Genomic DNA, 59,000 nt, shown 5'->3' on the forward strand with positions numbered 1-59,000 from the left:
AAATGGTGCAGTGGAACTGATTTTCGGAGATGAGAGATTATGTTGCAGCACTGTGCTCAGTTCTGGTCACCGCAGGGAGGGTGTCGAAGCCACAGAAAGGGTGCAGAGGAGATTTACAAGGATTTAGCCTGAATTGGGCTGCTTGCCTTATGAGTGCAGGGTGATTGAAATCGTCCTTTCCTCCTTGCAGTTGCGGAGGAGGAGTGACGGCCTGATAGAGGTGTACAAGATGATGAGAAACATTGATCGTGTGCATTGTCAGGGCTTGTTAACAGAAATCGTTGCTACAAGAGGAATCAGGTTTAAAGTGCAGAGGAGATGTCCGGGATAAGTTTGTTTCTCAGAGAGGGTTGATTGCTTCGAATGAGCTGCCGGGGAAGATGGTGGAGGCGGACCATCTAGAGTCTTTTCAGAGACGTTTGGATAGATACATGGAGCTTAGAAAGAGAGAGGGCTATAGGTAAGCCTAGTAACTAAAAGTACTAAATTTATAATTTACTCGACACAACCTTGCGGGCCGAAGGGCCTGTATTGTGCTATTGTTTTCTTTCTGTGTTTTCTGTGTTTTTCCATTCGATGAAACTATAACAAGGGGACAATGCCTAGAGTCTTACCATTATTACTATATTCTGCCATCATATTTGACCTAACTGAATGAACCACTTCACTGACAGCCCTCCATACTACCCACAACACCTCCAACCTTCATGTCATTAGCAAACATGCTCACCCGTCCCAGCACATCCTCATCCAGGTCATTTTTAATAGTGTAAACAACTTTCCTTCCTCTATCTTATCTATCACAATTTATTTTAACTGTTTCTGTCTATCTGGAACTAGAATGACAGAGGTGTATATGTAAGCTTAGTAGTTTCTGAGTTAGGAAAATGTTCGGCACAGCTTTTGAGCCGAAGGGCCTGTATTTTGCTGTAGGTTTTCTATGCTTCTATGTTTCTAAAGAATATTATAACCCAATTAGCATGACTTCCGTAGCTGGGAAGGTTTTGGAGTCTATTAATAAGGCTGAGGTTGTGAGGCCCTTGTTGACTCATGATAAAATTTGGCAAAGTCAGCTAAGTTTCTGTCATGGAATATAATGCTGACAAATCTGTTAGAGTTCTTGCGGAAGTAACCGGCAGGGCGGGCAAAGGGCAGGCAGTGGATGTCATTCACAGGATTTCAAGAAGGAATTTGGCAAAGTGCCGAAAAAGAGTCTACTTAACAAGATAAAATCCTGTGGCGTTACAGGAAAGACACTGGCATGGAGAGAGGAATGGCTGACAGGCAGGAGGCAGCACGTGGGAATAAAAGAGGCCTTCTCTGGTTGGCTGCCGGTGACTAGCGGTGTTACTCAGGGGACAGTGCTGGGACCGCTAACTCTCACATTATTTGTCAATGATTGAGTGGAATTGATGGCTTTGTGGTAACATTTGCAGAAGAAACGAAAATAGGAGTAGGTGTCAATTTCATTATCCAAATAATAGATCAAAGTTCCTACCTAAGGGTCTCTTAAAAGACCCCATTGAATCCACCACGAACACCACAACAGAAAGTATATTCTCGCTCTGTGGCAACCCACACTCTCTGTGTGAAAATCGTTTCTCCGACACCCTCGTCTACCATCATCAAGGCATCTTAAAACTTTGACACGACCCCTCAAGAAAAGTATGCATTTAAGTGACAAATAACGTGAAACAACAGGACGGTGTGGAGGGAGCTTTACTATGTGTCTAACGCCGGGAGTGTGTGATGGGACGGTGTGGTTGGAGATTCACTCTGTGTTTGACCCCGGGAGTGTGTGATGGGATGTTGCGGAGGGAGATTCACTCTGTGTCTGACCCCGGGAATGTGTAACGGGAAGTTGTGGAGGGAGATTCACACTGTGTCTGACCCCGGGAGAATGTGATGGGACGGTTAGAAGGGAGCCTCCTTCTGTGTCTTACTCAGGGAGTGCGTGATGGGACGGTGAGGAGGGAGCTTCACTGTGTGTCTGACCTCGAGAGTGTGTGATGGCATCTTGTGGAGGGAGACTCACTCTGTGTCTGACATCGGGAGTGTGTGATGGGCCGGTATTGAGGGAGATTCACTCTGTCTCTGACCCCGGGAGAGTGTGATGTGCCGGTCTGGAGGGAGATTCACACAGTGTCTGACCCCGCGAGTGTGTGATGGGACGGTGTGGAGGGTGCCTCGCTCTGTGTCAGACCCCGGGATTGTCTGATGGGAATGTGTACAATGAGATTCACTCTGTGCCTGACCCCGGGTGTGTGTGATGGGACGGTTAGGAGGGACATTCACTCTGTGTCTGACCCCGGGAGTGTGTGATGGGACGGTGTGGAGGGAGATTCACTCTGTGTCTGACCCCGGGAGTGTGTGATGGGACGGTGTGGAGGGAGATTCACTCTGTGTCTGACCCCGGGAGTGTGTGATGGGACGGTGTGGAGGGAGATTCACACTGTGTCTGACCCCGGGAGTGTGTGATGGGACGGTGTGGAGGGATATTCACTCTGTGGCTGACCCCGGGAGTGTGTGATGGGACCGTGTATAGGAATAATCACTCTGTCTCTGACCACGCGAGTGTGTGATGGGACGGTGTGGAGGGATATTCACTCTGTGTCTGACCCCGGGAATGTGTGATGGGACGGTCAGGAGGGAGATTCACTCTGTGTCTGACCCCGGGAGTGTGTGATGGGACGGTGTGGAGGGATATTCACTCTGTGTCTGACCCAGGGAGTGTGTGATGGGACGGTGTGGAGGGATATTCACTCTATGTCTGACCCCGGGAGTGTGTGATGGGACGGTGTGGAGGGATATTCACTCTGTGTCTGACCCAGGGAGTGTGTGATGGGACGGTGAGTTCGCCAAGTTACAGGAAGTGTGTAGGGATCTTTGGAGAGATACAGAAGGGTTTCACTGGGAAGCTGAATGGATAGAGCGAAAAAATCTATCAGTACAGGTTGGGACATTCTGCTTTCTTTTCTCTGGAGCGGAGCAGTCTGATGTTACCACAGACAGTTCATCACTCAACAGATTCACGCCCTGCACTGTAACTATGAAACTCTCCTCCCCGTATGCATAACACCCACCTTCTCCAGAATCCCTTCCAGAACCCGTCAGACACATCTTCTCCTACAATACTCCCCCTCGCCGTCACACACTGTCTCCAGTACACCACTCCCGTTTCCATCATCCATCTCTGCCTTACAAGCTGCATCGTCTCCCTGAGCCACTCCCTCTCCTGCACACTTTGTCGTCTGCATCATCCCTAATGCCCTGTTCTTCCCCGTGGAACAGTCCGTCTGTTAATCGTTCTCCATCTACGTCGCTCCCCGCTCCCCACTCTGTGTCTCAGGAAATGGTGGGTTCTATGAGGTAGAGATGACGTCTGCCGTTACACCTCCCCCTTCCACTGGATATCTATCATTAGGATCTGAGCCCCTCCACAATTCTGTATGCACAAGGCGGTAATGTGATTCCACACCACTTGCATCAGTGCCTGCAATCTCAGCACCCTTTCCCTGGCCTCCTCTGTCCTCCCCTTCCTTCCTCTTTTCGCAGCACACCATCTGGTCACACGCACACACCATCACCGAGAGACACACACGACTCTAGACTACCGGAAGGCCAAAATGCAGGGTATTGGTGAGTGGGGAGAACGGATGGGGGAGCGGGATGCCCACTTTTTATGACTCCAGTAGAATATGCTGCGATGTGCAGGGGTTATTCAGATGTCTGACCCCGGGATTGTGATCGGATAATGTTTAGGGGGCTTCGCTGGTTGCCTGACCCTGGAAGTGTGTAACGGGATGGTGTGGAGGAAGCTTCACTCTGTGTCTGACCGCGAGGGTATGTGATGGGATGGTATGGAGGGAGCTGCAGTCTGTGTCAGATCCCGGGAATGTTCCCGGGACACTCGCTCTGCCTCTGACTCAGTTTCGTAGGTCAAAGAAATTCGGCGTTCAAACAGACTCCAATCTGAGTTGGAGAGCAAGACAATGGTAACTCACACGTTCTGCTGCAAAGTCAGCAAACTGGAAACCCTTTTTGTGGCCTCCCCTCTCCTCCCCTTCCTTCCTCCGCCCTCAGCGCAGCCTTCCTTCTCTGTGATTCTTAAGTGGGTGAGTGAGCAGCACAATGTCCTGGTCCATATCGGTACCAATGAAATCAGGATGTATGGGAAGGTGGTTCAGCACAGTGACGTCAGGGATTTAGCTATTAAATTAAAGGACAGGACCACCACCGGCCCAGGGAGGCGAGACATAGGAACCATACACGTGTCCCAAGAGCTGGTATAGTAAGGATGGCTTCAAAATCTGGCATCGTTGTGTTTTTTTCCACGGAAGATGGGATTTGTACAGAAGAGATGGAGGACCGTTTACACCCAGTCTGAAGGGGAGCTGATATTTCAGCGGGAAGGTTTGCCAGAACAGTGCATGATGCTTTTGGGGAGAGTTGTTAAACTCAGGGGGATGGGATTCAGAGATCCAGCGCAGATAGCAGAGTCGTTATGGGGCCTGATGTTGTAAAGACCTCAGAAACCGGCTCCAATCAAAAGGCTGAGCATGTTGCGACTAGTGTCCTGAGCCGCGTATATGTGAATGCGAGAAGCTTTAAAGAAAGGCGGTTGTGAACAATGAATTATGATATTGTAGACATTTCAGAATCGCTTGTAGGAGGAGCAAGCATGACTGCACGATATTTCGGGTTTCCCAATGTTTAGACTTGAAACAGTGGAAGGACTCACTTTGAATTTTTTTCTTCTTCTTCTTGGAGTTAACAGAGGCAGGACTGCGCAGGCGTGAGACGACGGGCAGTGAAGCGGGTAGATTTAGAAAAGGACAAAGCCTTCGACAGTGGGCAGCGTCGTTTGCGGGCCGTGGAGTGAGTTGGGTGTAGAGTGAAGGCCTAAGGGTTTGGCTCAACGGGCTTGGGCGGAAACGGGCGAGACAAGGTAGGGTTAGGTTTCAGTTTTTCATGATATTTGAGGGACGTGGGAAGTATGAGTGTGAGGGCAGCTTGTTGTTCTCGGTGTCAGATGTGGGAGGTCCTGGAGTCTCCTAGCATCCCGGACGTCCACATCTGCGCCAGGTGCGCCGAGATGCAGCTCATGTGGTAGGAGTTGATAGAGAGGAGTTACAGGCAGATTCTCTCTCCGGTGCCACTGGAGGTAGACAGTTGGGTCATGGTTAGGAGGGGGAAGGGGAAGACTCAGGTATAAAGAGTCCACCAGAGGCTGTATGCAGTATAGTTTTTGTAGCAATATATGAAGGTACAACTAGAGAAGGGGCAATGTTGGATTTCCTGTTACGGAATAGGATAGTTCAGGTGAGGGAGGTATGTGTTGGCGAGCACTTCGACACGAAAGGTCACAATATCATTAGTTTGAATATAATTCTAGAGAATGATAGGACGACCCAGGGTTGAGATTTCTGATTGGAGAAAGTCTTTCAGGAGATGGGAAAGGATTTAGAAGGAGTGGATTTGGACAATTTGTTTATGGGGTAGTAGAGAAATGTTGGGCATTTAACGGTGAGATTTTGAGGGTATGTAATCTTTACGTTCCTGTTTGGTTGAAAGGAAAGGATAAACGTTTGAGAGATTCATGGTTTTCAAGAGATATTGGAAACATGGTTCAGAAACAGAGTGAGATCTACAATAATTATAGGCAACATGGAGTAAATGAGGTGCTCAGGGAATACAAAGAATGTAGACAGACTCTTAAGGAAGACATTCGAACAGCTAATAAGGAGATACGAGGCTGTTTTGGCAAGTAAGGTGAAAATAAATCCAAAGGGATTCAACAGTTATATTAATAGCAAAAGGATAGTGAGGGATCAAATTGGTCCCTTTGTGAATCATAGTGGACAGCTATGTGTAGAGCCAAAAGAGATGGGAGAGATTTTGTACAACTTCTTTTCATTGTTTAAAAAGAGTTCTAAGAGTAAACCTAGCAATTATCTGCCTGTATGTTTGACGTCCCATGTGGGTAAATTATTGAAAGTATTCTCAGAGATCGTATATATAATTTTCTGGATAGACTGGGTCTGATTCGGAGCAGTCAACATGGATTTGTGCGTGGAAGGTCATATTTAACAAATATTATAGATTTTTTAAAAAGAGGTAACTTGGAAAGTTGACGAGGGTAAAGCAGTGGATGTTGTTCATATGGTCTTCAATGAGGACTTTGACAAGGATCCACACGAACGGTTAATGTGGAAGGTTCAATCGTTAGTTATTAATATTGAAGTTGTAAAATGGATTCAACTGTGGCTGGATTGGATATGCCAGAGAGTAGGGGTGGATAACTGTTTGTCAGATTGGTGAACAATGACTAGTGGTGTGCCTCAGGGATCTGTATTGGGTCCAATGTTGTTTGGCATATACATTAATGATCTGGATGTTGGTTTGCTAAATTGGCTTAGAAAGTATGCAGATGATATTAAGATAGGTGGCGCTGTGGATAATGAAGTAGGTTTTCAAAGAGACTTAGGCCAGTTGGAAGAGGAGGCTGAAAGATGGCAGATAGAGTTTAAAGCTGATAGGTGTGAGGAGCAACATTTTGGTGGGACTAATCAAAATAGGACATACATGGTAAATGGTAGGGCATTGAGGAATGAAGTAGACCAGAGTGATCTAGGAATAATTGTGCATAGTTCCCTGAAGGTGGAATCTCACGTGGACAGTGTGATGAAGAAAACTTTTGGCATGCTGGCCTTTATAACTCAGAGCATTGAGTTGGGATGAAATGTTAAAATTGTTTAAAGCATTGGTGAGGCAAAATTTAGAGCATTGAGTACAGGTCTGGTCACGGAAATATAGAAATGATGCCAACAACTAACAGAGAGTACAGCGGAGATTTACTATAATGTTATCTGGGTCTTAGCACCTAAGTTACAGAGAAATGTTGAACATGTTAGGTCTTTATTCTCAAGAGATTGAGGGGGGACGAGAGATACTTAAAATTATGAGGGTGATAGATAGAGTTGATGTGGACAGGCTTTTTCCATTGAGAGTAGGGAAGATTCATACAAGAGGACATGAATTGAGAGTTACTGGGCAAAAATTCATGGGTAACACGAGGGGGATCTTCTTTACTCAGGGAGTGGTAGCTGTGTGGAACGAGCTTCAAGTAGAAGCAGTAGAGGCAGTTTCGATTTTGTCATTTAAAAAATGGATAGGAATATGGACAGGAAAGGAATGGGGGGTTGTGGGCTGAGTGCAGGTTGGTGGGACGAGGTGAGCGTAAGGGTTTGGTACGGACTATAAGGGCCGAGATGGCATATTTCCGTGCTGTCATTGTTATATGGTTATATATAGAGATGGTTCTCTGACATAAGGAATTAATAGAGGGATGTTGATTTTGCTTTACCGAGAAATTGTCACCGCAGTGTACATTCAGAACAGACAAGTCAACTCGTCTAAGTGAGGCTTTGTGGGTGGAAATGTGGAATAAATATGTCCGGCCATATTCATGTTATAGACCGGATAACAGTCCGCTGGATTCGGATAAACAAACCTGTAGAGAGATGACAGACGGTCGCAGGAAACATATGATCGTGATTATCAGTACGTTGAAGTCCCAACGAAAGAGAGAGAGCAATACTTGATCTCCTACTACGGAATGAGACAAGTCAGGTCTCAGAGGCTCGTGCAGGGACACTCTTTGTATCTCGTGATTTGTAATCCCATTAGTTTCAGGGTAGATATGAAAAGGATAGGACCGGTTCCCGGGTTTCAGTTCTAAACTGGCGACAGGCTAATATTGCTGGGAATAGAAAGGATCTGCTGCATGTGGGTTTGGACAAGCTGTGTTCTGGCAATGGTGTATTTGGTAATTTGGAGCCCAGGCCCTGTTTAAACTCAGTGTAGAAGGGAGCGGAGTATAATGAGAATAGTGGGAAGTGTTGAAGGAGAGAGGGATTTGGTGTACAATCGGTGTCGGGGGTGCACACACTGTGAACAGGACAGGGCGCAACCGCCTCAACGGCGCCTTACGGTGACACTAACGCACTTCTCGCTGTGCTCGACGCTTTCTTCATCGTGATAATGATACACGGACACGTCCTGCGACGTAATAATTACACACTCCTCCCCACCTCCATTATCAACTTCCCCTCAAAAACACCTCGGATCTCCGTGACACAGGTCCTCCTCTGTGCACCTCCATGTCTCCAACACGCCCTAAATCCACTGCGCTCTTCCGCATCTCCGTGACCAACTCCATCCCCTAGATACCTCCACATTTACAGCTCACACCTGTCCCTTCCCATTGGTTCCTACTCTCGGTTCTGAGTCGGCTCTGTGGCTCAATTGATTCCAGGGAGTGGAGCTTCACAAATCAACTGAATCTAAAAGCGTGAAATGAGAAGGTGTGGATTGAGCTTCTCTTTATGGCTGAACCCTGACAATGCGTGACGCGACTGTGTAGAGGGAGTTTCACTCGATGTCTAACTCCCGTTATGTGCGATGAGACAGTAGGCAGCTTCATTTCTTCTCTGACTCCGGGAGTGAGCTTTGGGACGGGGAAGAGCGGGCTTCTCTCTGTGTCTGACCCCGGGAGTGAGTGACAGGACAATTTAGAAGGAGCGGCACTCCATGCCTGATCAGGGAATTGTGAGGTGGATCGTTGTGTAGGGAGCCTCTCTCGGTGTCTGACTCCGGGAGGGTAGATAGGATTGTATGGAGTTACCCTCTGAGTACCCCTTTGAGTCAGAAAGACACATGGTTTTGGCGTCTCCAAGCAGGGATCAGGAGCCAGGTAAATGTCACACACACGGGTGGACGAGTGCACATTAAAAAACAGCGATTCGCGGTAAGACCAGTGAGGGAAGTCTCAACGGTCAGGTCTCTGGCGCTGAGCATGGTTCTCTGAGTCAGAATGGAAGCAGGGTGGGGAGGATGAGGCGATCCGTAATGAAGGGGGCTTCGGATATTTGTTTCTTTGGGATTCTTTCCAAAGAAGGTGAAACCTGTACAGAAGAGATGGGTTCAATCCAATAGAAGTTGCATCGCAATTGAAAAATGCAAGAACGCCCATGAATACAGCCAAACGAGTCTGCCTTACAGAAGGACAAAGGTGCCAAACACAAAAGCAAAGGTCACGCACGGCACAAAACACAGTTAACATGTAGAAGATCGAAAGACAGCAAGTGGATGTAGAATATCAGTAAAATACATTCATGCGATAGGTATGTATTTCATATATTATTTCATATGTATCTCAGGCTGAGGGGAGAGTTGATGCAGGTCTCTATCATGAGGAGAGACAGAGAAAGACCAGGCAACTGGGGCATTGCTCCCCCAGAGAGAAATCTCTAATATCACGGAGTGGAAGGGGAGAGGGTGTATCTATTCAGAAGAGATGCAGAGCAAGGTTTTGTTTACACAGGGAGCGTCAGTGACTGGAATGTGCCTCCAGGTGTGATGGTGGAGGCAAATAGATAAATTCGTTTAATTGGCTCATTGACAAACACGTGGATGTGCAGGTTTTGGAGGGAGAATAGCATTGTGTAGGCAAGAAGAATTTAGGCATGAAGTATAACTGGTACAGCACATATTCCGGGCCGAATGGTCTGTTCTGTTCTGTGATTTACGCTCACTGCTCTGCATGAGCAAAAGTGAGTGAATTGAACTCAAAGGGTGAGAGGAGCAGTGGGGGGGGGGGTAGATCAAGGAATATTACGATGGATTGACAAAGACAAGGAACGATTTTTCCACAGACGACATGGGCAGTGAGCGGCCCACAAGGAGAGACCGATCAGTCCCAAGCATATGGCTAATCTGCGTCTTAACAGCGACCCTCATTATCACGGGTATCTGCTGGAGGATTCATGGTGAGTTTCAATTCGGTCGCAACGACCAAACCGCAGAGAATAAAAATGGCCACTGTAACAGCGACACATTCCCAACATTTCCCGGAAGCACCCTTCACAGTGATGTCAACACACACCTCACTGTGGCACTGGCGGGTCTCTCTGAATGACTACGACTCAGGCCTCACCGTGTCACCGACACAACCCCCAACAACACATCCCTCAACATTTTACCGATATATCCCTCAACCTGATGCCAACAACACAACCTAACGGAAGTACGATTCAACGTAACGCTGATACGCCTCCCGACGTGGTGCTGAAGCGTCCCTCACTGTGACGCAGACACGTTCATCACTTTGAAACCGACTCATCTCTTCTCAGGACAGCAAAAGCCACTCTACCGAAACACCGATTTAACCCTCATCGTCACAAAGACACAACACTCACCGTGACATCGACATTTTTCCTAATGTCACACCGATTCACCAAACACTATGACACAGTCGCGTCTCTCACTGCAACACCGTGAAACCCGGCACTGTGACCCCGACATATGTCTCAGCGTGACTTAGAGATACACCGCGATGTGACCCGTTACACCTCTCACATGGACCCTGAAACACCAATCACAATGTAGTGTGACGCTGACTCACGTGTCACTGCAAACGCAATACATCCTTCACCATCTCTCTCAGTATCACAGATTCGTCAGTCAGAGATCACCTCCGACCGAAACTGCAAGGAGTTAAACTCAACCCTTCAATCCAAGATAACGGAGAATTCCCACCTGGATCTCTCCCAGAGAACCTGTCTCAAGAATCTCTCTGCGCTCAACTCAAATCTGTCCGAACTTAAACGAATGAACAGCGATCTCCGTCACCAGTTCACTGAGATGGAAACGAAGTACAGATCTGTCAACGAAACCAAGGCTCAAATCTGTGAATTGTTGACCAGCAGAAGAGGTGAGGCATCATCCCTCTCTTTCACCCGCTCCTCATCACAGGGCAGGCATGGAGAGAGGAAGCGGCACTCTGTGCTTGTCATCAGGAGTGTGTGAAGAGATGGTATGGAGGGAGATTCACTCTGTGTTTGACCCAGTGAGTGTGTGATGAGGCTGCGTGGTGGTAGTTTCACACTATCACCGGATCCAGTAGAGTGTGATGGGACGTGTGGAGGTGAAACATTTTTCCTAATGTCACACCAATTCACCAAACTCTATGACACCGACGAGTCTCTTCCTGCAACACCGTCAATCCTTGCACTGTGACCCCGATATATCTCTCAGCGGGGCATAGAGATACACCGCAATGTGACCCGGTACACCTCTCACATGGACCCAGAAACACATATCACAATGACATTTACACGTCTTTCACTGAAGCACCGATTCGCTGTGACGGGAAACAACTATCACTGCGATAGTGACGCAACCCCCATCGTGAGACCAACAAAAACCTCGCTCGTAACCTAATATATTCTCTCAGACACGTAGCTCACGGTGGTCCAACGGCCCTCGCAGTGCCACCGCACCCTTCATCGTGACCCTGACGCACCACTCTCCGTGACCCGCTCAGTAGCTTGACGCTGACGCTGACGCACTATAAACGCCAAACACCCTTCACCATCTCAGATCACCTCTGACCGAAGCTACAAACTCCTTTGGGAAGAAAATCAGGAGATGAACCGGACCCAACGCCATTGTCGACTATCAGTCCACGAGTTAAAATCAAATCTAAATTAACTTTGAGGCAATTGCAAACACCTCACCCTGACATAGGCAAGACCCTTACCGTGATACCGACTCATAAATTCCCAATGACACTGATTTAGTCCTCTCAATCACAATGACACACACCTCAACGTGACAATCGGACACACACCGTGGACATGACATGCCTCTCACGGTGACACAGACACTCTCATCACAATGAGACCAGCGCCCACACATTACACCGATACTCCACACACCGTGACACTGCCAGACACCTCACTCCAGCATTTCCCTCACTCTGACATCTTCCTCGCCTTGTCATCGACATACACTTCATTGTGACCCGGTACCCCTCTCGCATGGGCACAGAAACTCCTATCACAGTGACACAGACACGTTCCTCACAGCAACTCGGACAGGGAATCGATTATCACTACGATACTGACACAGACCCACTGTAACAACAAGACAACCTTCACCAGGACATTGATAACCCCTCGGGTGGCGCCGACGCCTCTCACTGTTCCACCAGCACATCCTTCACTGTGACACCGTTCACCGTGACACTGACACCACACTCTCTGTGACCCGCTCCTCAGTGTGACGCTGAGTCACGTGTGACTATAAACTCTAAACATCCTTCACCATCTCTCTCAGTACCACAGATTCGTCAGTCAGAGATCACCACCGACCAAAACTGCAATGAGTTAAACTCAACCCTTCAATCCAAGATATCGGAAATTTCCCACTTGCATTTCACCCAGAGAATGTGTCTCAACAATCTCTCTGCGCTCAACTTTAATCTCTCCGATCTTAAACGAAGGCACAGCGATCTCGGTCACCAGTTCACTGAGATGGAAACGAAGTACAGATCTGTCAACGAAACCAAGGCTCAAATCTGTGAATTGTTGACCAGCAGAAAAGGTGAGGCACGATCCCCCTCTTTCACCCGCTCCTCATCACAGGGCAGGCATGGAGAGAGGAAGCGTCACTCTGTACTTGGCATTGGCAGTGTGTGAAATGATGGTATGGAAGGTTATTCACTCTGTGTTTGACCCAGTGAGTACGTGATGGGGCTGTGTGTAGTAAGTTTCACTCTATCACTGAATCCACGAGAGTGTGATGGGACGTTGTGGAGGTGGATTCATTCTGTGTCTGACCACGGGATTGTGAGACGTAACATTACAGATTCACTCTATGACTTACTCCGGGAATGTCTGATGGGACAGTGTGGATCCATCTTCACTCTGTGTCTGACAGCGGGATTGTGTGATGGGACACTGCCCAGAGAGATTCACCCCATGTCTGACCCCTGAAGTGTGTTATGGCAACGTGGAGAGAGAGCTTCAAACTGAAGCTGGGAGAGCGTGACAAAACAGTGCAGAGGGGGCTTCACTCTGTGTCTGAATCCGGGAGTGAGTAATTGGACGGTGTAAAGGGAACTTCACTGTGTGTGTTACCCAGGGAGTGAGTGAGGGGCGATGTGGAGGGAGACTCACTCTGTACCTGATCCCAGGTGTGTGCGATGAGACTGCACTGTTTGAAAAGAGTGACAGGGAGAATCTGACCCCGGAAATGTGTGACGGGACGGTGTGCAGGAATTTTAACTACAGGTTTGAACGCTGGAGGGTGTGATGAAGCCACGGAGGGAGAGATCCACTCCGTGTCTGACCCAGGCAGTGCGTGACGAGGTTTATTAAAGGGAGAAAAACTGTGTGTCTCACTGCCGGAGTGTGTGATGGGTCAGTGGGGACGGGAGCTTCACCACACTTCTGACACCTGAAGCGTATAAAATGGGTGTGCAGGGAGCTTCTCCCCACGTCAGAAGCCTGAAGTGTGTGATGGGTCCGTGGAGAGAGAGATTCAGTCTGCGTCTGACGGTGTTAATGTGTGATCAGAAGGTGTCTTAAATCGGTGTCTCACCCCGTGTGTATATGATGGGACTCTGTGTTTGACACAGTTACCTGTGATGAGAAGCTATTGCGGGATGGGAGGGTGGGTGAGTGCCTTTGGTGGGGGCGGGGGGCGTTATGTGTTTGTCTGACACCGGGAACGGTGACGCGTGCCTGGTTGGTGTTCCGCTCTGTGTCAGATAACTCCGTGACAGGACGGTGCGGAGGGACTGCCTGTCGTTTTCTGACCCCTTGTGTTGTGTGATGTCACCGGCTAGAAGGAGTATCATACTGTGCCTGACAACGGGAGTGTGCTTGCGGGATGAAGCAGAGAGTGATTCATTTTCGATCTTATCACGGACGGGAGTATTGGGGTATTCTGGAGGGAGTTCCATTCTGTGTTTGTCCGCTCCCGCAGTGTGTGATGGGACGGTCTGGAGAGAGTTTCACTCTGTATCTGACCCCAGGTGTCTGTGATGGGAAGGACTGAAAGCAGCGACACCTGCTGTCTGAATCCTGGATGGGAAGTTGTGGAGGGAGGTTGAACTTTTGCAATGGCTGTTAGGGAGGAAGATACAGTTCTTTTATTTATTTTTTGTTACTGTTTTGCAGAGCAGACATGTCCTCCGAACTGGATCGAAAACGAGAATCGGTGTTATTTCATATCTTCCTTGGAGAAGCCTTATAATGGAGCGAGGGAACACTGTTCGAACCTTGATGCAAGGCTCCTCGAAATAAATTCACCCGAGGAAGAGGTAACTGTCTCCCGAATAGATCGAATTATTCCACACCGCCCCATAGCAGGCTCCAGGGGTTAGACACAGAGTGAATCTCCCTCCACACCGTCCCATCTCACACTCCCGCGGTCAGACACAGAGTGAATCTCACTCCACACCGTCCCATCTCACACTCCCGCGGTCAGACACAGAGTGAATCTCCCTCCACACCGTCCCATCTCACACTCCCGCGGTCAGACACAGAGTGAATCTCACTCCACACCGTCCCATCTCACACTCCCGCGGTCAGACACAGAGTGAATCTCACTCCACATCGTCCCATCACACACTCCCGGGTTCAGACTCAGAGTGAATCTCCCTCCACACCGTCCCATCACAGACTCCCGGGTTCAGACACAGAGTGAATCTCTCGACACAGCGTCCCATCACGCACTCCCAGGGTTAGAAACAGAGTGAATCTCCCCCACACCGTCACATCAAACACTCAGGGGGTCAGAGACAGAGTGAATCTCCCTCCACACCGTCCCATCTCACACTCCCGGGGTCAGACACAGAGTGAATCTCACTCCACACCGTCCCATCACAGACTCCCGGGTTCAGACTCAGAGTGCATCTCCCCACACAGCGTCCCATCACACACTCCCGGGGTTAGAAACAGAGTGAATCTCCCTCCACACCATTACATCAGACACTCAGGGGGTCATACACAGAGAACATCTCCCTCCACAGCGTCCCAGCATACACACCCGAGGTGATACACAGAGTGAAGCTCCCTACACACCGTCCAATCCCACGCTTCTGGGGTTAGACACAGAGTTAATCTCCCTCTACAGCGTCCCATCTCACACTGCCGGGGTCAGACAAAGAGTGAATTTCCCTCTACAGCGTCCCATCACACACTCCCGGGGTCAGACATAGAGTGAATTTCCCTCCACACCGTCACATCTCAGAATTCATCTGTGTCCCATCTCTTCAAGTTTCTCGTGGTCAGACTTGGAGACAGGTTCGACCAGTATGCCTTTGAGGGTCGTGGGATGATATTGCCTCCGGCCCGGTCAAACTGAGAAATCACGTTTGTGTGGATGTGTTGCCCGGTTACAAATCAATCCCATGAAATAACGAGCAGTTCACCATTTGCAATTAAACGACTGGGCTTTATGATTCTTCATTTGACTACAGGGTCAGTGCAGAAAACAAAGGGAAATTGGACTCATTTTAACGAAACAGTCCAATGCGCTCCTGGGAGCTCACTGTTTTCCCGTCCGTCCGTTCTCCATCGATTTCCCCCGGGCGTGATCCACTCCCGACCCCATTCCAAGTCCGCTCTGGCCTGCAGTCTACGATTACCCCGTTCTGGCATCTTCTCTCTCCATCTTCTGCCGTACAAATACACGCGAGTCCCTCGCTCTCGGGCTCACAGGAAAGAAAACATCTCCAGTCATGGGACACCGCACATTCCAAACCCCCGTTATCTCTCGTCATAACACAAAATCACTGCTGCTACAGAGAAACTATTACATTAGCAGTGAAACATTTCCCAGGACGTTGCATGCACATTAATCGAAGGGATTTAATTTCACAGGATTTTGTGTCCATCTCTATCGTCACTCGATTCAGAACTTACTGGATTGGAAAATGCAGAGACGGGTGAGGTTTGGACTGTTACAGGTCCGTGGTGTGGGAGCGGCACGAGGCCGTGGGGAGTGAATAGGGGTGGGATTTACCTTTGGAGACTGACAGAGGGCCGCGGACAAAGACTGGAACAGTGGGTCTAGCTTGTTGAAGGATGCAGGGTAGTCGGGATTGATTTGGGAACTGCCCCGCGGTATCATGGGATTAGTTCAGAGGCTGAGTAGGGGCTGTGGAGAGACCGCGGTATCATGAGATTAGTTCAGAGGCTGAATAGGGGCTGTGGGGAGAGCACGGTATCATGAGGTAAGTACAGAGGCGACATGCGGCTGTGGGGAGAGCGCGGTATCATGGGATTAGTTCAGAGGCTGATCTGGGACTGTGGGGAGAGTGCGGTATGAGATTAGTTTAGAGGCTGACTAGGGTCTGTGGGGAGAGCGCGGTATCATGAGATTAGGTTAGAGGCTGACTAGGGGCTGTGGGGAGAGTGTGGTATCATGGGATTAGTTCGGAAGCTGACTAGGGGCTGTGGGGAGTGCGCTGTATCATGAGATTAGATCAGAGGCTGACGAGGGTCTGTGCGGAGTGTGCGGTATCATGAGATTAATTTTGTGGCTGACAAAAGGCTGTGGGGAGAGCGCGGTATCATGGGAGTAGTTCAGAGGCTGACAAGTGGCTGTGGAGAGAGCGCGGTATCATGAGATTAGTTCAGAGACTGACTAGGGACTGTGGGGAGAGTACGGTACCATGGGATTATTTCAGAGGCTGACTAGGGGCTGTGGGCAGAGAACTGTATCATGAGGTTAGTTCAGAGGCTGACTCGGGGCTGTGGGGAGAGCGCGGTATCATGGGAGTAGTTCAGAGGCTGACTAGGGGCTGTGGGGAGAGCGCGATATCATGAGACTAGTTCAGAGGCTGACTAGGGGCTGTGGGGAGAGCGCGGTATCATGGGAGTAGTTCAGAGGCTGATCTGGGACTGTGGGGAGAGTGCGGTATGAGATTAGTTTAGAGGCTGACTAGGGACTGTGGGGAGAGTGTGGTATCATGGGATTAGTTCGGAAGCTGACTAGGGGCTGTGGGGAGTGCGCTGTATCATGAGATTAGATCAGAGGCTGACGAGGGTCCGTGCGGAGTGTGCGGTATCATGAGATTAATTTTGTGGCTGACAAAAGGCTGTGGGGAGAGCGCGGTATCATGGGAGTAGTTCAGAGGCTGACAAGTGGCTGTGGGGAGATCGCGGTATCATGAGATTAGTTCAGAGACTGACTAGGGACTGTGGGGAGAGTACGGTACCATGGGATTATTTCAGAGGCTGACTAGGGGCTGTGGGCAGAGAACTGTATCATGAGGTTAGTTCAGAGGCTGACTCGTGGCTGTGGGGAGAGCGCGGTATCATGGGAGTAGTTCAGAGGCTGACTAGGGGCTGTGGGGAGAGCGCGGTATCATGAGACTAGTTCAGAGGCTGACTAGGGGCTGTGGGGAGAGCGCGGTATCATGGGAGTAGTTCAGAGGCTGACTAGGGGCTGTGGGGAGAGCGCGGTATCATGAGATTAGTTCAGAGGCTGACAGAAGTCTGTGGGGAGAGCACGGTATCATGAGATTAGTTCAGAGGCTGACAGAAGTCTGTGGGGAGAGTGCGGTATCATGGGATTAGATCAGAGGCTGACAGAAGTCTGTGGGGAGAGCTCAGATTCGTGGGATTGGTTTGGCGACGGTCTCCGGTTACTTGCTGGAACTGTTTTTCTGTTTCTGAAATTGTCTACCTCTCTTTGATAGGACTGTGTCCCCTGATCTTCTGTACAAGATGTTCTTTAAATGGCACACCTGCAGAGAATGCAACTTGCATTCACAGAGCTACAGTTGTAACAGTACATACATTTTCATCTGTGAAAAGTCGGCACGTTTATACCAGGATATTCCTGAAGAGATCAAAGGTCTCTGTCAACAGACTGTCGGGCCGATTTGAATCAAGTGACTACATCCCACTTCTCCCCATTCAATCTACTGCACTGTTACTCACACATCCTTTCATCCCCTCACACCCTCTCCTCCGCTGCTCAGACTCCTCCAATACTCGCAACCCCGTTCTCTCACGCCACTCTTCCTCTCTCCTTTGGTCCACACCTCCCCTCTCTGCCCCACTCTTCCCATCCCCCCATTTACTCCCACTTTCCGCTCCTTTTCTCAATTCCCCCTTCTTCTCCCTAATTCATTCCCTTTGAACACGTCCCTTTCCCCTCAGACCCCATTATCTGCCTCTCCTCTCTCCGTTCTCTCCACACATTCTTTCTCAATTCTGAGGACTCTGCCTCTCAATTCCCCAACCTAGGGGAAAAGACACTGCGCATTCACCCTACCTGTGCTTCTCCAGGCTTCCTAGCCACGCTCCAAGGAACAAAGCCCATCCTTCTTGCCTTCTCTCCATAATCCAGATCCTGTAGTCCCGGCAGCATCCTCGTTCATCTCCCCCTGCACTCTTCCCACATCCGTGTCATCTTTCGTACAGGAGGCAGACCAGAACTGAACACCGCCCTCCAAGCGGGGTCTCACCGACGTCATGTACAACTTCAACGTGACGTCAGCACGCTGCAATGATGTAAAATTAACGCGAATTGGGAAAACTAATAAATACTGCAATGAAGGTGAATACCGAGGGAGTGTTTCAGGGAGCGTTTGCAATCTGATGGCGGAGGGGCAGCAACTGCTTGTAAATTGCTGAGTTTTCAGGCTCCTGTACCACCTCCCGATGGTACCGATGAGCATAGAGCATTTCTCGGCGGGAGGGGGTCCTCGCTGATGGATGCGGTCTTCTCGAGGCATTCCTGCTTGAACATGTCCTCGATGGAGGGGAGGGTTGTGCCCGTGATGGGGTTGGCTGAGCCTGGAACCTTCTGCAGCCTCTGGCGACCCTCTGCGTTGCAGCCTCCACACCAGGCGGCGATGCGACAAGTCAGAGCGCTCCCCACAGTAGATCCCGAGAAATTCGCGAGTCTTGAATGACAGACCACATCCCCTCAAACCCCTAACCTTGCAATCCCCTCTGTCCCGAGAGAGATATGGATGGTGGAGAAGGCAAGGGCCGAGTAGAGTCTAGAATACACTCCAGTTCGGACTCGAAATAAACAAGACCACAGTGATGAAATCCAAAGATAAAATCACAAACAGTAGTCATAGAAACGGATCTCCTACGGTTTTGCACTGTGTGATCGGCGCGAGCCCGTCACCGGCAGACATTCCATGAAGGAATGTTGACAGGCAATAACTGGCAGTCTGAATCATAAAGGGAAGGTAACAGCTGACCACACTCGGGGGAATGGAGGTTCCGAATCCAAGATGCCTGCCGATGAAGATACTTCCTTCGCGGTTACATGCCCAGTGCAGATCATCCGAGATGTTGAAACACAGTAACATAGGATCTTGAAATCCGATCATAGGATAGAGAGGCAGAATTAAACTATTTGGCCTATTGGGTCATAAAATCTTTATGTTACGTCTAAACGTGGAATGTGCAATTTATAGCAATTTCTAAGAAACATTAAGTACAACAGGACTGTCAATATAACTTAGAAATTCAGTTGTATCAGCGTGAATGAATCAGTCTGACGGCCTGACGGAAGGCGCTGAGACGGATCATGTTGGTCCTGTGTTTTTTTTGCTGTGCTACACGATCTCGGATGTTAGCAGCTGGAACGGTTGGTTGTTGGGGTGAATCGGGACCGCGAAAATCCTTCACGCCCCTTTTACACACCTCTCTCTGTAAATGTTCTGAATCCTGGGAAGTTCACATCTACAGATGCGCTGGGCTGTCCACACCGCTCTCTGAAGAGTCCTGCGATTGAGGGGATAAGATTCCCATACCAGGCAGTGATGTATCCACTCTGGATGCTCTCCATTGTGTCCCTGTGGAAAGTTCCAATGTTTCGGGGACCCATACCAAACTTCGTCTACTGTCCGAGGTGTAAGAGGCGCTGTTGTTCATTATTCACCGTACAGCTGGTATGTACAGTCCGCGTTAGATCCTCGGTGATGTAAATGCCGAGGAACGTAAAGCTGGTCACCTCTCAACCGCAATTCCATTGATGGCAACAGAGCTCAGTCTGTCTCCAGTCCGCTTATAGTCCACAAACAACCCCTTTGTTTTTGCGACATTGTGGGATCTACACCCCTCCCCTTCTCTGCCATGCCCTCCCTCCCCGATGCCCATTTCCCGTTGCCGACCTCATCTCCAATAGCCCCACCGTCTCCATTACTACCCTCTCGCATCCAAAACGCTTTCTGCTCTGTGATTACAGGGAATTGTGGGGAGAATAGGGTTGGAGCTGACGTCCCGTGTTACACTTCCTCCTCACCATCTGATATCGATCTCTCGGGCTGAGCCTCTCTGCGTTTCCATCTGGACAGACCGGTCGTGTGGTTCAACACGGTTTCCTGTCAGTAACTGCAACCTCAACACATCTTCAATGCCCTCCTTCTCCCCCTTTTCCTTCTGCGCTGCTTCCGGTCACACACATATACCATCTCTGAAACAGACACAGAATGCAAGACGACAGGAACGCGGAAATGCTTAGGATTGGTGAGAGGAGAGAATGGTCAGAGAGAAAGGGATTCGCAGAGTTTCTGACCCCGTTACCGTATTATGGCAGAGAGCGAAGGGAACTTCACTGAGGGTCTGGCCCACGGATTGTGTGATTGGACGGTGCGGACGAAGCGCCACCTGGTGTCTGGCCCTTGAAGTGTGGGATGGGACGGTGTGGCGGGAGCGTCACTCTGTGTCTGACCCCGGGAATGTGTGATGGGACGGTGTGGAGGGAGATTCACTCTGTGTCTGACCCCGGGAGTGTATGATGGGTCGGTGTGAACGGAGCTGCACACTGAATTTGACCCTGTTAAATGTGTGATATTTCAGGGTGCATGGACCTTAACACAGTGTCTGACACCGGGAGCGTGTGATGGGGCCGTCTTGAGAGGCGTCACTCTGTCTCTGACCCCGGGAGGTGTGATCGAGCCGTCAGATTTCCGTCAGGAGAAAATTCTGTGGGAATGGGAGAGAGAGGGAAGAGAAAGGTGTGTTGAATGGATAGGGGAGAAAGGAAGAGGGAAGAGTGAGGAATGCAGTGAGGTGGAAAGGCAGAGGGATAGAGAGAGTAGAGAGACGGAACGAGCTGGGGAGGGAGAGAACAGGACAGTCAACGTGATAGCAGGAGTTAGAGAGAGGTCACAGAGATATAGGGAGAGGTAGATGGTTGAAAAAGTTATATAGGGACGGTGAGAAAGAGAAGGGTGTGGGATGGAGGGAGAGGGAGTGGAGAAGGAGGGGTGGTTGTTGAAAACACTTCTGAATTTCTCTGAAGCTCCAGCTTCGTATGGCAAGACTCTATTTTTCCGTTTGCTTTGCTCCTTCCGGCTGTCTGCTGGGCTGACGTCACTACTGTTTATTTTTGTTGTTGCTGTCTTGACGAAGGGCCAGTCCGGGTAGCCGCTCGCCTTCAAGGCTTCTGTCAAATACCTGCGCTCCCTGACTTTAGCTGTAATATTGATGGGCTAACACTCGGCCCGGTGATGTCGTGTTCTGATAACCCACAATTATGTTCTCATGGGTGATCAGAGTCAAACCGTAGATGGTGATCTGTCTGTGTTGGTTTCCTGTGAACTTCAATATCCAGATGTCCATTTCCTTTGATAAGGACTCCACAGTCTGAAAAAGGCAGTCCATTGTTCTCGACGCGTCCGGTGTAAATTTAACGTTTTCATCCACCGAGCTGATGTGTTCTGTGAAGGCTTTTGCGTCATGGAGTTTGAGGTTAACCCTATAACAATTAGAGCACGGAAACAGGCCATCTCGTTCCTTCTAGTCCGTGCCGAACACTTAATCTCACCTAGTCCCAAAGCCCTGCACTCAGCCCATAACCCTCCATTCCTTTCCTGTCCATATACCTATTGATTTTTTATGACTAGCACTACCATCTTCATCTACCACTTCTACTGGAAGCTCGTTCCAAACAGCTACCACACTCTGAGTAAAGAAATTCCCCCTCGTGTTACCCCTAAATTTTGCCCCCTAACTCTTAGCTCATGTCCTCTTGTTTGAATCCCCGCTACTCTCAATGGAAAACGCCTAACCACGTCACCTCTATCCCCCTCAGAAATTTAAATACCTCTATCAAGTCCGCCCCCTCCTCAACCTTCTTCTCTCCAAAGAATAAACTCCTAACTTATTCAACCTTTCCCTGTAACTTAGGTGCTGAAACCCAGGTAACATTCCACTAAATATCTTTAGTATCTATATTTTGTTGACATCTTTCATATAATTCGGTGATCACAACTGTAACAATAGTCGAAATGGATTCTCTCTATTATTGACACAAATCCATCCGTGATTAGCTCCAATACCACCTCCTTGCGCCTGTCCTCTCTCTCTACTCCCCTCGCTTAAATTATTTCTTCTCTGTCCCGCTTATTCGAGAACTCTCCGCCTCCATCGTCATTCTCTCTCCTGCACTCCTCCCTTCCATGAGCCCCTTTTCACTCTTCCCGCTCTCCCTCTCGTCCCCCTTCTCCTCTCCGTTCCTCATTTTCCATTTCTTACTCTCTGCTTTCCCAGTTTGCTCGCCCTCTGAGTCCCTCTCCAAATCTCCTTATCCTTACGATTGCCGTTCCCATCTCTTACTTTCCCACGTCACGCCTCACACTCCCACGTCTCACTTTCTCTCTAACCAGACTGCACCTTGTTAGCCACTTCTCTGTCTCGGGCAACACCAAAATCTAACTCCTCCCTACCTCCCCACTCTCACTATTCATTGCCCCGCCACCATCGACTCACTCGATCACGCTCCCCAACATCCTCAATCTCTCTCCTCCCCCTAGTCTCTTTATCAGCTGCTCATCCGGTATTTGTTTGTGTCGTTCTGGTCCCTTTATCAACACGGGCTTCCTCTGACAACGGTTACTTCCCCTCGCTGAGCTCAGAGACGCAGAGGATCCTCGACAGGAGGACTGAGCGATACGTACATGATTGCAAAATTCGCCAAGATGGAATCACAGTCTCCTTCCAGAGGTGAGTGGGGCAGAAAGATGAAGGGAGAGAGCACCATTAAGTGTCTGATCACGGGTGCGTTTGTTCGCACTGGTGGAGGGAGTTTCCCTCTCTGTCTGAGTCCTGGAGTGTTTGCTGGAACTGTGTGGAGGGAGCTTAGAGTAAAGCTCTAAGCTTTAAGTCGGACCCCGAAAGTGTGTGATGAGACGGTGTGGAGGGAGATTCACTCTGTGTCTGAAACAGTGAGTGTATGATGGGACGGTATGGAGGGAGATTCACTCAGTGTCTGACGCTGGGAGTGTGTGATGGGACAGTGTGGAGGGAGATTCACTCTGTGTCTGACGCCGGGGGTATGTGGTGGGTCGGAGTGGAGCGTGATTCACTTTGTGTCTGACACCGTGAGTGTGTGATGGGACGGTGTAGAGGAAGATTCACTCTGTGTCTGACCCCGAAAGCGTGTGATGGACAGTGTGGGGTGAGATTCACTCTGTGTCTGACCCCGGGAGTGTGTGATGGGACGGTGTGGATGGGGATTCACTGTGTGTCTGACACCGGGAGTGTGTGATGGGACAGTGTGGGGTGAGATTCACTCTGTGTCTGACCCCGGGAGTGTGTGATGGGACGGTGTGGATGGGGATTCACTGTGTGTCTGGCACCGGGTGTATTTGCAGGAATGGTGTGGAGGGAAATTCGTTCTGTGTCTGACCCCGGGAGTGTGTGATGGGACGGCGTGGAAGGCGATACAATCTGTGTCTGACCCCGGGAGAGTTTGCTGGAACGGTGTGGAGGGAGTATTATTCTGTGCCGGGCCCCGGGAGGGTGTGATGGGACGGAGAGGAGGGAGATTCACTCTGTGCCTGACACCCAGCTAAATATGATTTAACAGTGTGGAGGGAGATTCACTGTGTGTCAGACCCCGGGTGTGTGCAAAGGGACGGTGTGGAGGGCGATTCACTGTGTGTCTGACACCGGGAGTGTGTGATGGGACGGTGTGGAGGGAGATTCATTCTGTGTCTGACCCCGGGAGTCTGTGATGGGACGGTGTGGACGGAGATTCACTCTGGATCAGACCACGGGAGTGTGTGATGGGACGGTGTGGAGGGATATTCACTCTGCCTGACCCCGGGAGTGTCTGATGGGACGGTGTGGAGGGAGATTCACTGTGTGTCTGACACCGGGAGTATTTTCAGGAACGGTGTGGAGGGAAATTCTTTCTGTGTCTGACCCCCGGAGTGTGTGATGGGATGACGTGGAGCGAGATTCACTCTGTGTCGGGACCCGGGCGTGTGTGATGGGACGGATTGGAGGGAGATTGACAATGTGTCTGACAAGGGGAGAGTGTGATATGACGGTGTGGAGGGAGATTCCTTTTGTTTCTGACCCCGTCTGTGTGTGTTGGGACGATGTAGAGGGAGATTCACTCTGTGTCTGACTCCGGGAGTGTGTGATGGGACGGTGTGGACCTGCACCTCTTTTCCTCCGTACGCGTGACTCTTTATTCTGCACTCTGTGATTGATTTGCCTTGTTGTCCAGTAAAGTGACCTCTATCTGTGGATGTAACTTGGACCTGTCCTGTCTGTGATGTAGATAAATAATTGGGAAACAACGTAGATCGGTGGGTTAGTAGATTTTCAGATGGGCCGAAGGTAGGTGGTGCTGTGGAAAATATTCCAAATCATATGTCTAAGGAGTCGGCCATTCGGCCCATCGATTCTTTCCGCCGTTTCCTCATGAGCTGATCTCATCTCCCCTTTAGTTCCATTCCCTCGCCTTCTCACCATATCCTTTGATGCCCTGACTGTTCAGATACCTATCAATCTCTGCCTTAAATACACCGAATGACGTAGCCTCCACTTCCACCCGTGGCAAAAAATTCAAAAGATACACCACCCTCTGGCCAAAAAAAATCTCAATACCTGTTCTGACTGGGCGCCCGAGAATCGTCAAGTCGTGTCCTCTCGTACTAGACTCCTCCGCCATGGGAAACAACTTTGCCACATCCATGCCTTTCAGCATTCGATATGAGGTCCCGTAGTACAGTCCAAGAGCCGTCAAAGGTTCCTCATATGTTAACCCTCTCATTCCCGGAATCATTCTAGTGAATCTTCTCTGAACCTTCTCTAATGTCAGCACATCCTTTCTTAAATAAGGAGCCAAAACTGGGATATTCACTGGGATATGGATCAGTTACAGATATGAGTTGGAGAAAGGGCAGATTCAGATTAACCCAGTAAAACCGTAACGTTTTGTTCTTTGGTGTGCTAAATGCGAAGAGAATTCACACTATTAAAGCCAACGCCCAGAGCAGTGGGATCTTGGGGCCCAGTGTCATTACTCGTGGCTACACAGTTTGATAGGATGATTGAGATGTCGAATGCCATGGTTGCCTTTATTAGTCGGGGCGTTATGTCAGCAAGTCAGGAGGTTATGCTGCAACATTATAATGCTCAGACTGGGCTGTATCAGGCAGATTGTGTCGAGTTCCGGTCATCACGTTATCGGAAGGATGCCGGGGCTTTGGAGAGCCTCCAGAGAGGGTCAACAGGACGCCGCCCGGTTTCGATGACGTGTGTTACACTTGAGCTGTTTTCCTTGGAGCGGCGGAAGAAGAGGGGAGATAGGACAGATTATCTGAGACACGGACAGAGTGGACTGACAGAACCTTTTTTCCACCTAAAGTAGAAATGTCTAGGACCAGAGGGAATGTACTCGGGAAAACACTGTGGGTCTGTTTTGTGTTGAACTGCTTGCTCTGTCTTCTCTCTGTGACAATAATAAACCAATTTCCAAAATTACCAGGCATAATGTACTGAACACACAAAGCCTAGATTATCATCTGGGTTTTCTTCCGGGTTTTTCCACTTATCACTGACGTCCAACCAGCGGCCTCCGCCCTCTGTATTCTGTGGATTAGGATTCGAAATAGATAACTCACAGTGGATCCCATGCATTGCAAACTTGTGAATGAATCTCCCATGAGAGGGATCTTGTCAAAGGCCCGACAGAAGTCAACTCTTTACCACTCACTAACATGCACTGTCGAACCAAGGTCACTTTGTAGGTCGACATTTAAGATTCCTGCCGTCACCTCTGTGCTGCCCCTTTACATTTGACTTGGCAAAGCTCGAAACCTCACACTTACCCGGGTTAACCTCTTTCTCCCTTTTCCCCAACCACATTTACAACTGATCGATATCCCAGTGAATCCGTGGGCGATCTTCCACACAGTCCACAATGTCACCAAACTTTGGGCGATTCGCAAGATTACAACCCACCCAGCTCCATTTTCATCCTTGTCAATCCGATACATCAAAAATACCAGAGGTCCCGGGCAGGTCACTGCGGAACACGATTAGTCTCAGACCACGAGCGAGAATAAGTCCCGTGCGCCACATCCTCTGGCTGGTGTGGGCAGGTCAACTCAAAGTCAAAAGCTTAGTATTCAAAATTCATTTATCATCAAATCCTTCCTCAAATATTTACCAATCTCTGAACAACTTACAACGAGGAAAAGTCAATCAGACATGAGACAGTCTTTGCCTAGTACAGGATATGGGACTGTCAAATACGACGGTTGGAAAGTGGATGAGATTGAGAGAGGCGGGAGGGGGTGATGGTGGTGGAAGGAGAGAGCGCGGGTGGCGGGTGGAAGGGAATCCCACCGGGGACACGGCTGAATTCACGCACACGCTGGATGGTCTCTCTGCAGCTGCGCATGAACAGGAGCCGAGACATAGACCGTGCTGTAAGATCTGCCTACTCTGCCTCGTTACGTCCGTTTTCGTCGCGATCGTTGCCGGGCTCTCGATCCATGGTGAGTCAAACAGGCTGCGCGTGGAGTCAGACAGGAACGAAACGGAGTGGATTCAGGTCACCACGTAAAATCTCACAGTGACGCCGAGACAACCCGCACTTTTGACACCAACACGCTCATCACCGTGACACGGATACACCCCTCACCAACGCCCCCTTCATGCTGAATCCAACTCGCCAATCAACGTGACAACAATAGCACCCTTACAGAGACACGGCAACGGACACTGAAGCCTCGTGTCACCGATGGGTTTCAGTGAGATTCCCACTTCACCTTTTTGACATTCAGTGAGTCCAGGCCCAGAGCTATGAAATGTTCTTCATTCGACAAGCTTGAATTCATTTTGGTGATTCGCCTTTGAATTATCTCCAATGTCAAAACATCCATTCTTAAATACGGGGGGCCCACAGCTGCTCATAATACTCCACCTGAGGCCTCGCCAGGGCTTTATAAATGCTCAATATGAGATCCTTGCTTTTGTGCTCTAGTCCGCTCGAAATCAATGCTAGCGTTTTATTTTCCTTCCTCATCACAGACTCAACCAGCATATTCACCTTCAGAGAACTCTGCCTCTCCCGTTGTTAAAGGGTAGAGGGGCACCTGCAGCTTCCGAGTCTCCGGAACCAGGGCAGAATCCAGTTCTTCTTGAAGAAACATGAGCAATGATCCACAATTTCTTCAGCTACCTCCTTCAGAACCCTGTGTGTAGATAATCTATTTAAAATGACTAATCTAACTTCAGACCTCTCAGTTTCTCAAGCACCTTCTCTAAACTTATGGCACCATTACTCACTTCTGCCCTCAGACAGTCTCGAAGCTCAAACCTACTGCTGTTGCCTTTCTCAGTAAATACTGAAGCAAAAATTTATTATGTTCCTTCACCATCTTCCTGTCGCCCATTACTATCATTTTCCAGTGGCCCAATATCTACTGTCGACTCTCTTTTATACGTTATGTATCCGAAGAATAATTTGATTTCCACTTTGATATATTTGGCTTTTTAACATTGCAGTCCCTTGACTCGATCCACAACGATTCTGCACCTAACGATCCTCTGTCAATTCCTTCCGATGGTTTGATTTTATTTTTCTTTTTACCAACAATGCCAAGCCGCTCTCTCAGCCTAAAAAAACTTGCTTTCTGCTACAAGGTAATATATAGCATAGAAGAAAATAATTAATAAATAAATAAATGAATACTTAAACAAACAAACAAACAAATAAATAAATATAAATTGACAGATAGATACATTTTTGTATACATATATAGAATAGATGATAAATCAAGCAAAACAGAAATTCGATATATTAACAAGTGAGGTAGTGTCCAAGTGTTCAGTATCCTTTTAGAAATCGGACGGCGGATGGGGAGGAGCTGTTCCTGAACCACTGAGTGTGTGCATTCAGGCTCCTGTTCCTCCTTCCTGATGGTGAGAAGTGGGCATACCTGGCTGCTGGAGGTCCTTAATAATGGGCGCTGCCTTTCTGGGAAAACGCTCACTAATACTGTCCTGGGTACTTTGTAAGCTGACAAGCCTCAGAAAATTCTGCTGCTACTTTCGGTCCTATACAGTAGCCCCTCCATACCAGAGAGTGATGCAGCCTGTCAGAAAGCTCTCCAGGGTACAACTATAGACGATTTTGATTGCAGCTGTTGACATACCCAATCCCTTCAAATTCCTAATAAATTATAGCCGCTGTCTTGCCTTCTTCATAACCACTATGATATTTTGGGACCAGATGGATGCTCAAAGATCTTGACGCATAGGAACTGCTCGCTCTCTGCAGTTCTGAGCCCCTATGAATATTGGGATGTGTTCATTCGTCTTACCCTTCCTGAAGTCCAGAATAAGCTCTTTCGTCTTACTGACGATTGTCGCCTTGCCAGAAATCTGTCTGATTAACCAGAATGATCTCAAACTGAAATCTGAGTTCTGTGATGATAGTGTCTTCTCAAAGGAGGTGAAAGCATATGGGTGAATCAAGGAGAGTCAGTAAATACTTTGCCGGCTGATCGGTCCTGAGCCTACAAGAGATTTAAGATGTGCATGGGGCCCGACGGGACTTGTCGGCGGGATTCAGTCATCGCGAGCAGTCGCTTGTTTTGAGGAGAGCCATCAAGAGGTTTAACAAGTGGGCGGACCCTTTGCGATTTCTTTGCAGTCTTCCGTCATTAGGCAATTTGCGATGGCTAACAAAGAGTAGATAGAGTTAACCGGGGCGGCCGTTATGTGAGAGATCCAGTGTGAGAGTGCAGGACAAACCCGGGGTGTTGCGGTTCATTAATAATCCAGCTGTTAAAGAGATCTAAACGTCGGCCCCTGCAACAACGCTTCAGGCACCGACAGATCTCTCAGCGTGACACTTACACCTACTTCACTGTGACACCAACACGTCCTTCACCATCACATCAGTGAAGACAGTCACCTCTCACCGTGACAATAACACACCCCTCACAGGAACACGGAAACAGCCTTTACTGTGACACTGACACGCTCCTCTCCATACCGAGGACACACCCCTCTGCAAGACACGGACACTGCCCTCAGCGTGACATCGACACGTCACTGACAACGACATGGACACAACCCACAACGCGATACCCACACTCCCCTCACTGTACGACCGACCCGCGAATTGCCGTGACACAGACACACACCTCACCATTTCTCTCAGTGTTACAGATCCGTCAGTCTCTGCTCGCCTCTGACCAAAAGTACCTGAGACTTTGGGAGCAACATCAGGAGATGAACAGGACCCAGTGCCAGTGTCCAGTACAAATCCACGAACCGAACTCAACCCTGGAATCCATGACATCAGAGAATTCCGGCTTGGATCTCTCCCAGAGCACCTGTCTAAAGAACGTTTCCGTCCCAAGTAACAACGTCTCCATCCTCGAACATACATTGTTTATCCTCGAAAGAAACATCTCCATCCTTGAAAACAAATTGTTCGTCCTGGAAAGCAACCTCTCGGTCATGAGCACCGATCTCTCTGATCAGCATCAAATGCAAACCGATCTCCGTCACAACTTCAGTCACCTCGAACTGAAGTGTAGAACTCTCAACGAAACCAAGGCTAAAATCTGCCAGCTGCTGAGCAGCAGAAAAGGTGAGAGAACATCCGCCATTCTCCCGCTCGTATACTCTGTGGCCGATCTCGGGAATGTGCAACGAGAAGGTGCGATTGGAGAGTCACTCCAGTGTGACTCCGGCTGTGTGTGATGAGACGGCGTGGGTGGAACGACACCCATTGTGCGACTCCAGGAGTGTATGGACAGTGTGGAGGGAGTGCCACCTAGTGGCTTTACCCGGGAGTGCATGATACAGCGCCACAACGGTAGCTTCTCTCAGCGTCTGGAATTGCGGCATAGGGAGTGTCACTCTGCGTTTGACACCGGGAGTTTCTGTTAGAACCTGCGCTCTCTGTCTGACCACGAGTATGTGTGTTGGACAGTGTCGATAGAAATTCGGTCTGTGGCCGACCCGATAGTCTATAATGGAACCGTGTGGAGGGAGCTTCAGTCTGTGTGACCACGGGACTCTCAGATGGGACGGTGTGCAGAGAGCTTTACTCTGTGTGTCCGCGGGAGGGCGTGATGAGACGGTGACGAGGCAGTTTCACTCTGTCTAACCACGGGAGTGTGAGATGGGACGGTGACAGGGGTGTTGCGCTCTGTGGCTGAAACCGGTGTGTGTGTGATAGGAAGGTATGCAGTAAATGCCTAACCACTTGAGTGTGTCAGGGATGGTATGGAGGGAGATTCACTCTGTTTCGGACCCCAGCGTTGTCTGATAGGACGGTGTGGAGTGATCCTCTTTCTGTATCTGACTCTCAGCGGACTGTATGGACTATACGGAGTGAGATTCACTGTTCCTTGTTCCTGATTTCCAGAGAAAACGTGTTCCAAGGACTGGATCGGAATTGAAAGTCTGTGTTATTTCATTTCCACGTTTGAAAGTTCTTACGAGGGGGCGAAGAAACTCTGTTCTATCGCTGAGTCAAAGCTTCTTGAAATAAATACAAACGAGGAAGAGGTATGTGTCAGCTGGAAGGAAGATTTATCCACATCAGAGTGAAGCTCATTCCACACCGTCCAATCATAAATTCCCGGGGTCAGACATAGAATGAAACTCTCTCCACAACGTCCCATCACACATTTCAACTGTAGACAATGCTAAGTTCCCTCCACATCGCTCAATTATATACTCCGTGGGTCAGGCACAGAGTGAATATCCATCCACACCGTCCCATCACACACTAGCGGGGTCAGACAATGAGGGAATCTCCCTCCACACCGTCCCATCACTCAGTCCCGGGGTCAGGCAGAGGCACTCTCCCTCCACACCGTCCCATCACACACTCCCGGGGTCAGACACAGAGTGAATCTCCTTCCACAATGTCGCAGCACACACTCTGGAGGTCAGACACAGAGTGAATATCCCTCCACACCGTCCCAACACTCTTTACCGTCGTCAGACAAAGAGTGACGGTTCTTAAATTGTGCTCGATTCCAGTCATTAATGATAGCAATTTGATTTCACAGAAGTTTGTTAGCAACGCTGTCCTCGGTGAAGACAGTTCATACTGGATTGGAACATGCAAAGCGGGGTGAGATTTGGGGTCATGTCGGTGTTCCTAGTGAGATTGTGCAGTGGAATTAATTTTGGGGACAGACCCATGTCTGTGGGAGAGGTAGATAACGGAGAGCTTTTGGCGGCGACCACAATTCAATGGTGAGTGTTGGGTCTTTGGGGATACTTCGGGGATAGAAACAGGCCTGACGGCAGAGAGGAAGGCAGTGGGAGTATTCTGTGGCCTGGCATCCCCGGAGGAAGAGACTGGGCAGTGCGATTGATTTGTTGACCGACGCTGTCGGTGGGAGGAAAGTTGGAAGGGGGAGTAATTCGGGGACTGATGTAGGTCTGCGGGGGTAACATGCGTCGTTGAGAGTATTTGGGGACGGACGATGTGGAGGGAGACTGGGATAGAGCGTTTAATCTGGGACTAACACGGGTCTGTGGGGTGCAATTAGACAATACGATTACTTTGGGAATCGACACTGGCTTCTTGTTAGACGGCGGACAGTTGGTTTATTCTGTGGGCTGACTTTGACTGTTGGAAGGGAGTGGGAAGTGAGAGTGTTTTGGTGATTGACACAGGTCTTGTCGGGAGAAGGTTTGACAGTGGGATCATATTAGGGACAGGTACGGGTCTGGTGGGTGAAAGTAGGAAGTGTAAGTATTTTCGGGGCAGACACAAGTCCTTTGGAAAGGGAGTGTGTCACTGGGAGTATTTTTGGAAATGAGACAGGGCTGTATGCAGAGTGGAGCAGTAGGATTAGTTTGGGGACTGACACGGTTCAGTGGGTAGAGAGTGGGGCTATGGGAATATCTTCGGGGTGAACCCGGTGTCGTGGGGAGAGGCTGAGTCTCTGGGAGTAATTTGAGGCCTGACAGGGTGCGCTGGGGTGAAGTTGTTTTTGTGGGTTTGTTTTGGGGGACTTGCACAGCTCTGTGTGTAGTGCGTTGTACAAGGGATTAATCGGGGACTGACACAGGGTTGCGGAGAATGAGTCAGTTGGAGTATTTTGGAAACTGAAACAGGTGTTTGGGGAGAGACTGGGCCAGTGGGGTTCTTTGGTGGACAGACAGCGGTCGGTGAGGCGAAATTGAGTCAGTAGGTGTATTTTCGGGACTATCACAGGACAGCCTGCTAGAGTTGTGTTCTCCCTTTTGAAACTCTTTACCCTTCCTTAATAGGAAAGTGGCCTCTAACGTCGTGTACAAGGTGACCTCTGGAAAGTTCGAATGCAGTGAATGTAAATCCAGTTGGCTTGGCAGTTGCACAAATGATCAGCACCGTTTCATCTGTGAGAAGCCTGCATCTTTGTTCCCGGATATTCCTGAAAAGATCCGGGTTCTCTGTCGAAATGCCATGGAGGGGACTTAAATCTAGTGACATCATTCTCTTACCCTATTTCTATCTCTCTCCCAGACTTTGACAAACGCATCCTCTCTTCCCGTCGGCCCTGCCCTGTTACTCTCTCTCTACCTCCCTGTGGCACTGTTACTCGGCATCTCGCTCTCTCTTTCCAGTCGTACCTCCAAACTCGCTGTCTCTCATAACTCCACCCCTGCCATCTCCTTCAATTTCATCCCCATTCTGTCTTCCCACACATTCTTGCCTCCCGCTCCCAGTATCAGACTAAAAAGGATGTTTTCCACCTGACTTATTATCTGTGTCGTTTCCGCCCTGAGCTTTGTATCTTTGCATGATCAGTACGTCGCAATAATGTGAAATTAATGTAAGATGCAAAAAGATAATAAATACTGCGAAAATGTCGAGGCGGTGCTCATACATTCAAAAATATGATACCCGAAGGGCAGAAGGTGTTCCTGAATTTTTGAGCTTTATTTTTCCGGTGCCTCTTCCCCAATGGTAGAAATGAACAGGGAGCTTTTCCCTGGGTGAGCGGCCTCAGTGATGGATGCCGCCTTGTTGAGGCATCGCATCTTGACGATGTGCTCGATGCTGGGGAAGGCTGTGCCCGTCATGGAGCTGGTTGATCACCACCCCTCTGACACCTCTGGCGACCTTGTTGCGTTGTAGCCTCGACAACAGGCGGCGGTGCAATAATTCCCAGCGATCACTTCTTGGTCTTCAATGAATGACTGAATCCTCTCAAACTGCTCACTTTGTAATTCCTTCTGCAACGAGAGATCTATGGTGGTGATGGGAAGTGTAGAGTGTGGTCTGGAATACACTGTAACTCAGACTCGAAATAAACAGGACGGCAGTAAAGACATCTAAAGTTTCGGTTACAAAGAATAGTTCTTGAAATAGATCTCCTACCTTTGAGCACTGAGTGCTCAGCACGCGGACGATAATGACAGACTTTTCATGAAGCAATGTTGAGGGGCAATAATTGTCAGCCTGAGCCTTAAAGGGAAAGTGACATCTCATCTCATTTTGGGGAATGGGCATTCCGGCATTTTGATGCTTGGCGCTGTCCAGTCTTGTACATGACATCTTCTCCGTGTTTGCATGAATATGTTGGTCCCAGGACAGATCCACTGAGACGCTGACACCCGGAAACACAGGAATCTAAAATCAGACCATGAGATATAGGAGCATCGAGTCCGCTGCGACATTTCATCATGTCTGATCCAGGTCCCCCTCAGCCCCAATCTCCTGCCTTTTCACCGTATTCCTTCATGCCCTGTGTAATCAAGAATCTATCAAACTCTCACTTCAATACACCTACTGTCGGCTTCCACAACCGGCTGTGTAATCCATTCCACAGATTTACCAGACATTCCTCCCGGTCTCCGTTCTAAAAGGACGGATCTCCACTGCGATGTGGGTCCACCGGTCTCGCCACGGGGAACCTTCTCTCCACATCTACTCTGTCGAAGCCTTTGATTATTCGATCGATTTTAACAACAACCCTCTCCCCGCCGCCCCCTCATTCTTCTGATTTTCAGCCATCAAACGCTCCAGATCTGATAAGCGTTTCGATCCCGGAATCATTCCCGTGATCTTCCTTTCAACCCTTTGCAATGCAAGCTCATCTGGCCTGTGTAGATAAGGGACCCGGAACCGCTTATAGTATTGCCAAGTCAGACCTCACCAGTGCTTTATAATGTCTCAACGCTACATCCTTGTTTTCATAATCTAATCATCTCGACAAGAATGCGAATATTGTATTTGTTTTCCTCGCCAGCGACTCCACCTGGAAATGATCCTTTAGGGAATTCTGGACGATGTCTATCAGATACCTTTGCACATCAGATGTTTGAATTTTTTCACCATTTATTAAACAATCTGTGCCTTTATTCCTTCCACCAAAAGGCATGGTCATACACATCCCGACACTGTGATCCACCCGCCGCTTCTTTGCCCATTCGCTCAATCTCTTTGAACCCTTCTGTAGCCTCTCTGGTTCCTCGACCCGACCTGTCGATCGGTGACGTCACTGCCGATCTGCGCTGACTGAGGTTTCCCGATGAGGATGTCCATCACCCAGTTACAGAGGGAGGTTCACTGGCCCAGGATCTGAGGGGTTGATGATGCTGCACGCCGAGCTTTTGTCAGTCAACAGCATCCTGACGTTGATGTTGTATTGTGCAGGTGGTCCATTGTCCAGGGGAGAGCAAATGAGATTGTATCCGCAGTAGACCGATAGTGGAGTTCGTCAAAATATAGCGGCCTTGTCCTTGCTGGAGAAGGGGTTGACTTTCGGTATGGCCAGCCTCTCTAAACATTCAATCACAGTATCTGTGAGTGTCACTGGGCAATTGTTGTTGAGGCAGATCTCCCTACTCTTCCCGGGCACTGGTGTGATTGTCCCCTTTTGAAGCAGGTGGGAAATTCCTACTGAAGCATAGGGAGATTGACGATTGTCTCGGACTCTCCACCCTCCTCTACAGTCCTCCCTCACCTTGTCCCTTAAATTCACGCCTCCCTGACTCCGCCAGGCCCTGTGTCACCTACAGCCCTGTATTTCTCTGTCACCCACTGCCTTCTAGATCCTCATTCCCCGAAACGCGCCTCTTCCCCTACTGCACCACGGCTTAGTCATGCCGGCTCAAACGCCTCTCTGTCTGTTTTCACAGGGAACTGCAGGTATAATGGCGGAGTGTTAACGTCTGGTGTTATCATGCTCCCCGTCCACCAGGTATCGATCTCTCGGATTTGAGCCTCTCTACCTCTCCGTGAGGGCAGGCCGGACGTATGGTTCCTCATCACTCCCGACCAGTGACTGAAAACTCAACATTCCTTCACTGCCCTCCCCTCTCCTCCTCTACACTCCCTGTCCCTCTGCCCTACAGTTGGTGACACACACACATTATCTCAGAGACAGAGACAGAATTCAAGACCACAGGAAGGCCGAAGCGCTGTTAATTGCTGAGAGGGGAGTGCGGGCAGAGAGGAAGCTTCTCTCTGTTTCTGACCCAACAGTGCGTAATGGGACGGTGTGTAGGGAGACTCACTCTGTGTGTGATCCCGGGAGTGTGTGATGGGTCGGTGCGGAGGGATATTCACTCGGTATGTGACCGCGGGAGTGTGTGTTAGGGCGCTGGGGTGGGAACTTCACTCTGTGTCTGACCCCGGGTATGTTTGATGGGACGGTGTGTAGGGAGATTCACTCTGTGTCTGACCTCGGGAGTGTGTGATGTGACGGTGTATAGGGAGATTCACTCTGTGTCTGACCCCCGGAATGTGTGTATGGGCATTGATGAGGTTCTCCGTGTCACTCTTTCTGTCTCCCTCTCTCTCTCTCTGCGCCGGTCCGGACAATCCCCACCTGCTCCCTCTCTACAAGTCCATCATTTCCAAAGATACGTTCTCCTTTCCCCGCGCACCTGACTTACAATGGAGAGTGTGACCGATCCCGATTGCGGTGAGAAAAATGGTGACGAGGACGTACCTGTACAGCGGGGGCGCCTTTCCAGAAAACGGAACAGTGGACCGCTTTGTTATCGGATATCCGACAGTTGCGTGTTCAGTGCGGGCGAAACAGATTTGGGAAGACAGAAAGTATGAGAGCGAGGATGCTGGAGAAAGGGAGAATGGAGAGTGATAGGGAGGGCTGAGTGAAGAGCACAGTGAGAAAGATAGGGATGGGGAGAGAGTGGGTAGAGTGCGGGAGCGATCTGGACAGAAAAGCGAAATTGAAGCAGATTTGGGATATTCATGGAGGATAAAGTGGGGGTTAGTAACGGGGATGCAGAGACAGAATCGCATAATATGTTTAGACCGAGAGAAACTGTCTCCGATTGAGAGGGAAGGCAGGGAACTTGAGAAAGAGAGTGGGAGAGGGAGGAGAGGGGTGAAAGGAAGGAGGTTGGGGGGAGGAAGAGTGTGAGAAAGAGACAAGGAGTGGGGAAGGGCACGGGCAGTGTTAAGAGCGGGGTAGCGGCGTATAAGAGAGTCGGGAGAGAGTAAGGAATGTGGGGAGCAAGATGACGAAGGGTGTAACATGGAGGGGTAAGAGAAAGTTAGAGACGGTTGTAGAGGGAGGGTGTGTGACAGATGCAGATGTAACTGTGGGGGAGAGAGAGGTTGAAAAGGATAGAGAATCCTTCCATTCCTTTAGTCTCTCCTCATTCGACTACTCTCTCCCTCATCGTCCACATTCCTTCTCCCTCATCCCTCCCTATCCTGCTCTCCTCTTTCTTCTCTGTACCTCCCTCTCTTCTTTCTATTCTACTCACCGCTCCTATCATTCTGTCTTTCTCTCTTTTCTTCACTTTAAACGCGCCGACATTTCTCCCTCTCTCTGCCAATCTCCTCCCCCTCAATTTATCTACACATCTTCCTCATCACCTCCCGTTTTCACCATCTCCGTCACTCTTACCTTCCTTTCACTCCAACCTCTCACCCATCACCTCTCTACTCCACTATTCACTCAGTCCACTATCCCTACTTCTCTCTCAGCCCACACTCTATATCCCTCTCTCTCACTCCTCCTTTTTCTCCTCACTATCACTACTCTTCCCTGCTCCACTCTTATCTCTGTGGGTCACCCTCTCGCAGACTCTCAATCCCTCTACACGGCACCTTCCCCACCCCCTCCTCTCGGTTCCTCTTTATCAGCTGCTGATCTCGTGTTTTTTGGTGTCGGTCTGACTCACTTGTCAAAACAGGCTTCCTCTGACAACGGTTACTTCTCCTTTCTGAGCTCAGAGATGCAGAGGATCCTCGACGGAATGGACGACAGCGAGACCTACATGAATAAGAAGCCCACAAAAACTGACATACAGGCTCCTTCCCGAGGTGAGAGGGGCAGAAAGACGGGAGGGAGGGAGGAGGATTCAATCTGAGTCAGACTCCGAGAGCGTGTGGTGGACAGTCTGCATGGAAACTAGCTCTGCGTTTGACCCCGGGGGTTTGTAATTGCTCAGCAGGGAGGGAGCTTCATTCTGTGTCTGAGCCCAGGCCTGTGAGACGCTGCAGTGGGAGATTAACTCTGTGTTGGATCCCGGCAGTTTGTGATGGGACGGTGTGGAAGGAGATTCACTCTGTGTCTGACCCCGGGAGTGTGTGATGGGACGGTGCGGAGGGAGATTCACTCTGTTTCTGACACCGGGAGTGTGGGTTGGGAAGGTGTGGAGGGACATTCACTCTGTGTCTGACCCCGGGAGTGTGGGTTGGGAAGGTGTGGAGGGAGATTCACTCTGTGTCTGACCCCGGGAGTGTGTGATGGGACGGTGTGGAGGGAGATTCACTCTGTGTCTGACCCCGGGAGAGTGTGATGGGACCGTGTAGAGGAATAATCACTCTGTGTCTGACCACTGGAGTGTGTGATGGGACGGTGTGGAGGGAGATTCACACTGTGTCTGACCCCGGGAGAGTGTGATGGGACGGTGTGGAGGGAGATTCACTCTGTGTCTGACCCCGGGAGTGTGTGATGGGAAGGTGTGGAGGGAGATTCACTCTGTGTCTGACCCCGGGAGAGTGTGATGGGACGGTGTGGAGGGAGATTCACTCTGTGTCTGACCCCGGGAGAGTATGATGGGACGGTGTGGAGGGAGATTCACACTGTGTCTGACCCCGGGAGAGTGTGATGGGACAGTGTGGAGGGAGATTCACACTGTGTCTGACCCCGGGAGAGTGTGATGGGACTGCGTGGAGCGAAGGTCACTCTGGTTTTGATTTCGTGTGTGTGTGATGGATCGATGATGAGGTTCCCTCAGCCCATTTCCGAACCTCCCTGTATCGCTCCCAGCTGAACCTGATGTCCAGAACGTGGAGCCCCAGGTCCGTAGAGGTGAAAGTCAGTTTAATCTTTTTTTGCCTTGACTGTGGTCATGTAATGTTTCCATTCCTGTCGTGAAAACTCAGGGCAAACTGACAGCTGACCCTAATGATTCGCTGTTTGACTATGTCGGAGGGAGCGCACAGGAGAGGCGACGAGGAGAAAGCAACGTCACGGGGTGGGGGCGTGACCATGGCACACTTTGGGAAGGGAGGCGTGGAGCGACTGGCATAGGAGGGCGGTATAGAAGCAGCATCGTGGAACGGAGTGGGGAGAGAGCGGTGTGGGAGGACGGAATGTCATGGGAGGGGCATTGTTGTGGGAGTGTCGTGGTCGGGGCGGTCGGTTGGAAGGGTGACTGAGGGGGGAGCGCTGACAGGGCGAAAGGAGGGAGCGCTGTGGGATGGCAGCTGAATAAAGCAGCTGTAGGGTTGTGTTTAGAGAGGGCAGGAAGAGATGCGGTGATGAGGGAGGACTATAAAGTTTATTTTAATGCCCTCTTTCCCCTTCGCTCTCCTCTCCCTTCTCTCACTCTGCACAAGCCTTATCCCTTCCCCCTTCTCTCTCCCTTTCCCTCACGCTCATTCTTCTGTTTCCCCTCCCTACTCCCCACTCTCCTCAATCCCTCTTTTCCCATCTCATCCACTCTACCCTGTCTTGTCCTCACTCTGCTTCCTTTTCCCTCTTCACACCTTCATTCTGCTCGCTCTCTAACTATCTCCCATCATCTCTCTACTCCTTCTTCCCCATTAACTCTTCCCCTCTCTTTGCTCACTTTCTTAATGCTCTCCCCTCTGTTACCGTCCCCCGCTCTCCCAATCTCTCTCCCTTCTGTACTCTTTCCCTCACTCGCAAACCGTTTATCTCTTCCACCCTCTCTCCCCATTTCACCCCTTTGTCTCACCTCTCAATCCTACTCTCCGCGCTCACTATCTCACTACCTTCACCTCACTTTATCCCCTATTTTTTACATATAATCATATAACAATTTTAGCACGGAAACAGGCCATCTCGAACCTTCTAGCCCGTGCCGAACGCTTACTGTCACCTTGTCCCACTGACCAGCACTCAGCTCATAATGCTCCCCTCCTGTTACCTTAAACATTTGCCCCTTATCTCTCAACTCATGTCCTCTTGTTTGAATCTCCCTACTCTCAATGGAAAAAGCCTATCCACATCATCTCTATCTGTACCCATCATAACGCTAATTACCTCTATCAAGTCCACACTTCAACCTTCCACGCTGCAAGGAATAAAGACCTAACTTGTTCACCTGTAACTTAGGTGCAGAAACCCACGTAACATTCTAACATTCCCTGTCTCTCCTTGTTCTGTGTCCCCCATTCTCTTCCATTTTCCCGCCCATCGCCCCTCTTCGATCACCCCTTTCTCAACCACTCCATCCATTAATTTCACCCTCTCTGTTTTTGCAATCCCTGTCTCACTTCCCCCTCTTGCCTCCCTCCCGACAGCCCTCTCTCCTCCTCTCTCGATATCTCATCCCTTCCCTCCGCACCTCACTGTCCCCGATTTTCTATCGCTCTCACTCTTCCTTGTCTGTCTCTCTCTCGCAGACAATCTGAACTCCACCTACACCGAGCTGAACATTCGGAAAGTCGAACGCCTCACCAATACACAAACAGGTCAGTGATGCAACAAAGACGTCATTCTGGAGGGCTCACATGTCATACTCCCAAATGGCTAAGTGTGCAATGCATTTTTCTCCCCCAATACTCTGGCCGCTCGTTCCGCAGACTGAACACCATCAGGGTAACAAAGGCTTGTCAATCGGCTCACCAGTTAAATCTGTTTCCCCTCTGTCCTTATACCTGTGCGCTCTTGTGCTCCATAGTCCAGGTTAAGGGGAACTAATAGCGCCCATTCACTCTGTTTGTGCTCCTCGTGGCTTTATATACCCCTGAAAGGTCAACCCTGCGCTACAAGGAATAACTTCGCAATCAACGCAACCTCTTTCCTTAACTCAGTCCCTGGAGTCCCGGCAACGTACTCGTAAATCTCCCCGTGCACTCATTTCCAGTTTGATGGCGTCTTTTCCAGAACGGATCCGCAAAGCAAATAGCATTATGAAGAACCCCATGCACACCTCATGCAAACTCTTCTCCCTCCTGCCGTCAGGGAAAAGGCCCCGAAGCATTTCCGGCTCTCACGAATGGATTATGTAGCAGTTTCTTCCCCCAATCTATCAGGCTCCTCAATACCCGAAGCCTGGATTGACACCTTAATGCCCTGTTGTCCTGTTTATTACTTATTGTGAAGCCTGCAATGTTTTTGTGCACTGTATGCAGTCCTGCGTAGGTCTGTAGTCTAGTGTAGCTTTCCCTGTGTTGTTTTTTTTTAAGTAGTTCAGTTCAGTTTTTGTACTGTGTCATGTAACACCACGATCCTGAAAAACGTTCTCTCATTTTTACTATGCACTGTGCCAGCAGTTATGGTCGAAATGGCAATATAAATGACTTGACCTGACATGACATGAGAGGACACCGTACTCCACGTGTGACGTCACCGACGTACTGGACAACTGAAACATGTTCACCTGATTCCTGTACTCAGTGACATTCTGATGAAGGTCTGCGTTCATTCGCATTCAACACCCTGTCTATCTGTGACTTCACATTCTGGGAACCGTGTTCCTGGACCGCGGGTCCTTCTGTTCTCCAATACACCTCAGTTTTCCTCCGGAACGCTGTGAGTGTCCAACTCAGGGCTATCTGACAGACATACGATAGCGCACACTTATCCGATTTAAATTGCATTTGCTTCTGCTACTGATGGGTCTGCTCGTGACTGCTCGGAAATGCAACATTAAACGTTTGCTTCTGGCACTGAGACAATCCCTCTCTCTACTGCTCTGTCTCCACGACTTTCTCTACTCACTTCCTAACCTCCCTCATATTTTCTCCCTGTCTCTCACCCCCACCCATTCTCCACCTGTCCCTTGCCCTTTTATTTGTCCCTCTCTCACATTCTCTTCCATTCGCTCCCAGATGGACTGGACCCCACCTACTCTCAGCTGAACCTTCTTCACAATGATCTTCTCATCGCGAAGGAAGAAGATCCTCCTATTGCTTCGAGACCAGGAGAAATGCCAATGACTGCTCAGGCAGGTCAGAGTTCACGTTTGGAAGGGGTCACGTGATATAAGCACAAGTGTACAAGTGCTAATGTATCTGCATCGACCTTTTCCCTGGCAGTTCCTTCCAAAGACGGAGCACCGTCCGCTTAAAAAAATTGTCACTCTGGTCCGCTGTTAAATCTCTTTCTGCTGTCACTTCAGAGTTGTGCACACTGATCCTCGATTCTCCAAGTCTATAGAAAATGACTCTGCGTGTTCACCTTGTTTGTGCCCCACGTGGTTTTATAAACCTCTGTAAGGTCACCCATAAACTCCAAGGTATAAAATCCTAACCTGCCTGAATTATCTGAATAACTCAGCCCCTCGAGTATGCCCGTAAAGCTCCCTGTGCAATATTTGCTGCCCAGTGGCATTTCACCTGCAGCAGGTGGACAAAAAATGAACGCTATACTCCAAGGTCGGCATACCATACATCCTGTACAACTGCAAAGTGACCTCTCGACTCTTGTACTGATTCATAAAGATGCAATCTTTTCTGCCCTATCTATCCTTGACCTCAATTTCTGGGAACCGTTTTCCCGTAGCCCTGGGTCCGTCTGTATTATAACACTTCCCAGGGCTCCTACATTGACTGTCACACCCTGGCTTGTCTTCCTGAAATTCGACAGCTGCAGCTACCCGAAATAAATTGAATTTGCTTCTGCTCGGCCTTATTTCCCTACTAATCGAGATCCCACTGGAAGCGGAAACTGTCTTCACTGTTTATCATATCAAGAACATAGAATAGTACAGCACATTACAGGCCCCTCGGTCCTCAATGTTGCCCCGAACCTCAAACCCTGCCTCACATATAGCTCCCACCACCACCTTAAATTCCTCCATATACCTGTCTAGTAGTCTCTTAAGCATCACTAGTGATTCTGCCTCCACCATTGACTCGGGCAGTGCGTTCCACGCAACAACCACTCTCTGAGTCAAAAAACTTCCTCTAATAACCCCCTTGAGCTTCACTCCCCTTACCTCTTTAAACCCCTGGGTCGCCTCAGGCTCGCTCAGCTCGTTCTCCTCTAGGGGTAGCAGCATTCGGCCCCGCCAATCTGGGTAATCTGCTGGTGTGGATGCTGTGTGATGTCCCCGACTCGCCCAAAAAGAAAACAAACAGTACACAATATGCGATTAAATGAGTACAATTAATAAAGGTTACTATAACTAAGTGATTAATAACGATACGGTACTTCTGAAGGAAAAGAAAATAAAGAAAAGGTGTCAAACTTATCAAAGTCCAAACCATTTCGTGCACAACCGTTGGAGCTCAATTACTGAAGACTTCTGGCCACCATTCGATCCCCTCCGAACTCCCCGACTCGCAGATCAGGACCACCCGAAGTGGTCAACCAAGCACATCTATCTTCGTCTTGGTGTCTGTTCCTCGTCCAGTTTACAGCATCGCGTCCTATCTCTCTCACCCCCTCGCGCCAATCACCCCAGCTTATAGACTCAGAAGAAAGAACAACATTAATCCCAATTGGTTTACAAAGGAATACAATTCTATTTATCAGTAAATTTTAACCCAAACAAGCTTTCTGCACTCTCTCGCAACAATGCAGCATTCCTACTTTTAACAAACAAAGCCATTTTGATGAACATACTCAGTAACAATGATAATGAAGAAACCCCATTTACACCTTAAAGCCATGTCCTCTTGTACTGAGCAGTGATGCCCTGGGGACGAGACAATGGCTATCCACTCTATCGCTCTTAATATCTTGTACTCCCCTATCATATTTCCTCTCATCCTCCTTCTCTCCAAAGAGTAAAGCCCTAACTCCCCTGATCTCTTATCGTAATCCATAGTACCCACACAAGGCAGCACCCTGGTAAGTCTCCTCTGTACCCTTCCCAATGCTTCCACATCCTTCCTATACTGAGACAACCAGAAATGGACACAGTGCTCCAAGTGTGGCCTGTCCAGAGTTTTATCGAGCTGCATCAATACATCGCGTCTTTTAAACTCTATCCCTCTACTTTTGAAAGCTAACACCCAATAAGCTTTCTTAACTACCCTATCTACATGTGAGGCAACTTTCAGGGATCTGTGGACATGCACCACCAGATCCCTCTGCTCCTCCACACCACCACGTATCCGGCCATTAACCTTGTACTCTGCCTTGGAGTTTGAACTTCCAAAGTGTACCACCTCACACTTCTCCGGGTTGAAATCCATCTTCCACTTCTCAGCCCACTTCTGCATCCTATCAATGTCTCTCTGCAATCTTCGACAATCCTCTACACTATCAACCACACCACCAATCTTTGTGCCCATTGAAAACTTGCCAAACCACTCTTCTACCACCACATACAGGTCGTTAATAAAAATCACGAAAATTAGATGTCCCAGAACAGATCCTTGTGGAACACCACTAGTCGAACCCTCCAATCTGAATGTACTCCCTCCACCACGACTCTCTGCCTTCTACAGGCAAGCGGATTCTGAATCTACATGGCCAACATTCCCTTCATCCCATGCCTTCTGACTTTCTGAATAAGCCTATCGTGCGGAACCTTCTCAAATGCCTTACTGAAATCCATGTCGATCACATCCACTGCACTATCCCCATCTATATGCCTGGTCACCTCCTCAAAGTACTATATCAGGCTTGTTAGAGATGATCTGCCCTCACAAAGCCATACCGTCTGTCCCTGATCAGACCATAAATCTCTAAATGCCCATAGATCTTATCTCTAAGAATCTTTTCCAGCAGCTTTCCCACCTCAGACGTAAGACTCACTTGTCTATAATTACCCGGGCTATCCCTACTACCTTTTTTGTACAAGGGGACAACATTCGCCTCCCTCCAAAATCTCGAGTACCATTCCTTCGGACAAAGAGGACACAATGAACCTAGCCAGAGTCTCAGCAATCTCTTCCCTCGCCTTGTGGAGCAGCCTGGGGAATATTCCGTCAGGTCCTGAGGACCTATCCGTACTAATGTATTTTAACAACTCCAACACCTCTTCTCCCTTAATAGCAACGTGCTCCAGGACATCAGCCTCACTCATATTGTCCTCTCCGTCATCAAGTTACCTCTCTTTGGTGAATACCGAAAGGAAGTATTCATTGAGGACCTCGTTCACTTCCACAGCCTCCAGCCACCTCTTCCCACTTTTATCTCTAATGGGTCCTACCTTCACTCCTGTCATCCTTTTGTTCTTCACATATTGAAAAATGCCTGGAGTTTTCCTATACCCTACTCGCCAGGGCCTTCTCATGCCCCCTTCTTGTTCTTCTCAGCCCTTTCTTAAACTGCTATCTTGCTACCCTATATTCATCAATAGACCCATCTCAACCTTGCTTCCTAAGCCTCATGACTAGATTTTCTACCTCACTTGCCACCCATGGTTTCTTCACCCTACCATTCTTTATCTTCCTCACCTGGACAAATTTATCCCTAACATCCTGGACGAGATCCTTTAGCAAAGACCACATGTCCATAGTACATTTTCCTGTGAAAACATCATGACAATTCACACCCACAAGTTCTAGCCTTATAGCCTCATTATTTGTCCTTTCCCAATTAAACATTTCCCTGTTCTCTTTGATTCTTTCCTTTTCCATGATAATGCTAAAGGTCAGGGAGCGGTGATCACTGTCCCCCAGATGCTCACCCACTGACAGATCTATGACTTGAACCAGTTTGTTAACTAATACTAGATCTAGTATGGCATTCCTCCTAGTTGGCCTGTCAACACACTGTGACAGGAATCCTTCCTGGACACACTTAACAAACTCTGCCACATCTAAACCCTTGGAACTAATCAATTGCCAATCAATATTAGGGAAATTAAAGTCAACCATGATAATAACCATGTTATTTTTGCACCTTTCCAAACTCTGCCTCCCAATCTGCTTCTCGGTATCTCTGCTGCCACCAGGAGGCCTATAGAATACCCCCAGTAGAGTAACTGCTCCCTTCCTGTTCCTGACATCCACCCATACTGACTCAAAAGAGGATCCTGCTATACTACCCACCCTTTTCTGTAGCAGTAATAGTATCCCTGACCAGTAATACCACGCCTCCTCCACATCCCCCATCCTTTTTAAGGAAATGAAATCCCGGAATATGGAGAATCCATTCCTGCCCTGGTGCCAGCCAGGTCTCCGGAATGGCCACTACATCATAATTCCATGTATGTATCCCAGCTATCAGTTCATCACCTTTGTTCCTGATGCTTCTTGCATTCTTACACACACTATAACCCTTCTACCTTACTAGCCTTACACCCTTAATTCTGCTCCTCGTTCCTCAAAGCATCTCTGTATGTTAAATCCGGCTTTACCCCATGCACTTCTTTCACTGCTCTATCGCTCTGGATTCCATCCCCCTTGCAAATTAGTTTAAACCATCCCGAACCATTCTAGCAATCTGCAAGCTTGTCAACTGCTTATTGTGTAATCTATTGCAAATGGTCTATATAATTGACTAAGATCCTTGGTCCGACTAGCGACATTCTGGCAAACATGTCTAGTGACCAGATTCCAGTCTGAGAAACCAAGTTCAACACTCAAAACTTTGCTACGACCGCCGAGCCAATGTTATATCCTGTCAGCCATCCCTCCGTTTGTGGTACACCAAATTTCATCTGGGACCTTGTTAAATCTGTGAATATTACGTCTACCAAGCTGACTGGAGCAGTCCTCCGCAGTCAAATTAATGAGACCAATCTCCTTTGGTTCCACATCATCCTCAAGAGCAGTCTACTGTCTGAATACTTGACGATCGCCCTTTTCAACTCTACGTACGATATACCTACTACCCGTGCTTGTTCTGTCCTCCCTGTCAAATTATCCGACAACTCTCACTAGGTCTCACGCAATCTAATATCTCCATTCCCCCACTATCTTCCACACTCCATATCTTCCCCTCGCCCTCCCTGTCTAACTGCTCCATTGCTTCTCCGTCCCTACCGATGTCCCTTCCTTCCACCTTCCAGTGGGATAAACAATCTGGGGACTTGTCAGCCAGCGTACATTATGTCTGCCAATGCGCACAAATCAGTCAGACAAATTTCGCTGTGCCTCCCAACATTTTACAGAGTAGCCCACCGACTAGAAATGTTAAATCCGTTATAGAGTTCCCTATTCATCAAGTCTACTTCCCTGTTCTCATGAACCGCCCTGGTTCCTCACTAAAAATATAAAAACAGTTTCACTCGTGACCGAAAGAAAATGCTGAGCGTTGTGGAAAGAGCTGAGCCTTTCTCGGAAACCAGCTTCCCTTCCATGAACTCTTTCCACAGATGCCGACGCCTCCATGAAGCAGCCAGCAGCATTACAGAATCACCTCCAGTCACGCCGGTTATTCTGTCTTCTGCACCTTACTGTCGGTAGGAAGATGCGAAGGCCTGTCTCATTGGGCTCAAGGACAGCTTCCACCCCAGAGTTATCTGACTATTGAACCGTCCTCTACCATGCAAAGTGTACTCTTGACCTCGCAATCTGCTTCCCTTTTGCCGTTTCAGCTTATTCTCTGCCTGCACCGCACGTTCTCTGTAACTGTGACGCTTTATTCTGCATTCTGTGATTGATTTACGTTGCTCCACAACATGAAGTGATCGGTATCTCTGGATGTAACTGGCACCTCTCCTCTCTGTGATGTGTGGCAATGACCCGGATGACAGTTTAGATGAGTGGTTTGGTACGTTTGCAGATGATACGGTGGTGTTGTGGATCGTGTTGAGGACCAGAAGAGAATCTGTATAACCGTATAACCATGCAGCAATTACAGCACGGAAACAAGCCATCTCGGCCCTTACAGTCCGCGCAGACCGCTTACTCTCACCTATTGTCACCGACCTGCACTCAGCCCGTGGCGCTCCATTCCTTTCCTGTCCATATGCCTATCCAATTTTACTTCAAATGACAATACCGAACCTGCCTCTACCACTTCAACGGGAAGCTCGTTACACACGATCTGGCACCGGTGAGGCAAGCTGCCAAACGCGTTTCTTTCCAGCGTCCACCGAGTCGCCTGTCTGAAACCTCTAACTATAGAGTCCCCTATTACTGCTGTCGTCCTCTTCCCTTCCCTACCCTTCTGAACCACAGGACCAGACGCTATGCCAGAGAAGCGGCCATAGTTGTATCCCATAGGAATGCCGTCACCAACCACTCCCTCCCTAACAGTACTCAAACAGGAGTACTTATTCTTAAGAGGGACAGCCACTGGGGTACTCTCTAGTGTGTGACTCCTGCTCTTCCCTCTCCTGACTGTTGCCCATTTATCTGGCTCCCAAGCCCTGGTGTGTCTACTTGCCTATAGCTCCTCTCTATTACCTCCGCACATTCCATGACCATTAGAAGGTCATCGAGCTTCATCTCCAGTTCCTTACCCGGTCCCCAAGGAGCTGCAGCCAAAGCCCGACCGCTCTGTGTCAGATGACTCCATTGAAAACCGCTCCTTTATGACCGCTCCGCTAGGCAGTGTCTCCCTTTTATGCCTGAACCTTCCTTGCTGTCCAACTCACAACTGGTGCTCCGGTTAGAGCCACAGACAGACCACGTACAATGGACTAACACTCTCAGAGCTCCCTTTGGAAATAACTGCCGCCGATAGACAACGTATATTCTCTGCCGGCCTCTCCTCCTTCTATTTCTCTCTCTCAATCTCTCAGACGGTCTGAACTCCATCTACTCAGCGGTGAAGCTACCGGAAGACGAACTTCACATCGATGATTATGACGTTCCTCCCATTGCCTCCGGACCCGCCGAAATGTCACAGACAGGTCAGAGTTTACAATAATGACATCACTGCGAAGGGGTCACGTGCTTTATGCACACCTGTTCAAGTTATAATGCATCTGCTTCAACCATTTCTTCTGGCAGCCCGACCCGTAGACGGACCACTGTCTGAGTAAAAAAAAAACGCGGATACTCTTCTCCCCAGTTGCATCATCTACTGCTATCACCTTATCCATGAGCGCTTTGGTCCTCGATTCTCAATGCATAGAGAAAAAATGACTCTGTGCATTCACCTTGTCTGTTCCCCATGTGGTTTTATACAACTCTGTAAGGTCACCTCTGCGCTCCCAGGTATATAGGCTCAATCTGCCTGACTTATTTCCATAACTCTTTCACAGCTCTGTGTTGAGGTACAGTTCCTAGTCTACCTCCAAGCTCCAGCCTCCGAGTTATTCAAGCGCCAAGCTCTTCAAGAAACAAAGCCCAAAGCTCGATCTCCAAGAACCGCAGCCTCAAGCCTCGAGAAACAAGAAACCCAATCTCAAGCCTCGAGAAACAAGAATCCCAATCTCAAGCCTCGAGAAACCAGAATCCCAGCCTCAAGCCTCGAGAACCAAGAACCCCAATCTCAAGCCTCGAGAACCAAGAATCCCAATCTCAAGCCTCGAGAACCAAGTACCCAATCTCAAGACTCGAGAACCAAGAATCCCAATCTCAAGACTCGAGAAACAAGAACCCCAATCTCTAGCCTCGAGATCCAAGAATCCCAATCTGAAGCCTAGAGAACCAAGTACCCCAATCTCAAGCCTCGAGAACCAAGAACCCCAATCTCAAGCCTCGAGAACCAAGAATCCCAATCTGAAGCCTCGAGAACCAAGAATCCCAATCTCAAGCCTCGAGAACCAAGAACCCCAATCTCAAGCCTCGAGAACCAAGAACACCAATCTCAAGCCTCGAGAACCGAGAATCCCAATCTCAATCCTCGAGAACCAAGAACCCCAATCTCAAGCCTCGAGAACCAAGAATCCCAATCTCTAGCCACGAGAACCAAGAACCCCAATCTCAAGCCTCGAGAACCAAGAATCCCAATCTCAAGCCTCGAGAACCAAGAATCCCAATCTGAAGCCTCGAGAACCAAGAACCCCAATCTCAAGCCTCGAGAACCAAGAACCCCAATCTCAAGCCTCGAGAGCCAAGAATCCCAATCTCAAGCCTCGAGAACCAGGAACCCCAACCTCAAGCCTCGAGAACCAAGAACCCCAGCCTCAATCTTCGATCTCCAAGAACTCCAGCCTCAAGCCTCGATAAACAAGAACCCCAATATCAAGCCTCGAGAACCAAGAATCCCAATCTGAAGCCTCGAGAACCAAGAACCCCAATCTCAAGCCTCGAGAACCAAGAACCCCAATCTCAAGCCTCGAGAGCCAAGAATCCCAATCTCAAGCCCAGAGAAACAAGAACTCCAGCCTCAAGCCTCGAGAAACAAGAATCCCAGCCTCAAGCCTCGAGCTCCAAGAACTCCAGCCTCAAGCCTCGAGCTCTAAGAACCCCAGCCTCAAACCTCGAGAACCAAGAATCCCAATCTGAAGCCTCGAGAACCAAGAACCCCAATCTCAAGCCTCGAGAACCAAGAACCCCAATCTCAAGCCTCGAGAACCAAGAATCCCAATCTCAAGCCTCGCGAACCAAGAATCCCAAACTCAAGCCTCGAGAACCAAGAATCTCAATCTCAAGCCTCGAGAACCAAGAATCCCAATCTCAAGCCTCGAGAAACAAGAACCCCAATCTCAAGCCTCGAGAACCAAGAATCCCATCCTCAAGACTCGAGAACCAAGAATCCCAATCTCAAGCCTCGAGAACCAAGAATCCCAATCTCAGGCCTCGAGAACCAAGAATCCCAATCTCAAGCCTCGAGAAACAAGAACCCCAATCTCAAGCCTCGAGAACCAAGAATCCCAATCTCAAGCCTCGAGAACCAAGAATCCCAATCTCAAGCCTCGAGAACCAAGAACCCCAATCTCAAGCCTCGAGAACCAAGAATCCCAATCTCAAGCCTCGAGAACCAAGAATCCCAATCTCAAGCCTCGAGAACCAAGAATCCCAATCTCAAGCCTCGTGAACCAAGAACCCCAATCTCAAGCCTCGAGAACCAAGATCCCAATCTCATGCCTCGAGAACCAAGAATCCCAATCTCAAGCCTCGAGAAACAAGAATCCCAATCTCAAGCCTCGAGAACCAGGAATCCCATTCTCAAGCCTCGAGATCCAAGAACCCCAATCTCAAGCCTCGAGAACCAAGAATCCCAAACTCAAGCCTCGAGAACCAAGAATCCCAATCTCAAGCCTCGAACTCCAAGAATCCCAATCTCAAGCCTCGAGAACCAAGAATCCCAATCTCAAGCCTCGAGAACCAAGAACCCCAATATCAAGCCTCGAGAAACAAGAATCCCAATCTCAAGCCTCGAGAACCAAGAATCCCAATCTCAAGCCTCGAGAACCAAGAATCCCAATCTCAAGCCTCGAGAACCAAGAATTCCAATCTGAAGCCTCGAGAACCAAGAACCCCAATCTCAAGCCTCGAGAACCAAGAATCCCAATCTCAAGCCTCGAGAACCAAGAACCCCAATCTCAAGCCTCGAGAACCAATAACCCCAGCCTCAAGCTTCGATCTCCAAGAACTCCAGCCTCAAGCCTCGAGAACCAAGAACTCCAATCTCAAGCCACGTGAACCAAGAACCCCAACCTCAAGCCTCGAGAACCAAGAACCCCAGCCTCAATCTTCGATCTCCAAGAACTCCAGCCTCAAGCCTCGATAAACAAGAATCCCAGCCTCAAGCCTCGAGCTCCAAGAACTCCAGCCTCAAGCCTCGAGTTCCAAGAACCCCAGCCTCAAGCCTCGAGAACCAGGAATCCCAATCTCAAGCCTCGAGATCCAAGAATCCCAATCTCAAGCCTCGAGAACCAAGAATCCCAATCTCAAGCCCCGAGAAACAAGAACTCCAGCCTCAAGCCTCGAGAAACAAGAATCCCAGCCTCAAGCCTCGAGCTCCAAGAACTCCAGCCTCAAGCCTCGAGCTCTAAGAACCCCAGCCTCAAACCTCGAGAACCAAGAACTCCAATCTCAAGCCACGAGAACCAAGAACCCCAACCTCAAGCCTCGAGTTCCAAGAACCCCAGCCTCAAGCCTCGAGAACCAGGAATCCCAATCTCAAGCCTCGAGATCCAAGAATCCCAATCTCAAGCCTCGAGAACCAAGAATCCCAATCTCAAGCCCCGAGAAACAAGAACTCCAGCCTCAAGCCTCGAGAAACAAGAATCCCAGCCTCAAGTCTCGAGCTCCAAGAACTCCAGCCTCAAGCCTCGAGCTCTAAGAACCCCAGCCTCAAACCTCGAGAACCAAGAATCCCAATCTCAAGCCTCGAGAACCAAGAATCCCAATCTCAAGCCTCGAGAACCAAGAATCCCAATCTCTGGCCTCGAGAACCAAGAATCCCAATCTCAAGCCCCGAACTCCACGAATCCCAATCTCAAGCTCCAAGAACCCAGGCCTCGTCACGTCTGCGCCTGGTTTGGGGTCCGAACCCAAGTCAAGGCTCGGTCCTTGTCCAGTCACGGGCTCGGGGTCCACGCCAAGGCTCCTTGCCCACAGTCCCTCGTCCTGGTCCTGCTCTCCTAGCCTAGTCTGCGACCTGTCCCGTCCGTTAGTTCTGTCCCGTCTTGTTCTTAGTGCTTTAGTGTCTGTGTCCTGCATCAACGCCCACCTAACCTTATGACACTGAGACCCACAAAATTCTGCAGAGTCGTCTACAAAGTGAAAAACAAAATATTGTCTTCCCTGTTCACCATGTCCACTACACTGTTCTCATGAAACGTCCTGGTTCCTCACTAAAAATAGAATCACTGCTCCGCCCATTACCGCAAGAAACTGGAGAGCGTTGTGGAAAGAGCTGAGCCCAGCTCCGAAACCAGCTTCCCCTCCATGAACTCTGACTGCACTTCCTGCTGCCTCGGGAATACAGTCAGCATCATCAAATAAATGGTTCCAGCCACCCCGAACAGTCTCTCCTCTGCACCCTCCCATCGGAGTGAAAATGGGAAATCATGTATAAGGTGGTTCAAGGACAGTTTGTACACGACAGTAGTCAGACTACTGAACGGACACCTAATGCGATAAGATGTACTCTTGACCTCAAATCCTCCTCTTAGTGGCTCTTCAACCTTATAGTCTGCCTGCACAGCAATTTCTCAGTAACGTTGATACTTTATTCTGCATTCTGAGATCGAGTAACCTTGATCTCCTCCAATGAAGTGACCTGTAACTATGGACGTGGGTGGGATCTCCCCTGTCTGTGATGTATATAAACGATCTGAATGAAAGTATAGGCGCGTGGTTTGTTCTGTTTCTAGATGATAGGCTAATGGGTCTTGTGGATCGCTTAGAGGACCTGTAAAGACATGGATCAGTTTCTGATTTGTGATGGAGAAATGTTAAAAGCTGTTTAACCCGGACAATCTTAAAATGTCGCACCTTGGTAGGTCAAATATCCAGAGATAGCGGACTATTAAAGACAGAACCTTCAAGTGTGTTGTTCAGCACCGGGGTCCTGTAGACCTATGCATTGGTTCATCCATTCTGAGAGGATGACGAAGAAGGCTTATATCATTCTTGCCATTATCGGTTATACCAAGCTTATATCAGTTGGGGCACTGAGTTTAAAACTTCGGCTGTTATAATGCAACTTCATAAAAACAAAAATCACTGGTTAGGCTGAATCCGGCGTATTGTATACAGTTCTGCTCACCCCATTATCGGAAGGATGTCAGGGCGTTGGGGAGCCTCCGGAGAGGTTTAACAGGACTCTGACGGGATTCGGTGCCACGTGTTACAACGAGAGGTCGGACACCTGGGTCGCTTCCTCTGGAGCCGAGGAGGCTCAGGGGAGATCTGACTGATCTCTGGAATCCGTCAGACACCTGTCAGCCTTTGCCAAGTTAAGTAATTTGGACTGTCGGGGATGACGGCTGAAAGTAGATGGGATTGTGAGAGGGAGGGGTGATCGTGATGGAGGGATAGGGCGCGGATGGTGGGTGGAAGGGAGATCCAGTGGGGGAGAAGGCTGATTTCACACACACTCTGAATGGGCTTTCGACAGGTGCGCAGAAACAGGAGCCGAAGCAGAACATCGGAAATCGATCCGTCCGTAAGATCTCCGTACTCTGTCTCGTTACGATCGGCCTCGTCGCGATGGTGGCCGGGCTTTCGATCTATGGTGAGTGGAACAGGCTCCGGGTGTAGTCATACCGTAAACAAACAGAGTCAAATGAAATGTTAGCGCAAAAAGCTCACTCTGACACCGACACGTTCCTCACCGTGACAGCGGCAAGACCCCCGCCGTGACACAGACGTTACCCTCAACATAGCATAGAGAAGACCCTTACCATTATTACGATAGTACCCTCACGCCGTGCACGACAGTACACTTGCCGTGACACCGACACATCTCTCACCGCTACACTGACACAGCCTTCACCGTGAGATCTGTACACCCTTCTCTGTGACATCGACACTCCCCTATCCATGACACCAGCATTCCCGACACTCCCAACACCGTGCCACCGTCCAGTCCACACCATTACACCAACACTCCCCTAACCGTGACTTTTACCTCACATCGTAACGCTGACACTGTCACGTCCCTCAACCGTGACACCTTTCAGACCCCACTTCGGGACATTGTCACGCCCCTTACCATGTCATGGACTTCCCCCTCACTGTGACATGGACACTCCGTCTCACTGTAATACTGACACTCCGAGCACAGTGATCCGGACACTCCCTCTCACCGTGACACCTTTCAGACCCCACTTCGGGACATCGTCACGCCCCTTACCATGTCATGGACAGTCCCCCTCACTGTTACATGGACACTCACTCTCACTATGACACTCCCAGCATAGTGATCCGGACACTCTCCACACCGTGACACCGACTCTCCCTTTAATGTGACACCGCTACTCCCCTGAACGTGACACCGAGACTGCGAACTGTGACTCCCTTACACCGACACTCCCTCTCACCGTGACACTTACACTCCCCACACCGCAACATTGACACACCCCTCACAGTGACACCACCACTCCGCTCACCGTGACACCAACACTCTCCTCACCTTGACACCGGCACAAACTTCTCCGGAACAATGATGCAACCTTCTGCGTGAAAGCAACACACCCCACATCGTGACATCGACAGGCTCCTACTGTGAAACCAACATTCCCCATATTGTGTCACAGAGAGGTCAATCACTGTGACACAAACAGACATATCACTGCGACATCGTCACACACCACTCACTGTGACATCGTCACACAACTCACTGTGACACAGACGCACTGCTCAGTGTGACACCGACACATCTCTCATTGTAACACCGACAGGCCCCTCACTATGAAGTCACACATCCCTTACTGTGACATAGACACGCACCTCAGTGCGACACCGACACTCCCCACACAGTGACATCGACACTCCTCAGACCTCGTCACATCGAGACCTCTCACTGTGACACAGACACTCCCCTCATCTGACACCGACACACCTCATACCGTGTCACTGACACATACTTTACTATCCCTCTCAGTATCGCAGACTCGACTGTCTCTGATCACCGCCGACCGAAACTACCGGAGACTTTGGGAACAACATCAGGAGATGAACAGGACCCAGCGCCAATATCAACAGCATGTCCATGAGTTGAACACAACCCTTGAATCCAGGACATCCGAGAACTCCCACCTGGATCTCTCTCAGAGAACCTGTCTGAATAGTCTTTCCGCCATGAACAACAACCTGACTATTCTCGAAAACAACATTTCCGTCCTCAACTCGGATCTCTCGGAGCTGAATCGAACGCACAACGATCTCCGTTATCAGTTCAATCAGCTCGAAATGAAGTACAGAAACATCACCGAAAACAAAGCTCAGATTTGCCAATACCTTATCAGGAGAACAGGTGAGACGGCATCCTCCGTTTCAACTGCTCCATATAACAGGGGGTGAGAATGGAAGATGTGGAGAGTTTCACTGCATCACTTACCACGGGAGTATGCGATGGGACAGTGTGGAGGGAGATTCACTCTGTGTCTGACACCGGGAGTGTGTGAATGAACGGTGTGGAGGGAGTTTCACTCTGTGTCTGACCCCGGGAGTGTGTGATCGGACGGTGTGGAGGAAGATTCACTCTGTCTCTGACCCGGAGAGTTCGTTATGGAACGGTGTGGAGGGAGTTTCACTGTGTGTTTGACCCTGGGAGTGTGTGATGGGATGGTGTGGAGGGGGTTTCTCTGTATGTCTGATACCGGGAGTGTGTGATGGGACTGTGTGGAGGGAGATTCACTCTGTGCCTGACCCCGGGATGTGTGACGTGACGTTGTGGACCGAAATTTACTCTGCGCCTGACCCCGGGAGTGTTTGATGGGACCGTGTAGAGGAACAATCACTCTGCGCCTGACCCCGGGAGTGTGTGATGGGATAGTGTGGAGGGAGATTCACTCTGTGTCTGATCTCGTGAGCTTGTGACGGGACGGTGTGGTGGCAGATACATCTAGTATCTGAGCCCGGGAGTGTGTGATGGGACTGTGTGGAGAGAGATTCACTCTGTGCCTGACCCCGGGATGTGAATTGTGACGTTGTGGACCGAAATTTACTCTGCGCCTGACCCCGGGAGTGTGTGATGGGATGGTGTGGAGGGAGATTCACTCTGTGCCTGACCCCGGGATGTGAATTGTGACGGTGTGGACCGAAATTTACTCTGCGCCTGACCCCGGGAGTGTGTGATGGGATGGTGTGGAGGGAGATTCACTCTGTGTCTGATCTCGTGAGTTTGTGACGGGACGGTGTGGAGGGAGATTCACTCTGTGTCTAACCCGGGAGTGTGTGATGGGATGGTGTGGAGGGAGATTCACTCTGTGTCTGATCTCGTGTGTTTGTGACGGGACGGTGTGGAGGCAGATACATCTAGTATCTGAGCCCGGGAGTGTGTGACGGGACGGTGTGGAGGCAGATACATCTAGTATCTGAGCCCGGGAGTGTGTGACGGGACGGTGTGGAGGCAGATACATCTAGTATCTGAGCCCGGGAGTGTGTGACGGGACGGTGTGGAGGCAGATACATCTAGTATCTGAGCCCGGGAGTGTGTGACGGGACGGTGTGGAGGCAGATACATCTAGTATCTGCCCCCGGCAGTGTGTGGAATGGACGGTGTGGACGGAGATTCACTCTGTGTCTGACCCCGGGAGTCTGTAATAGGATGGTGTGGAGGGAGATTCACTGTGTGTCTGACCCCGGGAGTGTGTGATGGGACGGTGAGGAGGGAGATTCACTCTCTGTCTGACCCCGGGTGTGTGTGATGGGACGGTGTGGAGGGAGATTCACTCTGTGTCTGACCCCGGGTGTGTGTGATGGGACGGTGTGGAGGGAGATTCACTCTGTGTCTGACCCCGCGAGTGTGTGATGGGACGGTGTGGAGGGAGATTCACTCTGTGTCTGACCCCGGGAGTGTGTGATGGGACAGTGTGGAGGGAGATTCACTCTGTGTCTGACCCCGGGAGAGTGTGATGGGACGGAGTGGAGGGAGATTCACTCTGTGTCTGACCCCGGGAGTGTGTGATGGGATGGTGTGGAGGGAGATTCACTCTGTGTCTGATCTCGTGAGTTTGTGACGGGACGGTGTGGAGGCAGATACATCTAGTATCTGAGCCCGGGAGTGTTTGACGGGACGGTGTGGTGGCAGATACATCTAGTATCTGAGCCCGGGAGTGTGTGACGGGACGGTGTGGTGGCAGATACATCTAGTATCTGAGCCCGGGAGTGTTTGACGGGACGGTGTGGTGGCAGATACATCTAGTATCTGAGCCCGGGAGTGTGTGATGGGGCGGTGTGTAAGAAGCTTAAACACAAAGTACTCTGCAGATGTTGCTGTCAAAGCAACACACACAGCACGATTGATGAATTTAACAGGTCGGGCAGCTTCCGTGTAAAGGAACAGTCAACGTGTTATAGCTGTGACCCTTCATCAGGAACCCGGGGGTTTGGGCCAGGGACTCTATAGAGAACGTGGGGGAAGTTTGGGAAGGTTAACGATGGTCGGTGCTAGGTGAAAAACAAGTGAGGGTTGAGATCAAGATGAGTGTAATGGGAAGCAGCGAGGGGATAGGCAGGAAAGGTAAAGAAGCTTCCCCTATGGATGTTGCCTGATGTGGAGATCAAGTCGTATGAATCAAGGTTAGCAGAGCTGGGACTTTTCTATTTGGAACGTAGAAGAATGAGAGGGGACGATATGGTCTACAAGATTATGAGAGGCATTGATAGGGTGGATAGTCAGTATCTGTTTTGCAGGGCACCAATAGCAAACACCAGGCGGCATATGTAAAACGTCAGGGAGGGAAGTTTAGGGGAGATATCAGGGGTAAGGTTTTTACATAGACGGTTGTGAGCGCCTGGAATGACTTGCCAAGGATGGTGGTGGAGGCTAAAACTTTAGGGACATTTACGAGCCTCTTGGACAGGCACGGGGTTGAAAGAAAAATGGAGGGTAATGGGGTAGTGTGGCTTTAGTAATTTTTTTAAAGGATTGTGCCACTTGTGTTCTATTGTTCGAAGGAATGTAAGGGAAAAACATTATATGTAGTGGAAGAAGGAAAAACCATGAGGGAGGTGAGAGTGAGCTGGAGGAGGAGGAAGAGTGAAAGTGGGAAGAGGAAGGGAGCTGGAGGGAATTACTCGAAGTTGGAGAATTCAAGGCAGCTTCCATCTGTGTCTGACACTGGATAGTGTGTAGGGACGGTGTGCAACCAGCGACGCCTACTGTCTGATGCCGGGAATGCGTGATTCGACAGGACGGGAACTGTATTGCATCACTTTGCGTCTGACCCTGACTGTGTGAAGAGATGATGCATCAGGACCTTCTCTCTGCGATTGACGTCTCGGTGATAGCTCTGGACAAGCGGGTTTTGCTCTATGTTTGACTGCTAGAATGAGTGACGTCACTGGCGGAGTGAGCTTCGCTCCACGTCTGATCCCAAAGGAATGTGACAGGACGATGTGGAGGGTGTTTCATATCTACCCCGGGTGTGGGTGATGGGACGGTGTGCAGGGAGTTTCACTCTATGTCTGACCCTGGGAGTGTGTGATGGGACGGTGTGGAGGGAGTTTCACACTGTGTCTGACCTCTGGTATGTGTGATGGGACGGTGTGGGGGGAGATTCAGTCTGTGTCTGACCCCTGGTGTGTGTGATGGGACGGTGTGGGGGGAGATTCACTCTGTGTCTGACCCCTGGTGTGTGTGATGGGACGGTGTGGAGGGAGATTCACTCTGTGTCTGACCCGGGAGTGTGTGATGGGACGGTGTGGAGGGAGGCTCACTCTGTCTCTGACCCCGGGAGTGTGTGATGGGATGGTGTGGAGGGAGATTCACTCTGTGTCTGACCCCGGGAGTGTGAAGGGACGGTGTGGAGGGAGATTCACTCTGTGTCTGACCAGGGGAGTGTGTGATGGGACGGTGTGGAGGGAGATTCACTCTGTGTCTGAACCAAGGAGTGTGCGACGGGACAGTGTGGAGGGAATTTCTCTCTGTTTGATCCTGGACAATGTGATGGGACCATGTGGAATGACCGACATCTGATTTCCGAGCCCGGGAGTGTGTTATAGGACGAAGTGGAGGGAGCTTAAACACAAAATATTCTGCACATGCTGCGGGCAAAGCAACACGCACATCA

At 49.6% G+C, this 59,000-nt stretch overlaps 3 protein-coding genes across 3 annotated transcripts; all 3 read left to right on the plus strand.

Moving 5' to 3' along the window:
- Positions 1 to 12,290: 12,290 nt before the first annotated feature.
- On the plus strand, positions 12,291 to 17,747 carry LOC132387504 (C-type lectin domain family 9 member A-like). The gene is made up of 4 exons (XM_059959873.1): positions 12,291 to 12,447; positions 14,028 to 14,170; positions 15,735 to 15,799; positions 17,558 to 17,747. Exons 1-4 carry the CDS (start codon positions 12,291 to 12,293, stop codon positions 17,745 to 17,747), a joined length of 555 nt encoding a protein of 184 aa, XP_059815856.1.
- A 5,001-nt stretch (positions 17,748 to 22,748) lies between these two features.
- Positions 22,749 to 32,952, plus strand: LOC132387505 (B-cell differentiation antigen CD72-like). Its single transcript, XM_059959875.1, has 6 exons — positions 22,749 to 22,835; positions 26,525 to 26,629; positions 29,305 to 29,739; positions 30,523 to 30,665; positions 31,175 to 31,239; positions 32,391 to 32,952. Exons 1-6 carry the CDS (start codon positions 22,790 to 22,792, stop codon positions 32,578 to 32,580), a joined length of 984 nt encoding a protein of 327 aa, XP_059815858.1. The 5' UTR covers positions 22,749 to 22,789; the 3' UTR covers positions 32,581 to 32,952.
- Positions 32,953 to 37,053: 4,101 nt separating this feature from the next.
- On the plus strand, positions 37,054 to 55,237 carry LOC132387506 (uncharacterized; the record flags this gene model as incomplete). The annotated part of the gene is made up of 6 exons (XM_059959876.1): positions 37,054 to 37,410; positions 39,967 to 40,035; positions 41,398 to 41,517; positions 48,159 to 48,269; positions 53,378 to 53,494; positions 54,866 to 55,237. Coding segments are annotated over exons 1-6 (877 nt in total), but the record flags the coding sequence as incomplete, so codon positions are not given.
- Between the last annotated feature and the right edge of the window lie 3,763 nt (positions 55,238 to 59,000).

Source organism: Hypanus sabinus, unplaced genomic scaffold (genome assembly GCF_030144855.1).
Source record: "Hypanus sabinus isolate sHypSab1 unplaced genomic scaffold, sHypSab1.hap1 scaffold_1921, whole genome shotgun sequence".
In the NCBI taxonomy this organism is placed as follows: Eukaryota; Metazoa; Chordata; class Chondrichthyes; order Myliobatiformes; family Dasyatidae; genus Hypanus; species Hypanus sabinus.

What these genes read in the sequence shown, in the direction of transcription:
- LOC132387504 (XM_059959873.1), top strand. Translation starts at nt 12,291, where the DNA reads ATGTGTCTCAACAATCTCTCTGCGCTCAACTTTAATCTCTCCGATCTT. An exon ending in ATTGTTGACCAGCAGAAAAG is followed by an intron (nt 12,448 to 14,027) that starts GTGAGGCACGAT and finishes ACTGTTTTGCAG; the next exon opens with AGCAGACATGTCCTCCGAAC. An exon ending in TAAATTCACCCGAGGAAGAG is followed by an intron (nt 14,171 to 15,734) that starts GTAACTGTCTCC and finishes TTAATTTCACAG; the next exon opens with GATTTTGTGTCCATCTCTAT.
- LOC132387505 (XM_059959875.1), top strand. Translation starts at nt 22,790, where the DNA reads ATGATTGCAAAATTCGCCAAGATGGAATCACAGTCTCCTTCCAGAG. An exon ending in ATCACAGTCTCCTTCCAGAG is followed by an intron (nt 22,836 to 26,524) that starts GTGAGTGGGGCA and finishes GTCTCTCTGCAG; the next exon opens with CTGCGCATGAACAGGAGCCG. An exon ending in TGCCGGGCTCTCGATCCATG is followed by an intron (nt 26,630 to 29,304) that starts GTGAGTCAAACA and finishes CATTTCTCTCAG; the next exon opens with TGTTACAGATCCGTCAGTCT.